Genomic DNA, 72,089 nt, shown 5'->3' with positions numbered 1-72,089 from the left:
CCCCACCATTCACACATAACAAAACTCTTCTAAACAGCCCTACTTAGGCATTCTGGGCACTGCTGCTCGACTAGCATGGGGACACTCAACTTGGGAATGGGGCTTTTGCCTTTCATTCCCTGAGAACTCTATGGGATTCATTGCCCTCTTACTTTAAACCCTTCATTAAACTATTATTCTATTAGGGAACTCCCTAACTACTCAAACCACACCAACAGTACTAAATCAGTTTAAAGAGAACCTAGGATTTTCCTATTTGAATTAAAATCCCTCTTTGATGTCCCTCTTTCGATCTCCTAGTATCCAACAATCACTGTCCCTTGCTTGGAGATCAAATCAAGCAGATTCTAGCTTCAAACCTTCTTCCTCTCTCTCTCTCTCTCTCTCCTTTTCTATTTTTGAAACAAGTTAGAATGAGTCAAAAACCTAACTTATAATGTTAAATCTATGCTCTGCCGATCGACCTCCATCATCATCTAGTTGGCCAGCAAGCAGCTGCCTTAACCACTTAAACTCCTAGTCGCATGCTGGCCAACCAACTCCCCAATCGGGATGATCCAGTCGACCAGTTCCCACTGCACATCCCGCATTTCACTCATCTTGAACCAGTTTGACCTTATTCTTATTTGATAGGGATAATAACTCCACTACCTACATTTTTCGTGTTTTGGGCTTCCCCAAATTCTGACTAAATAGTCCTCTAAAGTTCATGTGAAGATGCCGCTTCACCTTTAACTGTAAAACTGACAGCCCTGACACTTTACTGTGAGCCAACATTAGGGTCCACAACACTCTTAGGGTCAATCTAACTCACTTAATATTGAAAATCACATAAACCTATATTTTCTTATACTATCATGCAATGTTGTTTGTTGGGTTAACTCGAAATGGATTCCGTTAAAACTATCCAGTCAAACACCTATCAGTCATAAAAATCATTAGTCAATACTTTCTAAGTATGGGTTATAACATAATCTCCCTTTGGAGGTGTGTACAGTGATTAATGGCTGATAGAGGTGCAAGGGTAAATGACGGCATAGGTTGCAATTGCTGAAGGGAGAGGACACTGAGAGAGGGGGTGGTTGGGAGTGAGTTTCGAAATCTGATTGTAGCGGAGAGAAGGAGCAGGTAGGGGTGGCTTGCGGGGAAAAATTGCAAAGAAGAGGGATCAGAGGGAGGGATCAAGAAAAGGAGGAGGGTTGGGTTTGTTTGTCGGGGGCAGGGATGGAGGTTGGAGCTGGGTTTTACGGGTGGAGTGGTGTTGTGGGTGGAGTTGTAGGTTGCAGGTCCCAGTGGAGGGATGTTGCAGGTGGAGTTGTAGATTTAGGGGTTGGGTTGCCAATCACGACCGGGGAGACTTAATTGGAGATAGTTTTCGCAGGGGGAGGGGTGGGTTGGAGGGGTCTGGTATCTTTCGAACAATTCCACAGTTTTTCTATTCAGAAACTTTAAATAGATCAACTGCTTAAATTAAAGGAGTTGTATGTATGCTATTGATGGCTTGATGAAGTGGATGTTTTGGGGAGTGTCTCTAGATTTCCATTCTCAAATAATGAGAATCCATTCTCTCCAGATTATGTAGGTTAATAAGAGTGTGCAACTAGCTAGATGATACCATTTCAGATCTTCTGAGCCAAAATATGGATACTTAAGCTTTAGAGGTACCCAGCTTTTAGTTTGCACATAATCTAGGCGGGGCAAGCTCACTTAAAAAAGTTCGAAGAGTAATTAATTTCGATGTCGATAAATATTGACCGAATAAGGAGTTCCTTATTTGGAAACTCAATATTCAGTCTAGTAGGCAATATTCGTTTCCTTGAATGCATATCTTCTATTTCATGCGAGTTCTCTTTTGTAATCTCTTCATATCACATGTGATATTATTTGTCATACTTAGAATAATCCAGGCTGTAACTATATATATTGTAAGGGTTTAGGGTTTAAGCACAAAGTTTCTTAAAGCATTACACCCTGAGTATCTAGTTTGGAATACCTAGACTGCTGCCTCCAGCTAGTATTTGTAGGAAACTAGGGTTTAGGTCAGATGGGCTAATTACTAGATTGCTCCCCACAGCCTGGGCATTAATACAAGTAGGATTATATTAGAACATATGAAGGGATATTACATAAATACCCTTACAATCTCCTCCTATGTTCTACATATATCCACCACACATGTATAGAAAACCATTGTTCAATCAGTAATTGAATCAATATAAATTGATTATCAATAATCCAAAAAATAAAGTAAGCAATAAGTTAACTTCAAGAAATAAAACTAGGGTTTTAGATCAAAACTAAACCCAACAATAAACCCGAAGTTCCACATGCAAGTGGCTAAACTAAAAAAAGTAATTAAAAGGAAAAGTCATTGCAATCCATGCGACTTTACTCATTAAGTAAGTCATCTTCATCGAGATCCAAGTTCAACCGTTCTCCATCTTCGCCATTCTCTGTAATTTATCAAATATGAATTTCATAAGATAATATGAATTCAATCATTTGCACAATAGTATCTAGTTTAACAATAAGAACTTAGTACATTTCATATATGGCTGAAGGTAAATAAAAAACAATAAGCATCATTATCAAGTTTCTTTACAATAACTTAATCCTATATAGTCTCTATCACAAGGACCATACCATGTTTCCATTTGGAATACTGTGTTCGTCATATCAGTCATAGATTTATGTTGTATCATCAAATTTGGAATGGTACACCATACTATGAAAGACATGTCATCAAATATGGAATGACATAAAGACTAGCACAATATCATTGAAACATATCAGACATTTTTCATATTCCTTTGTGGAATAACAAAGTAAGGAGACTTCACATGAAAATTTACTACACCATCAAGTTTGGAATGGTTTCACAAACCTCCATACTTAGTAACTTAACTAAGTTATCTAAAACATGTAAACTGTCCCAAATGCTTACTAAGGCTAGATGAGATTCGAATAATTCAAAATAATACTGGGTTAGGTTAAGACCTGACTAAATGGTCTTTAACCCCATCTCCCCCGTAGTTTTGAATGTTCGATCTTTGTTCAATCCCTTTGTAAGGGCATCTGTCGTATTATCCTTCGATCTCACATCAATCAAAGTGATAATCCCTTATTATGTTCTATAATTCAGCATGGCCTGTTTCAGCCTGATGTGTCTCCTCTTACCATTAAAGAGTGAGTTATTCACAATCGTCTTTGTTGCTTGATTATCACAGAATATAGATATAGAGTTTAACTTAAAACTCCTTAATGGAATATCCATGATCATATTCTTTATCCACTCTGTTTCATCTCCCACAGAAGCTAGAGCATAAAGTTTCGATTCCATAGATGATAGAGCAATACTAGTCTGTCTCTTGGATTTCCATGCTACAGCTGCTCCTCCTAGCTGGTCCTCCTAGTGTAAATACATAACCACTGGTGGATCTGCTGTCTCCCAAATCTGAGCACCAAGATGCATCAGAATATCCTTCTAAAGTTGGAGGATGTCCAGTATAACATAAAGCATATCCTTGAGTACCCTTAAGGTATCTCATCAGCCTCGATAGGACATCTCAATGCTCTTTTCCAGGATTACTAGTGAAATGACTCAGCATGCCTACCGTAAAGACTATGTCTGGCCTAGTGCAACTCATTGCATACATGAGACTACCAATTAGTTTAGAATAATCTAACTGATTCACGGTGTCACCTGTGTTAGGTTTCAACCGTTTGTTATAGTCATAGGGTGTCTCAATCGGGTTACAATCACTGTATCCCCAACTAGAAAGTAGTTTCTCAATGTAATGAGTCTGACTAAGGGTGATCCCTTGCTCACTGAAGCTTACTCTCATCCCAAGAATGGTGTCTACCACACCAAGATCTTTCATGTCGAATTCTTTGGACAAGGTTTCTTTAATGTCACTCACTACAGAGACATCAGAACCTAGAATCAACATGTCGTCTACATACAAGCAAATAATCGCGACCTTGTTTGACTCAGACAAAAAATAAAGGCACTTATCCGAGTTGCTGGTTTGAAAACCAAGGCTCTTTACTGTCTTGTCAAACTTCTCATGCCACAATTTAGGTGCTTGTTTAAGACCATAGAGAGATTTGTTTAATTTACAAACTCTTTTTTTAGAACCTTCCATGACAAACCCTTTAGGTTGGTTCATGTAGATTTCTTCTGTTAGGTCTCCATTAAGGAAAGCCATTTTTACATCCATTTGATGCACAACATAGTGCTCAATAGATGCTATAGCAAGAAGAATCCTTATTATTGCCAAATGGCAGACCGGGGAGTAGATGTCAAAATAATCTATCCCTCTCACCTGTTTATAGTCCTTAGCTACTAATCGTGCTTTATACCTGCATTAAAGAGCTCATTTCCTCATCAATGGCTTCTTTCTATAACAGTGAGTCCCTCGATCTCATCGCTTCCTTATAGGTGGATGGATCAGCCTCTAAATGGTGGGTCACAAAATCCTCACCAAAATTCTTAAGTACTCGATCTCTAGTAGATACTCTTCTAGATTCTGATTCAAGGAGCATTGTGGGAGTAGTGTAAAAAACAATTGGTTTAGATTCCAAAGGTGATTCTGTAACCATTTTAGTCAGACCAGGCAAGGTCAGTCATTTATCTCTAAGGAATTTATCCTCAAAGAATATAGCATCCCTAGATTCTATCACCACATTGGTTGATAGATCCAAAAAACGGTCTGCAGCACTGTCTTCTGCACAACCTAGATATATACAAGTGTTTGTTCTAGTTCCCACCTTAGGTCTCCTAGGGTCTTGTATCCTAACATAAGCTATACAGCCCCAAACCTTAAGAGTGTCATATCTACAGGGATGATTATGCCATAGTTCATAAGGTGTAGAAGTCAGTTTTGAATATGGTAGTCTATTTAGAATGTGATTTGCAGCCAACACTGCTTCTCCCCAATAGCAAGAGGGCATGCCAGCTGTCAATAACATGGAGTTTAACATCTCTGTTAACTTCTTGTTCTTTCTTTCAGCTATGCCATTTGATTGAGGTGAGTAAGGAGCAATAGTTTCAAGAATTATGCCTGCAGAGACACATAATTCCTTGAACTCTGTCAATTTGTATTTTCCTCCCCTATCACTTCTAAATCTTTTAATTTTTAAGTTCAACTGATTTTCTACCCTATTCTTGAAAATTTTAAAATTTTCAAATGCTTCATCTTTAGATTTTAACAGGTATAAATGATAATATCTAGAAAAATCGTCCATAAATGTTATCAAATACTTCCGACCTCCTCTAGTTGTGTAGCTTTTAAAGTCACAAATGTCAGAATGTATAAGTTCAAGAAATTGAGTGCTCCTAGAAACCAGTCTGAATGGTTTTCTAGTTATTTTGGTTTGAGCACACACTTCACATCTATTAAATCTAATTGAAGTGTCTAATGGTAAATTATGAGTTTTAGCTAGTTTGAGCATTTTCTTATAGTTCACATGTCCTAACCTACAATGTAGTATTTTGGGATCAAGTGAATTATGGTTAACCCGGTTTATTGTCTCATTAGCTAAACTCAACTTAAACATACCATTCAAATTATAAGCACATCCAAAATAAAAAGAGTTAACAGACAATGTTACTCTACCACTACTAAAAGTAATAAACATGCCAGCATCAAGCAAAATTCTAATGGAAATTAAATTCTTTTCAAAACCAGGAAAGATTTTAACATTTTTCAAAGTTAATATTTTACCTGATGATAGAACCAGGTTCGCTGTCCCTTATTGAGCCACTCCACAATGTCTCCATTTGCAATAGTGACAGTCTCTACTACTTGAACAACATCAGTGAGCAATCATTGCTATTGCAAACATGATAAGTCGCTCCAGAGTCTAACCACCAATCTGAAGATGTACTGACTAACCCCTTACCCTTGCCAACCATGGCAACAAAGTTAGTAGGCTCAGTCTTATCCACCAACATGTGAACTTCCTTCTGTAGTGTGTCAGTGTTCCCTTTCTTAGGACCCCTACACTCAGATGCATAGTGATTCCACTTTTCACAGTTACGGCACTTGCCCCTCTTTTTAAAATTAGTCTTTTTGGCCTCCAACTGTTGGGGTTCTTTCTTAGGTGGCTTGGACTACCTAGGATATTTCTTGGGTTGTGAAACCAAATTGGCAGATGCTTGTTGTTGTTTCACCATCTCTAAGTTATTCCTGGCTCTGTTCTCATCTTCGATTCTAATGAACCGTTTGAGATCATGCAACCCCACTTGTGTTTTATTTCTATGCATCTCAGTTTTAAAGGAATGCCAGGTAGAGGGTAACTTAAAGCTAATTGCACCCACTAAGAATGCATCAACAACAGGGATGTTTTCTTGGTTCAATTTTGTTCTCAAGTTCTCAAAGTCTGTTACTTGTGGAAGTATCTCCTTATCTTCTTGAAACTTGAAGTCCATAAGCTTGTCAACCAAGTGAGTTTTTTATAGGTCCTCCTCCTTTTTGAATTGGGCTTCTAGGTTTTCCCAAATCTCTTTTGCAGACTCATATTTACTATAGGTCTCTGCCAGCCTATCTGACAGGCAGTTCAATAGGTAGTCTTTGCAAAAATCCTCATCACTTATCCATTGGGCTTCAGTTAGGTCCATACAATCAGAAAAAGAATTTACTACAGTGTAAAAAATATTGAGGTACTTCAGTCCAAACTGAGTCCTCCTTTTCCAAGAACTGAACTCAGAGCCACTAAAGCTTTCCAATTTGATCATCTCTATTGGAACAACATGTTTCTCCATATTTATGTGATTTGTTTATATGCCCAAGCAAAAGTTCAAATAAAAAATAAATGCTCAAGGAACAGTCACACCTGAGATGGAGAACCCTGGATTTAAACGACGGAGGAAAGGATCGCGGAGTTGCAGTGGTGTCGACGCTGATGCGGGTGTTGGCTGCACGTGGGTAATGGCCGAATCCAAGAGAGAAAAAAAAATTCTGCCAACATACTCTGCAAAATCCGTATTCTACAAAACCCCCTTTCTCCTTTGTTTTTTTTTTTTTTTTTTTTCAAAACTTTCTGTCAAATCAAAAGCTAACGTACAAAAGCTTTTCAACTAACCATCGTTTGATAAAAGCTTTTTCAACTTGCTTTTGTCTTCTTCTCAAATTAAATAATCAAATAATTGTTTAATAGAAAACTTCTCTGACAACTTCCTTTTTTTTTTTTTTTTCAAAAATCAAAGTACTCAAAGAAGCTTTGGTTAAAGATTCCGAACAAAAAGGTTTCGGCCAGTAGCAATACCTGCAACCTCTTGGGTTTCGATCGTGATTATTTCTTTTGGGTTAAAATAATCAAGAAGAACTTGATTAAAATCTACAATTGCCACGTCTGAAGCAGAACTCGATCTCCAAAGAAAAACCTACGCCGATCTCTCAATATAAAAGAAAACTGCAGAATCGTGACAAGTGAAGAAACACCAAAGCCGATCACCGAAAAAACCTTGCCGTGAATGATAAACGCCAATAAAACTAGAATTGCAAAATCGATCTCCAAAACCAGATTTGTGTATTTCGAAGCCGAACGTGAATCCAAAAATCCAAAAATCCAAAGCCGATCTTGATCGTTGAGAAACGAAAATAATAATGCTTTAAGATTGTTAGGGTTTAGGGTTCAAGCACAAAGTTGCTTAAAGCATTACACCCTGAGTATCTAGTTTGGAATACCCAGACTGCTGCCTCCAGCTAGTATTTATAGGAAATTAGGGTTTAGGTCAGATGGACTAATTACTAGATTGCCCCTCACAGCCTGGGCATTAATACAAGTAGGATTATATTAGAACATATGAAGGGATATTACATAAATACCCTTACATATATGACTCCATTGTGAGAACCAAATCAATGAATGAAATCCTTTCTCAACATGGTATCCAGAGCTAGAAGGGTTACGCCCCACCTCTAGCTGATCCCCTCTGTTTTTCTCTCTTCTCTTCTCCATGTTGATCCCCATTGAGGAATCGGCCTCTTCTATGGACACCACACACACACACACACATACCCTCCACACCGCTACCAAGCTATTTCCAACTGCCCATCTCTTTGTCTCGTTGAAAATGACCCCAAGCAATTATCTTTCATGGCACAAGCAACTTGTGGCTTTTCTGAAAGGCCAACATCTCTACTCCTATGTTGATGGCACAAAACTGTGTCCTACTGCTACTGATGCGGCTGAAGATTGGCCACAGCAGGATGCTGCAATTACCAACATGCTCCTCGCCTCTCTTCTTGAAGAAGTTTTCTCTCTTGTGCTCGATAAAGAAACAAGTCATGATATTCGGACCACTCTCCAGTCTACTTATGGTTTGACATCCTCCACTTGAATGATGACCTTGAGTATGTCTCTTTAAAATCTAGAGCAAAAAATCTGATGAGTCTATTGCCGCCTATCTTCAACGCAAAAAGACCATCGCCGATTAGTTTGCTGCCACTGTTAATCCACTGAAGCCAACCGATTTCAACACATATATTCTACGGGACCTCCTTCCAGATCTTCAAGGTATTGTGCCCTCATCCTTGAAAATAACTTCTTCTTCTTCTATGTTGAAAGATGAGTAACCCTCAGAGTCTTCATCATCATAAATGGGACAGATACCATCTATGGGGTAAGAGGATGGCTCATCTATATTGATACTGTTGAGCCATGTCTCCTATTCTTCCTTTGGTGCCTCATTCAGGCCTGACTTTCCCATGCATTGGAATGCAGAATCGGCGAGTTGGGGGGCTTACCAAACTAATCCTTAGCCAAAGCATGTGTTAACCATGTTACATTCTTCATCTCGTGCAAGAGCCTTGAGATAAGATCATCTTCATCGGGCACAGTGATTTGGTCCCTATGTTTAGTATAGAAATCATCTGGGAAGGCGGAAAATCCATAGCTGTCCAATACAGGATATCTTGGGTGGATGAAGAGATTTCATAAATATCTTCCAACCTTTGATAGACATCATTACCCCATTTATCAAAGTCCGCACCTTTCACATACCATTCACCTCGAGGATCACCGAGCGAACTGATGGTTTCCTCACCACTGCTTATTTCAAGCACAACAGGTTGAATAAGATTTGCAGGAACCACTTTTTGATGATCTATGTTTATTTTGTTCACAGAGTTGCCCCATCATGGGAGAATTAATGGAGAACTCATCTTTAGAAGGAATCCTGGAGAGTTGCTTTCTCCTTCATCACTGTCACTAGAGTTTCCATCCATGTGGATTAGGTAAGCATATTCAGACAAGACCTCACCAATGGCTAGAGCTGCTATTGCCCTCATTAAGGTTGGAGTTACATTTTCAATGGTCTCCACATCTTCTTCATCTAATTGCACGTCACTGGTTGGATGTCCCAAACTGGCGGTGCAAGGCAATTCATCTTCCGAATCTTCCACATGGCTCAAATGGTTGATTTCTTGTTGATCGAAGCCAAACTTCCTTAAGGATGCATCTTGCAGCAGGCTACCTAGTCCTTAAAGAAAGTCTAGCTTTTGTTGTCGGTTGTTGGAAGCTATACCTTGACCTTCCAAACACCTGAAATACAATCCAACTTAAAATGACAATAGTGACCAAAATGGCCCTAGAGGGTAAGAATCGTTCACAAAATCATATTTAAATATCATCAATGATATTAAACATGACTAGATATGTTAAAAAAACATATGTGAGGTATTCCAAACACCTGAAATGCAATCCATCTTAAAATGATTATAATTACCAAAATGCCCCTGGAAGGTAAGATTGTAAAAAATGCATGGAAATGATGCCTTATGTCCCAAATAAATTATTAATGTGAAAATATGTGTTAAAATTATTAGGAATCCTTCTAGGAACCTAAAAAATTTTGGCTGCAAAATGACCAAAATACCTCCCAAGGCATAATGGTAAAAAGGGTGCCGCTATCGAAACCCTGGGGGGTTGCAAAGATCAAAAGTGATGTTGAACAACTTAAGATGACCAGACATACTAAATAGTATTACTGGAACGAGATTTTGGGCCTATAATTGGTAAATTATCAAAATGCCCCCAAAGGGCATAAATGCAACGAGTGTGAATAAAATCATATTGGGATATCACCATCTATTAAAAACATTATTAGCATTGATTCATATGAATGGATTAACATTCCGAGCCTAATGGGGGGATCGAACGTATTTTTAGAAAAAGTCGGTATCGTGACGATACGTGGATTGATAGGTCTTTTCAGAAAACGTGACAGCGTAAGAGCCGAAAAACTGAAATTCTGGAATGACCAAAATGAAGCAATAAGATTCTGACAATGTTAGTCATTTATTCTACAAAGCAATATTGACCGACGGTGGGTACAACCTCACAACATCTAGTTAAATCGTTAGTACAAGTAATGTATGCATGCATCACTAACACCTTGGCAAGCAATAATGACTGAAGGTGGGCACAGCCTCATGGCATCTAGTCAAATTGTTAGTAAAAGTAATGTACACACACATCACTTAAACTCTAGAAAGTAAATAAACACCCGATGGCAAACATCCTAAAACGACTAAATACAACAATTTAGTGATAGTGGATGATCATTTTGGGCTCTTTTTGAATAATTTACCAGAATGACCCTAAAAGGCTAGAATGGTATTTTATGTCGGATTATGATGCATAATGGACGTACACATGTATGGAAATGGCATGAAATATCCTAACAAGCATATTTCATAACCCAGTCACTTTACCGGTCTACAATATGCCAAAGTTGGAAAAATACCTGGATATGACCTTCCACAGGGGTTGGAAAGGGAAGAAATTCCATGCAGAAATTTCGTCAACGCTTCCGCTCTATCAAACAGGATTCGTCGATAAAATTTGAGCAAAACCCGACTTATCAAACAAACTTTTGTTGATGAAAATCGGACAGAACCTCGGCGTACTAGAAAAACTTCGTTAGAAATCGAACAGAACCTTGGCTTATCGGAACAACTTTGTTGGAAATCAAACAGAACCTCGGCTCAAGTGAAGGGGAAAAGACTTCTTCTCTCTCACTTGAAAGGCTATACCACCCACAAGGTAGGGTTTAGAAACATCCCCATTATCTGCGGATTTGGGACTTCGAGGGACTTTTCATACAGTAATGGTGCATCGGGAAGACAAAACCATGTTAACAGAATAACAAAACTTTGAAAATGAAAGCTACAGGGAAAAATCAAGCTTTGGATCAGAGCATACAAGGTATTTCTCCAAGCTAAGAAGTGAGAAAAAGAGATGAAGAAGGTGCTGATTTTCCAAAAATCAATCCTCATTAAAAATCAATTGTCTTCTTTAATGTCGGGGTTATTTATAGTGTAGATATTTATAGGATATTTTGTAGGATTTTTTTTATCCTTATTTGAAGGCTTCCACAAGTCCATTTTGCTTACATGGATCCATGCAACAGCAAAATGGCCCAATGGGTGTGCTCCACATACCATTTTTTGGTTTACAAATCCATGGATCTCCCAGGTTGATCCATGTTACTCTAAATGGAATCTTTTGCCAGTTTTGGACCTTGCTTCGTGCCCAGGTGTTGGATTTTGGCACAAAATATACCGTTGGATTTGTCTTTACGAGCACTATCCGAAGGTATAAGTTTCAGTCCAAGATTAGGTCAAAAAACAATTTCATTTTGAACTAAGAGTTTAACCCTAATTTGGTGTCAGGGAAATTCCCGACAATGTTCCAATCACTGCTTTCGCATCCTTGGCTATCATTGAGAATTTTGGATTTAAAAACACTTGTCCGAACCTTATCAGGATCAAGGTGACGTAGGTTAGGTGGTCGAGCCCTTCTTAAGAATGCCTTTTCACCAAGGGCTATGCATTGCCAAATGAAGGGCAAACAAAGTGGTTGAGATAAGATCGACCCTACGGTTACCCTCACACTAACATAGGATGCCTTTTCATCGAGAGACAACCCGTGCTTCTCTTTTGTGGCCACACTATATCAAGTAAAGTATGTACACTAACATAGGATGAGATAAGATCGACCCTACGGTTACCTTACACTAACATAGGATGCCTTTTCACCGAGGGACAATCCAACCTTCTCTTTCGTAGGCACATTATATCAGGTAAAGTATGTCCACCAGAATATTAAGCCAACGAGCACACTCAGTGGCTCTGACAAGAATATCCCAGTGGTTAACTCTTTACTACCATAGAGTGCCTTTTATTACGGGACAAATTAAGCTTCTCTTTTGTAGGTGCACTACAGTAACTAGAATTTGCCAACGAAAATTTTAATCATAGTCCCCCAAACAATCTACCAAGTTAGTTTATGGCGAATCCTATTCATGTTTTGTCTTATTTTCTACATGTTGCATGATATTGGTAGATCGATAGGATATAAAAGGTCACCATGAACTGTGGGTATGTGGTTCCTTCGATATACCCGAGGAATAGATCAGTCAGATCCAGAATGATCAAACTTGTACCTTTTTTGAGTATCAAATGTGCACAACAACACTAGTGACCATCTTTGTTTATGATTCTAAGCCCGTAAAGTAAATATCAAGGGGTGTGATTAGCCGCGAATTACCCATGACTACACATGGAATCCAACAACTAAACCACGTGATTAAGTGTTTTCCATGCAATGTGTGTGTGCAATAAGTGCAATGTAGAAATTGGGCATCATTTGATCTCGAAATGTCCGCTAGGAACATCCTTATCTCTTGATTTCACTTCAACTCTTTTCCAGGAAGCGGCTATCATTCAATCTCAGAGTACTTAGTATGATGTGTCTCACCTCCCCGGGGGTAGAGACTCAATAAAGAGTATCCTCGTCCTTTAATTTCACTCCGAGTACGATGCATGATGCAGTTAGTACAATAATGGTACAAACAAAGTTCTCACACAAACATATTATCACACAAACCATTATATGAGAGAATAATGTATATGTATAAAGCAAAAGCATTTAGTATTGAAAGCTTGACCATAAACTTTTCCCAATGGAGTTGCCACTGTAGCTACAACGTGCGCCAATTTTGGTCTAGGATCCACCCTTGCAGGGTGGGTGCCGACAGAAGACTTACGAAGGTTGATATCACTCTTCTAGCGACTCGATATTTGAATGTGGCCCTACTAACCAATGATGGGGGAATGTATAATTTAGAATAAAAAGGAAAGGGAGTTGCCACCTAGGTTGTGAAAGGCTTAGAACCCTAAATAGGTAGCCTGAATCCTGGTTAGAGGATGGGGCCACAATTGATTCCATATGATCTGGCCAAAGCATAGGTTAAGAGATCAAGTTACGGAGATAGGAATGTTTTACACACCCCACTCCGCCCGATGGAGCTAGTCCTTCATGTTAGAAGCTAGGATTAATAGATTCTCTCTAAATAAGGTCTCATATAACAATATGCAAGGTTGATCTAAGATCAAAATATCATGTTCATGAATTATACGACATTAAATATGCAAACCAACAAAAAGTAATGGAAATTACTAAAATGACCCTAGAGGGCATAAAGGCATTAATGCAAAGAAAGTCATGTTTGAACATCATCACTGACCTAAATGTGACTAAATACATTAATAACATATATATGAGATATTGTAAATATCAAAAAGATAAACCAGCTTAGAATGAAAATAATTACACAAACACCCCCTGAGGGAAAAATCATGCATAAAACCATATAAACATCCCCAATGATATTAAACATGACTAGATATGTTAACAAAACATATGTGATGTATTCCAAACGCCTGAAATGCAATCCAGCTTAAAATGACTATTTATACAACACCCCCTAAGGATAGAATCGTCCATAAAACCATATCTAAACATCATCATTGATATTAAAAACCACTAGATTTGTAAACAAAACATATGTGAGGTATTCCAAACACCTGAAATACCCTAGAGGGCAAGATTGTGGTTAAAACCATATTTAAACATCACCAATGATATTAAACATGACTAGTTAAGTTAACAAAACATATGTGAGGTATTCCGAACACCTGAAATGCAATCCAACTTAAAATGACAATAATTACCAAAATACCCCTTAGAGGGCAAGAATTGTGCATAAAACTATATTTACACATCACCCATGATATTAAACATGACTAATTATGTTAACAAAACATATGTGAGGTATTCCAAACACCTGAAATACAATTCAGCTTAAAATGACAATAACTATCGAAATTCCCCTAGAAGGCAAGAATTGTGCATAAAACCATATTTACACATCACCAATGATATTAGATGATTTGTATGTTAACAAAACTTATGTGACGTATTCCAAACACCTAAAATACAATCCAGCTTAAATTGATAATAATTATCAAAATACCCCTAGAGGGCAAGAATTGTGCATAAAACCATATTTTAAACATAATAAATGGTATTAAACATGATTAGATATGTTAAAAAAGATATGTGAGGTATTCCAAAGACCTGAAATGCAATCCAACTTAAAATGACAATAGTTACCAAAATGCCCCTAGAGGGAAAGAATTGTTCATAAAATCATATTTAAACATCACCAATGATATTAAACATGACTAGATATGTTACAAAACATATGTGAGGTATTCCAAACACCTGAAATGCAATCCATCTTAAAATGACTATAATTACCAAAACACCCCCAAGGGCATAATGGGAAACAGGTGTCGATAAAGAAACTCTGGGGGGTTGCAAAGATCAAAAGTGATGTTGATCAACTTAGGATGACCAGTCATACAAAATAGTATTACTAGAATAAGATTTGAGTCCTGTAATTGGTAAATTACTAAAATGCCCCCTGAGGAAATAAATGCAACAAGTGTGAATAAAATCATTTGGGGGATCACCATCTATTAAAAACATTATTAGAATTGATTTATATGAATAGAATAACGTTACGAGCCTAACAGAGGGGATCGAAAGTATTTTTAGAAAAAGTCGGTAACATGCGATACGTGGATCGACAGGTCTTTTAAGAAAACTTGACGGCGTCCGAAAAACTGAAATTCTGAAATAACCAAAATGAAGCAGTAAGATTTTATCAATGTCAGAGTCATTTATTAAACAAAGCAATAATGACCGACGATGGGTACAAGTAACGCACACACACATCACTAAAACCTCGACAAGCAATAATTACTGAAGGTGGGCACAGCCTCACGGCATCCAGTCAGATTGTTAGTAAAGGTAATGCAAGCACACATCACTAAAACTGCAAAAAGTAAATAAAATTTTGAACGTCCTAAAATGACTAAATACACCAATTTAGTGATAGTGGATGATCTTTTTGGGCTCTTTTTGAATAATTTACCAGAATGCCCCTAAAAGGCTAGAATGGCATTTTATGTGGGATTATGATGCATAATGGACGTACACATGTATGGACATGGCATGAAATATCCTAACAAGCATATGTCATAACCCGGTCACTTTACCGGTCTACAATATGCCAAAGTTGGAAAAATACCTCGATACGACCTTCCACAGGGGTTGGAAAGAGAAGAAATTCCGTGCAGAAATTTCGTCAGCGCTTCCGCTCTATCAGACAGGATTCGTTGATAAAATTTGAGCAAAACCCCAACTTATCAAACGAACTTTTGTTGGCGAAAATCGGACAGAACCTCGGCGTACCAGAAGAACTTTGTCGGAAATCGAATAGAACCTCGGCTTACAAGAACAACTTCATTGGAAATCAGACAGAACCTTGACTTAGGTGAAGGGGAAAAGACTTTTTCTCTCTCACTAAAAGGGTTATACCTCCCACAAGGTAGGGTTTGGAAACATCCCCATTATCTGCAGATTCGGGACTTCGATGGACTTTTTGCAGAGTAATAGTGCATCAGGGGGACAAAACCATGTTAATAGAATAACAAAATTTTGAAATGAAAGTTAGAGGAGAAAAATCAAGTTTTGGATCAAAGCATGCAAGATATTTCTCCAAGCTAGGGAGTGAGAAAAGGAGAAGATGAAGGTGTTGATTTTCCAAAAATCAATCGTCTCCAAAAATCAAACCTTTTTCAAAATCAATCGTCTTCTTTAAGGTCTGGGGGTATTTATAGTATAAATATTTATAGGATATTTTGTAGGATATCTCTTTATTTGAAGGCTTCGACGGGTCCATTTTGTTTACATGGATCCATGTAAGCTCCACAGATCCGTGTAAACTACATGGATCCATGTAACCACAAAATTGTCCAATGGGAGTGCTCCATATAACATTTTGTGGTTCCATGGATCTCCCAGGTTGATCTATATTGCTCTGAATGGAATCTTTTGTTAGTTTTGGACCCTGCTTCGCGCCCAGGTGTCGGATTTTGGCACAAAATATACTTTTGGATTTGTCTTTTCGAGCATTATCCGAAGGTATAAGTTTTAGTCCAAGATTTGGTCAAAAAACATTTTAATTTTGAACAAAGTGATTAACCCTAAGTTGGTGTCGGGGAAATTCCCGACAATGTTTCCAATCACTGCTTTTGCACCCTTGGCTATCATTGAGTATTTTGTACTTAAAAACACTTGTCCGAACCTTATCAGGATCAATGTGAGGTAGGTTGGATGGTCGAGGCCTTCTTGAAAGAGAGACTTCATCAATCCACGTCTGGTTGTAATCACTACCGAAGGGGTGAGAAAATTCAGGGCCTACACCTACATCCACGGTGAGATGAGATTTGTTTCCACTATCAATGATTAGATCCACTCATCTTCACGCCTCTCTAGGATTTAGAGAATTACTCTTGCTATAAATTCATAATAACATTGCATAAGCACATTTATCGACACACCCATATAACCCTAAAAAATGGAATGGATTCAAGCCATTGTGATTCTTTGGGCCTCAGTCTCTTAATGGCCCTTCAGAATCTTCCCACAAGCGAAGTGACAAAATACAAGACATCATACCCAACATTGCCAAAGACCCATGAAATTCCATTGGTCAAGCTTTAGCCACGTTTATAGTTTGGTAATATTATAAAAATGCCATTTCACTTTATTGTAAAAACTGGTCATGCGTAATATGATAGATGGCTCAGATTCCAAGCATATTATGGGTCCACCCCTATTGATATGGGCCCACTATAGCTTGAAAAGTTGAATCCATTCCATTTTCATATTATACATATGTTGGACAAGAACCTCCCTTAACAGTAATGCGATGAGTAGAATTAGGGCTGCAACAAGGTCGAAAATCCCCTTGGTTGAGAGCTCGCTCTCTTAATCTTTTTCTTTTAAGCGAAATAAGGCTTTCATCTTAGGTGAGTACCCAAAAGGTATGGGCCATAGCTCCTTTAATAAGGGTAAATGGGATCGTCTGAGTATAATGTGCTTTAGATGCACGTGGTTCCAAGTTAATGCCAGATAAAAAGGATTTTGGGAGGTTTTTGGCAGTTCCAAGGTTGTGTTCCTAGCTTCATCTTCAGTCGGCGGGATAGGGTTCGATTCCTGTTCTATCTCAAATATCCATATCTTCAGCGCGAGTTGTTGGTCGGATCGTGGAACTCCCTCCATTATAAATGACTTTTTTCCTTTATCATGGTTGGGGAGGAAAATAGAGAGGCAAAAGTTCTCGCATTATAGGCAGGGAAAGGAAAAAAGCTCAATGGGGAAACTCCTTGTTCTATTTAGTTAATGGGTCATCAGTACGAGTTGGAGGATCTTACGGAGAATAGGCATATTAAAGAGCAGGTGTAGCGGGCCAATTTAGAGCTAATAGTTGGAATTGGAAGAGCTACAAAAGCAAGTGATTACAGATAAGTCTATGATATTGGTGTACCCGCAATAGAGAGAGTTTAGTCATGTGGGCCAACAGAAGAATCGAATTCTCCTTGAGTGCCAACCCCATTTCTAACTGATGCATTGGGGCAAAGACTTTATAGCTTGGCCAGGCTTTATAGAACCCTAGTCCAACCCTAAGGCCCCTTAGCTGGACCTAGGCCCGATCCGACCCTAATTCAAGGCCAGAAAAATCCAACCCTCCCACCCTCAGGGTTGGGTCGGGCCGGGCTGACCCTAATTGGCCCTAATCATGGGGAGAGGGAAAGAAATGCATGGGCTGGAATGGGCCGGGGAGAACATTATCAATTGTACATAAAATAACTCTATAATAAAATGTATTATATCACTTATTGTCTTCATATACAATATATTATATAAAAAAAAAATGTGGGTGACGTTTACAGTTTATAATGTATATATTATATCAATATATATTTTATTGTATAACTTAAATCAGGATCGGGCCGGGCCGGGCCAAGCTTAACCCGAGGTTATAACCCTAGCTCGACCCGATCGTGACTTAGGGTCGGAAATCTCCAGCCCTGTTCGGGCTCAGGGCGGGTTTGGGCCTACAAGGCCAAACTTGCACCCCTAAGTAGAATGTTTTTTAATGCTGTTACTTTGCATTCACTTCCAAGGTACTTTCCCAACTTGTTTAGACATAAAGCTCAGAAACATGGTCAGCACATGGCAAAAGAAAGTTCATAACGCTTTATTCAGCCATATGATTGAAGAGTTCACACCAAAACTTTCCAAGTTATTGAACCGGGACCTTTGTTCCCTCCAGTTCCCTGCCCACCCAGCTCCCCATTGCCCGTAATAGGGGCAATGACCACCCTACCCCTGCCGAGACACATTGCCTGGGTGGAGTCCACCCCCCTTACTACTGGCACTGGGGAACTGGAGGAGATAATCTTACTATTGAACTGCCTCATAACGCTTTGTGTCATCTAAACTACTATATAGAGCTTCAACCAAAAAAAAAAACTACTGTATAGACCCAATTGGTAATTAAGTAGGTCTAAAACGAAATTTCGCTGTGAAGTGAGAACACACTCGTGGGAGTAATAAAATTTCGACTTTCCCGTGTATTATGTTCACAAATGACATGCAACATATCAATAAACTAATAGCTTCGCAGTACTTCAAACTTTCCTTTTAGCCCTAACTTTCAAAAAACACTTCTCATCTATGAGCACAAGGTCCACTTAGAACAGATGAAAGTACAACATTGAACTGCGGTTACTGAACACCAACAATCCCAACCCCCCCCCCCCTCCCCAGCAAAACAGAATGGAAAAAAAAAACAGAAATGAATAAAGCAGAGTCATGGGTAACAGCTCATGACTTATGTTGTTGGTCTTTGATAACTCAACGAGGATAGTTTTGGTGCAGATGATTAACAATTTCACCTCACTATATCCCTTAGAATTTGTATTATGAAATCACTGATAGAAAAGAAAAAGGAGGGAACATTATATTATGCAATTACTTCTTTTGATAGAGTTCTTTTTTCGAAGGACCTACCTAAGTCTCAGCCAAAACTCATAGGCAGCAAGACAAAATCATAGGAAGAGAGAAAATGATGCATACTGTTTGAAAGTAACCTAGATTTTGATTTTAAGAAGGATCCAGCAGCTCAATTTTGAAAAAGACATCGACCAGGCTCCATTCCACATGGTTTTGCCATTAGAAAAAATGAAAAATGCCAGTAAAACATAATATCTAGATGACCTAACCATGATGGGGCTGGATCACTGTTGTACAGTATAAATTGGGGGTTGAACTGAACTGGCTGAGTTTCCTCCAGTCTCTCTCTCTCTTTCTCTCTTGTGTGTGTGTGTTTTGTTTGTGTTACAGACCTAGTCTCGATGTATTGGTACTCATTTTTTCTCAAGAGGCAAAAGTACATGGCTGAACCACCTGCCCATGTGTTGTGAACAATAAAAATAAAAAAGCTTCTTGCTATCAGAAAATAAAGTCAACTCAGAGATGTTTATTCATAGTTGGGTGAGTCTGCAAATTTCCAATTCAATATAAAAAAATAAAAAAAAATAAAAAAAAAAACACCCTCAAAAAAAACATTTGTCCCTCAAATGAATGAATAAACGGACAGGCTGTTAGTCACAGGTTACCCAAATTCCAACCTGGCTTAAATTTCACCTAAGATTGCTACACCCAGTTGTTAGACCTAAAGAACAGATAATTAAGTTTTGAAAAACTAAACCAAGAGTTTGATTCATACTCAATTTCTGATACGACCATCAACCAAAATCCACCTGAAGCAACTTACACTACTTTTTTCCTTCTAAAAAAAGACAAAATAGATACATAGAACTAGAAGTTTCAGAAATTCCTTACAAAGACATGCATAACATTTAGTAGGGCTCCTCCAGCAAAAGATGACTCGTCTTAGGTGGTTTGATCCAAACCGTCCTTGGCAAGATCGCTTTATGCCACTCCTGAGCAGGCTGGTGATGCCTACAGTCATCTAGAGAATGTAGATAGCTAGACTTTCCATAGCCACGATGCTTCGAGAAGTAGACACTGTTCCTTGATAATCTTGAGGAAGATCCTGAAGAAGAATAGTGAGAGCTGACAAACACTGTTACACCATTCAATTTCTTCTCGAACTAGTTCAGTTTCAATATAATGGGGTTATCAGGATAAGATGTTCCCCGGAACCCGCAGTGGCAGGAGTGGTGTACTCTAAATATGTTTATGCGCTTATCTGGATAAGATGCGCACTCCAATACAATCTCCCCGTTGAATTCGACTATGTGCATAGTTTGTTAGAATTTTAATTCTAATAAAATTCCATATGGACATAATTAAATCCCTAAACCAGGCTAATTAGGGTTTTGGTCTAATAAAGTGGGGTCATTAAGTTATATTAGAAGTCTAATGTGGACTGGCTTAGTGTGGGCCAGATAGATTCCTATTGGGACTGTGATCAGTTAGACCCTATAGGGATTACTATATAAAGAGAGCTAAGACCCCCCACTACCCAACACAACCTATTATTCTCAATTGCTATTGAGGAGTGCATTCTTGAAAGAGAGGGAGATATTCAGTGTTCGTCGTCCCTGCTCATTCGGTATTCTCATCAGGCCAGTTACTTTGGGAATAGAGGGGAAGCACCTAGATCTTTGTTCTTTATTTTCTGCTGCAATCATCATCACTGTGGATGCGAAACAAGATTGGTGGTTCTCTCCCTATTTTCTATTATTTAATTGATTGTGTTCTTGAACGTCCTATGGAGATCCTGGCTTTTGGGATTTTGTCCCTATACGGATCGATTCATTCTAACATGTGGTATCAGAGCCTCCATAGATCCGTTCTTGAACCTATATGGATTCAAAATAATAGAACATAATAAGGGAATCGAAAATTTTTCAATTCGAATCAAGGTTTTTAGGGTTATTTTTCAGTTTTTCAAAACCCGTACGGACACTGGCATTCTGCCGATTTTTTTAGCCGGTGAAAACAGAATCTGACCACATGGGTGCGTAGAGCACAAAATTTTAGAAATTTTGACGGGTGGATCGTCGTCGGACGTGCTCTCCACGCCCCCGGCAGCGGCAGGTGATCTCACTCGCCGTCAAGTTTATTTAAAGAAAAAAAAAAAAAAGAGATTTCTGGGGTATTGCTGTCGTGCGCCGTCGGGTCGGGTCGACCCGTTTACCGACCCGCTGACCCGACCAGACAACCCGAACAGTTGACCCGGACAGGGCTGACCCGAACCCGGTTGGACCAGGCCCGAACCGATTCATTTGAACCGGGGTTGAACCGAATTGATTTTGTTTGACTTTTTGGACCGGTTTGACCAGTACAGTTGACCGGGCTTTCTGGGGGCTATGAGACTCCGTTTGGGGTCCCGTTTTTTGCGTTGGCTCTATTTTTTGTGCTCTACAGAGTGGTACCCTCTGTTTTGATCAGATATACATATTTTAAATATTTTTGGTATTTTATTGATGCATGCCCTTTTATGTAATTTATCGATTCGTTCTATTGGGAACCGAACCAATTTCTGACTTGCTGGAATACCTACCTTGATGAACAGAATCGTTGGATTTTGTGTTAGTTTTAAGACATTAAAAACAGATATGCATATTTTAAATATTCTTGGTATTCTTTTGATGTATGCCCTATTCTGGAATTTGTCGATTCGTTCCATTAGGAACCGAACTAATTTTCTGACTTGCTGGAATACCTACTTTGATGAAAAATACTATTGGCATATTTGTGTTAATTTTGAGACAGTTAAGTCCCTTGTCATAAATTATAAAATAACACAATTTGTTTAAGGAATTAAGTAATTTTGGAATATCCCAAGAGAGGGTTCCATGAGTTCGACAGGATGCAGCCGCCAAAGCGACCTTCCTTGTTGGATTTGTGAAACACCGATCTCATACAGTTGTGGGATGTCCTTCAACTCTGATGTGTGGTCATACACCCAAAGGTGGTGGTCATGTATTGGTACTTGAAAAGGTACATATACAGAATGCATATGAATAAGCTGACCCTAGAATTCTGCACACCCAAAGGTGGTGGATTTTGAAAGTTGAGCTGTATTCTCATGGCCACTAGTATGTAGGAATTTTTTTTTAACAATTGCATGTTGGGAATTCAGCCCAAAGGTGTTTTCACAATGATGTGTGTAAAATTCTCATAAGCTTATAAGGTTTCAAGCTGTACTTGCATCATGCTGATTATTGTACTGTTCATTGTTTAAATTTTCAGTCACCTTTTCTGTCAATAATAACATGGTCACTATTGAGATTCTTACAGGGTCAAATTTTAAGAAGTGGAAAGAGGACATTATGTTTGCCATGGAGATGGCAAATGTGCATACGTCCCTTGTTATAGATAAACCAATGGACCTAACAGCTGATAGTACTGAGGATGAAAAATTTGTGCATTCTGCATGAGAAAAGAGTAATCGCTTAGCTGTACTATTTATAAAGAGGTCGATACCGGAACACCCTAAGAGTAGTCTACCTAATAAATGTACTGCCAGGGAATTGCTGGATGCAATTTCCAAGAGATACCAAGTTTCATCGAATGCTGAGATTGGGAGACTTCTGCAAGTGCTATTTAATATGGAATATCATGGTTCTGGGGGTGTTATGGATTATATTGTTTGGATGATTGACTATCAAACCAAAATCAAAGCCTTGAATATTGCTCTTCCTGATGCCTTGATTGTTCATCAAGTTCTTAATACCCTACCTTCTGATTTTGACATCATCAAAACCAACTACCTTTCCCAGGATGGTGTCTGGAGTATCGATGACCTTATTTTTAGGGTTGTATCCGAGGAAGAGAAACTACTTGTTATTTCCAAATCCCATGAGAGTAAAAAGTCTAAAAATTATACTCATAAGTCTGCCAATAAAGAGTGAGATCGGATTAACAATTTGGGACCTAAGAAAAACTCTTTCAAGAAAGAGAGTGATCGCTGCTTCTTTTGCAAGAAAAAGGGTCACATAAAGAAGGACTGCAACAAATACAAGACTTGGTTATCAAAACTCAGGCCATCAGGGATTCATAAACCGGAGGAGGCCAAATAAGGATGAATCAAGGCTGGTTGTAGGAAATGATGGACATTCTGACGTAGAGTTCATGGGAGATGTCATTTTATTATTAGATTCTGGTTTTAAATGGACTTTAAAGAACACTTTTTATGTACCACTACAAGAAATTGGGTCTACGACGGCGTTTTTAAACGCCGCTATAGATCCCAAAAACGCCGCTGTATCATTCAACGACGTTTCTACTTTGTGCCGTAGAAACGTCGGCGAAGGTACCGCCGTTTTTGTACAACGGCGTTTTTTGAGAGTGACTGTGTAAGTGCCTTTACCGCGGCGTTTTCTAATAAACGTCGTGGAAAATGTCCTACAACGACGTTTTTAAAAGTGCCGAGGTAGGCATTGAATTCCTAATTGTTGCGACGTTTGTAGCAAATGCCGGGGCTTAGTACACTAAAACGACGTTTATAAAAGCGCCGCTGTAGGCAATAATATTGAGGCATTTGTTAATAAACGCCGGTAAATGAGGCCTGGCTTTTTGTTTTTGCCGACGTTTTTAAAAACGCCGCTATAGGTGCTATTTTTTTTTTTTTTTTAATTTAAGAATAGCTTCTGTATCTATTCCATTAACCTGTTTCAAATATAATAGATTCATTCTGCCACCTATTTCATATATAATGCATTCATCCATATTAATCTTTTCGACCACTTGTTTCATATAGAACACATAAATCCCACAAAATAATGATTTTACTAATGCCAAGATATATTGAACTATGTAAAATATCCATTAAACATAAAATAAAAACAGAGTCTAAAGTACTAAGGTTCCGATATCGCAAAAAGACAAGATCCCCTCCTACACGTAATCCATAGTTCTAAGGTTCCAATACTACAAAAAGATAAAAGATCCCCTCCTACACAAAATCCATAGTACTAAGGTTCTGATACTGCAAAAAGACCACAAAGAGACCCCCTTCTATAAAAAATTCATAACCCAATTAGCAAGTAAAAATAATATTAGTTCATGGATCTCTCAAGCCACCAAAGTTATACTCCCGGAGGAAACCAAGCCCAAAAGTGAAATTCCAAGACCTGAACACCATCTCCATCCTACACAAAACCATCAAATAGCAATATAAACTAATTAGTAAGACTGAAGGTGACAAGAGGTATGCACAAGTACCAATAACAAAGTAAACAAAAAATTATAGGGACAGATAAACAATCCAATCAACCATCCTTCACCGCTTGTATAAATAAAACCTCTTCACAGATCTTCACACTCAAGCCCACACTCAAAGCCTTGAATTGTGCAACTTTCCTAGATGTTCTTAACTGGATAATTAAAGCTTGTCTCAAGGAGAAGTAAGCATTAAAAAGTAGCATTACTTCCTACTGAAACCTTGGAATTGCTTACATAGAGACAAGAATCATGCTTCAATCAGAAAATGCTGAGAATACCCAAATGCCTAGCGATTTTAGATTCAATGAAAATCAAGGAAATAAATGCATTTACATACACATGCACACACATGCACACAAATACTGAAATACACAGAGAAAGCTGAACCGGAGGTCCAAAAAAACAAATCTAACACAGATCATACAATTTCAACCATCTTCTATCTTCTCGATCCTCTAATGCTATCAACAGTACTGGATTTTACAACACAACAATTACCCAGAATTCCAACACAGTCTATGGTCTCTTACTGTGCAGGCGATATTACTTCCCAAGAATGTCAAAATTGTGTTAACATAGCAAGTAAAGATATCACACAACGTTGTCCCAATCAAACAGTGCAATAGTATGGTATGATTTATGCATGTTAAGGTACTCCGATCAGTTCATCTTCTCAACTATGCAAGAAAATCCAACTTGGTATTTGTGGAATGTGAATAATGTGTCAAACCCAGTTCAATTTAATCAGACTTTGGCAAATTTAATGGAATGACCTTGTGAACCAAGTGTCTTTGGTTCTTCCACTCGAATGTTTGCGACTGGGTGTGAATTATACAAACACTTTGAGAAGACTCATGGGTTAATTCAGTGTACTCGATATATCTCGAATGACTGCAATAGATGCTTAGTTGAAGTTGTTGCTCATATCCCAAATTGTTGCAATGCAAAGCAATGTGGGAGAGTTCTCATGCCCAACTGTAATTTGAGGTTTGAGCTCAATGATCCTTTCTATGAATCAATAGCTGCTCCAACACCTCCATCACCTCCTTCAACTCCTCCTCCTCTTTCCTCGCCTCCACCGGCAAACAGTACAGTAACACAGGGTATGTTATGCTTTTAGGAGCTCTAGTTAATACTGATTGAAGTTTCATTTTATTTTTTACTTCTAATTTTTTTCTATTAGAAGCAAGATTGACCCCCCTCCCCTCAAACACACACCATTGAACTTCAAGACTGTCTATTTTTTATATGTAAGAAAAAGAATAACAAATGCAAGTTTGACTATTTCTAAGATATGTTCCAAATTAAAGACCTAATCTATCATCAAATAGAGCTTTCACTACAATACAATTACTTATGGTTGCAGGAATATGAATACTGAATTACCATTAGTCTAAGGTTTCTTGGAAGAATTGATCTTTGGATACTATGTTATCAAGGATTTAAATTGTGGAAAGTGTTGAGGTATAACATACAAGAGAAAAATGAATGCAAGGTGAAAACATATTTAGCTCACTATTTAGGCAAATTGGCTTAAGCCGGTGCCGGGGGTTTGGGGTTTGTTTTCACATGCGCTTGTTGTTCAAAGTTGGGGTTTGTTAAAGAGTAGGAAGCAGATTAAAGAGTAGGAAGAAGACTGTCAAAAGAACCCAAATCAAACTCAAAACTAATCCATGCAACAGTTCAAATGAAACTCAAATCTTGAAAGTACTGAAAGCATACCGTACGAGATAGACGGACAAAAAAAGCCAACTAATGCAATGGCCTCAATTATCAATTGTTCAAATGAATGGGTAAGTAAAATCAATATATATAGTACTTCGATAAAAATTAAAATAAAAAACCAACAAAATTTCGTAATTTTATTACTTACATAAGTGAGTTGAACTTTCCGAACTACTTCTACCCCGAAGTATTTGAGATAGATCAGCTACAACACGTTTCAAATCAGCAATTTCTTCCTTCATCATTGCAAATTCTCTTTGTCTTTCTTCTTTCTCCCGTCTCTCCTCAATATTTCTTTGTGTAAGGCCAAGAGTACTCGGCTTTACGCCTAGGCCTGCACCGCGCACTCGGCCTGGAGGATCAACGCCAAATGCTTCCACAAAAGATCGTTTTGGACAACACTCGTCTCTCTCATTTCTGGGGTAGTTCTTCCAATTTCTCTTCAAACTTATCCTATAAACCAATGTATAACAGGTTAACAACGGACATTCCAATAGATACCCAAGAATATGCATAAATTTTATAAACATTATTAACCTTGACAAATACTTACTATGATATCTCTTGTCGCCTTGATTTATGTAATCCCATCTCTCCTTTGGTGGGTTTTCTTAAACACTGCACTCTAGTAGGATCTGCACCATCGGGTGTTCAAGCCGCTGAACAAGCAGATATCATAGTTAGATTAAATATAATCACATCCATTTATGATATTACCAAATGTTCATGAGATGTGCATAAGAAAATTACCATCTCGTGTGCTACCTGTGCGAAACTCTTCCGGCCAGTTGTATGAGACACTTGTTGGTTCTCTCTCCTATTTTTGTTGGCTATAGATTTTGCCTATCATATATCAAACCCATCATTAAAATATGTGTCATACTTAATTAAGTAAAATGAAATCAGAACAATTCATTGTCTAAAAAAAAAACATATTACCTGCCAGTTCTCAGATGTCCACTTCCCTATGAGGTATGCCCATTGATCAGCTGGAATGTCTACGGGATCAGTAGGGCGGGGAGCATTATAAAAATTAGGATATTTTATCTCTGTCTCTTTTTTCAGAGCGGCCTTGAAATCCCGCCATGAGTGGCTCATTCTCATGAAAATAACACGTTGGGCATCTTTCGAAACATTAAATTTTTCCTATTAAACAAATTCAATTAGTACAAGTCTAAACCCAAATAGAAAATCAATACTTACCTATGAAATTAGATCAATCTTATAGTGAAAATAAGATGGGATATCACCATACCTCAATTTTCTTCCACGCATCTTCTTTATGATGATTCGGAACCTTTCTCCAGTCAGGATAGTTTAATGGTAGCAGGGTTGGCATCCTAGCAAGTAGTCCAGTATGTGGATGCCTCACTGCATTAGCGCCAACTACAATGTCATGCTTATCTAATTCCAAATCTTTCTTATTAGAGCCAGTCCTTGAATTGATGGAAAGGCCTCTTGTGCGCCTCTCTTACGACCTACGCTTAAAAAATGTGAAAGTATTAGTGATTAATGTGGTGTCCAATTAATGCAATCAGCCTAATTATTAAGTATTTAAAACTAGAAACCGAATGTTGTACTTGTAGATGATGATGATGATGAGGCATTAGGGTCCCGAACTCGTTGCTCACCATCACCTAAACTGCATTGGAACAAAATCACAATTATAATAAGTATATGTGCTTGTCAAGTGCGAACTTAAAACAAATAAAGAGAAGTTAAGCACAGTATGCACCTTGCCACGAGAAAAAGTTATAATATATAAGATCTATAATCCAAAAATCGTAATGAACTAAGATCGAGTTAGTTGCATCAATTGTTGTTCCCTCCAAGTCTGTCCTTTCCCAACTAAGTTCGACATCTCCAATATTTACTCGTCTCGGTCCCTAGTTTGCATGGTCATATGTTGGTGTTCTTGAATATAGTCTTCTTCCACAACACCATTCGTATCAAACACATCGCGCAATGATGCTTTAAGAGCAATAACCACCTTGGTTGATAGGGTCCGATGCATAAAACACTTGCTCGCTTGGCCAGGGAAGACAAATGGGTCATCGATAAATGTTTACCAGTATGCATCAAATGATTGAAGTTCACACGTGTGAAACCAATATTTTCTTTAAACATTGCCCTATTGCTTGTTTCAGCCCAGTCACAGTGGAATAACATTGTCTTCAAGTCCGCTGAATATTCCAACTCAACCACTTCCTTCAACACACCATAGTAATGCAGATGTCCATCACGGGGCTTATTGTCCCTACGACTACTGCAACAAGATGTTGTTGCCGTTACTAAGACTCCGCTATTCTGAGTTCGTCGATTGGCTTCACGATCCTTGGTGTGAAAACGTACACCATTCAATATGTACCCCTTGTATTTCTTTACTTCCCGATTGGGACCCTGGGCTAGCCTTTGAATAATGTGAGGTACTACTTCTCCACTTTCCCGTAGCTTGTTCACCTACTCAATTCAACATTTGTTGTTATGGAGACAATCAAAGGTAGGTGTTTTTTATATAAAAAAACTTAAAGGAAAAAAATTTAATACTGCTCACATGACTTCTAAACCATTCAGTGAATTGCTCTGCATGCACCTTCTCTCTTTGTTGTTGTCGAACCTTATAGCTTAGGTTCTCTTTAAGCACTTCTAAATGGACCCTACATTTAGAGAAGTCCTATTAGGGAAAACGAAGACTTGATTGAAGTGAAGTAAAGTAACATTAATCTTGACACTTACTTCCGATATTTATCAATGGGTTCATAATGCAAGAGAACATATCGATGTGCTTGTTGGATGTTTTTCCAGTCTAATTGCACCATTGTAGCAGCTCCTAAAGGTCTACCTTTGCATGAAAAAATCCAATGTTGTTGTTCCATTTGTAGATTTTCGTTATCAACATTCCTATTTGGACGGGTTAAACGCGTCTCAAGTACTTTGATATGCGCAGAACAAAATGTCAGACATTCATTTGCAATGTATCCCTCTGCAATAGACCCTTCTACGTGTCTATTATTACGTTTGTAATCCTTAAGGGTCTTGTTGAACCTATTAGCATGCAAAGTTACTACATGAAAACAAAAATAAATAAAAGAAATCAAACATACAAAATTAATGCAAATAGAATAATGACTAACCTTTCAAAAGGGTACATCCATCTATAATGGACTGGTCCACCCAATAATACTTCTCGTGGTAAATGAACCAATAGATGAACCATAACATCAAAGAATGTAGGAGGGAATATCCTCTCTAGATTGCATAGGGTTTCTACAATATTTGCTTTAAGTTGGTTCAAATCATCCTTTGTAGCAATTTTTGCACATAGACATCGAAAGAACCCGCACACTGACAGCAACACCAACTTCACATTATTCATTGGATGTACACGAATTGCTAGAGGAAGGAGTTGCTGCATTAAAACATGACAATCATGGCTTTTCATTCCAGATATATCCCTTTCAGTGACTTTCACATAACGTGATATGTTTCCAGAATAACCATCAGGGACCTTCAAACCCTCTAAAGCTTTGCAAAACTGTTCTTTTTCTACCTTGGACATTGTATGGCTTGCTGGAGGTACAATCACTTTGGAGCTCCCCTCTATCCTCTGTGGATGTAGAGATGGTCTAATGTTCATGTCTTTCAAATCTAGTCGGGCCTCTAGCTTATCCTTTGATCTCCCTTTCAATTCCAACAACGTATCAATGATGTTGTCACACACATTCTTTTCTATATGCATGACATCCAAATTATGACAAAGTAGATTATCCTTCCAATAGGGCAATTCAAAGAATAAACTTCTCTTCTTCCAATTAAATGGTAGTTCATTTCGACCTACCACCCTCTTCCGTTTATTGGCATTATCCTTCTTAGGCTCCTTACCAAATGTAGGAAATTTCACACCTTCCATTTGTGCTAGCAAAGCAGTACCTGAAAGGGGTTGTGGTTCCAGCCCAAACTCAACACTACCATTGAAACCTCTCTTATCCAATCGAAATTGATGATTTGCTTTGAGAAACCGACGATGGCCTAGGTAACAATGCTTACGACTGTGTTTTAGCCAAGTTGACATGGTGTCTTTGTTGCAACAAGGGCATGCCAATGCACCCTTAGTGCTCCAGCCTGAAAGGTTAGCATATGCAGGAAAGTCATTGATTGTCCATAAAAGACAGGCACGTAAACGGAACGACTCTTTCTTTAATGCATCATAGGTGTCAACACCATCCCACAACAACTTCAATTCATCTATCAAAGGCTGTAAATACACATCTATATCATTTCCAGGCTGATTTGGACCTGGAATTAGTAATGTCAACATGAATGATGTTTGCTTCATGCACTTCCATGGTGGTAAATTATACGGCACGACAACAACAGGCCACATGCTGTATGAATTCTTCATATTAAAAGGATTAAATCCATCACTTGCTATCCCCAGCCTAACATTCCGTGGATCTGCACTGAAAGTTGGATGTTGTCTGTCAAAGTCCTTCCATGCTTCTGCGTCTGCAGGATGGCGTATTTTTCCATCATCTATACGTCCATCTTTATGCCATCTCATGTCAGATGATGTTACTGATGACCTATACAATCTTTGAACCCTTGGTATCAAAGGGAAGTGACGTAATGTTTTTTCTGGAACTTTGCTTTTGGATTCATACCTTGATGCCCCACAAATGCGACAAGACTTTTCATTAGATGCATCCTTCCAATATAGCATACAATCATTGGGGCATGCATCGATCTTGTTGTAACTGAGTCCCAAGTCCTTAACCATCTTCTTTGCTTCATATAAAGAATTCGGCAAGGTGTTACCTTGTGGTAGTGCTTTCTTCAATAAATCCAATAACATAGAGAAAGATTTGTCACTCCAGTTGCATAGGCACTTTATGTGATATAATGCAACAGTGAATGACAGTTTCGTGAATTCATTACATTCTGGATATAATGCCTTCTCTGCTTCTTGCATCAATCTATGCAATTTTTGTGAATCATCTCTTATTTCATCTGTGTGTCCACTTGTGGTACCAACACCAACTCCTTCAAAGGTTTGACCGGGAAATGCATCTTGAAGTATGTCATGCATGTTAACAATATCTTCATCTTCTTCATCAACTGTAACATTTTCTGTCACTGTGGTATTTGAAGATATGTCGTCCCCATGGAAACTCCATATCGTGTAACCAGTCATAATTCCATCAACTATCAAGTGGTCAAACACTTCATCCCATGTTCCCAATCGTTGATTAATGCAATTTACACATGGGCATAAAATCTTCTCTCCTATGGGTACTTTGGAAAAAGCAAAGTTTAGGAAGCCATTTACACCAGCTTCATATATATCGCCCGCACGGAATCCACGATCCCGTAATCCAACTCTTATCCATATGATGGTACCCTAACTTTCTCAATAACCTATAAAAAAGAGAAGGCCTAAAACCAATCATAAATTGACTATCAACACAAGAAATCAAATCAGAAGCAGCTTTGGAAACTATCAAAATGTAGAATAACAGAACAACTCAGGCCTAAAACCTATGATAATTATAAGAATTAGACTGCATAAAAGATTCCATTCTGGCATCACTATTTCATGCTTCTATATGCATAAACACTATTTTTTTTTTTTTTACATATATGCCCATCAAATGTGCTAGTTGTACTCTTTCCCTCTCTCTGTCTCTCTGTCTCTCTCTCTCTCTCTCTCATATTCTCCCTAGCTCTCACTGTCTCTGTGTGGATATTTCTTTGAAGATTGATCCAATTTGTTTCCCATTTTGTCTCAAGAAGTGGATTAGCACCCCTTTAATCAGCACCCTACAACTGAAAAGGTATGGATCAACACCCCTTTGATACATCTTTTGTCTTAGGTTAATATTATATCTCAGATCTGAAACTGAAAACGATAAGTGCTCTTCTGTATGTAGTTTGGTTGCATAAATTGCTTGAATGGGTTTCCTTTTTTTTTTTTTCAATGAACTCATGGTAGAGAGTGGAGATTGTTTCAGTAGATTTTTGGGGAAAATTTGATTGCATAAATTCTCAAGCTAGCGTTCTTTCTTGTGTTGTGTTCTCTGTTGCTGTTAATTGAAGGCTGTTTCCCCCATCAAGTTAATCGCTGCCAAACCGCTGCTATTACGCAAGAAGACCTCCATCTCGTGCTGCAAGTTCAAGCTCCGAACTCCACTTTCAGTCCACTCGAGCCCTGCTATAACCTGGGGTTTTTCTGCAAAAATCGATCCTCTATTGGTGTCTCTCCTAAGTTCTGTTCTGTACAAGATTTTGGGGTTTTATGCCACCCTTTAAGAGGGCTGCTCAAACTCAGTCTTGGCTCCTTTTGCCCACTACTGCTGCTACTTCTATTATTCTGCTGTGGGTATCAAACGTTTTCTCTATTCAGCCCTATTTTTCAGATTTTGGTTGATTACTTCTTCTAATTAAATCTTAGTCTGTTCTTCCTAAGTTTCCTAATAATGTTTAAATGAGTTTAAAAGGGAGGGTTGATCTGTTTAGCCTTTTTCAATATTTTCATATGTAGACTATCATAACCTATAAAGTATCAAGTAAAATTCCCCTTACCCAAAACAAAAAACAAGTAAGCTTCCCATTGATTGTTCACTATGTAAAACATGAAAAAGAAAAAGAAAGAGGAAAGTCTGAATGGTGGGTATCAACAGCCAACAATGAAACTTCAGCTGCTAAGTTGAACTTAAACAAATGACATTATGAACTAATCAACCAATCAAATTGACTTTGGTTTTCAGGAAACAAATAGAACATAAGATGAATCTAGCTCTTAGAACTCAATGAAATAAAATACAAGCAAATAGAGACTAATTAATATATGAAGCCACATAATAGGGATAAAATCAAATAGAGAACCAAACTAATTGGACGAGTTATATGAAATCCCTCTATAACCAAAGAAGGGGAATAGTTTCATTCATGATGGTTAATCAATGGGAACCCTTCCTTGCTTGACAAAATGACAGTATATATGAGAGAGTGTTAATTAGTTGTGGATGAAGAAGATGGGATCCTAAACATCCAAATAGATCACAAGGATCAGCTGATGACAGCTCTTTTACAAGTTGCAATGTAATATAAAGGATTCATAGTGACACTTGGAAAGGGGAAAATCACAACTAAAACTCGATTAAAGAACAGTATCGCAAAATTTATAAACCCAATAGGAGATCGATGTACACTATTAATTTCAGAACCAACAGTAACATACAATAGCATGTACCGAATTCAGGGTTTTAGGTCTTAAAAGTGTAATCCTACTCAAGTAGGACTCGATCAACTACTCAAAGAAAACATTATTTGAAAACAGAACTGCGAAGAGTGCAATATCCATAGAAGGTGTGGAGGTTACCTTTGTTTAACCTGTTAAGTTTTCTTCCAAGCTAGTCTCCGCTCGCCTACCTTGGATTAGCTACTGAATTTTTGAGAAGCGAGTAGCTATGCTTCCCCGCCGCGGTGCTGCCTTAGTGCCTCAATTCTTACTTTCCTTCGTTGCCGCGGTTTTCGCTTTTCTTCCTTGTCGCGCTGCTGCCTCAGTGCATCGTCCTTGTCTACCTTGGCTTTAGCATACCTCTCCTTTCCATCCTAAAGCTTCACGTCATGCTCGTTCTAAATGAGGGATGACCCATCACTATCATTGAAGTTTGATCAATACTAGAGTCACCCTCCTCAATATTCTCAACCAGTAACACACTTTGTCTTCCATAAGCACCCACATTTTTTTTATTCTAGGGAATTGCCTTAGGATTTCACTTTGTACATGGAAAAGGAATACATGTATGTAGAATATAATATTAGATATACACATTAGCTCATATAAATTTTGAGAGCATCTTCTCTCTTCATATCTCTTATTTGCTTGCTTCTAAAATTTGAAGTGCATACTCTACCTTTCAATAATTTATACTTTGTAATATAACATTAAGAACCATTAACTATCAATCTATCATAACATCGGCATCAGATACCCTTCCACTGCTTAGCTATTAGCAGAGAACTCCTTATCACAATCCGATCAGGTTGCATAACATCCACCAATAGGAGCATCCAATGTCAATAAATGTGTTGTAGGACAACACTCTAGGAACAGCAAGATGAGTGTATAACATTCTACACCAAACTTAATTGCTACACGAAAAAAGATGAGTACTCGCAAAATATCACTCAATAATAATGAAGTTTAATGTCACATTCCAAGAAGAATGCTAGAAAATATCAAACTAAAACCTTGCCAAATATGTCTTTAATTTTATGGTCTAACTTATCACAAGGAATGTTCCGAACATAAATCGTACGATAAAAATGACCACCCATTATAGGATCAGAAAGCACCGTTTCAATGTGGATCACGCATTATATGGCATGCTTAATTTTCAAGACAAATAAACTCCTTAACCCCTCTAGTATCTACTCAAGTCTTTCACTTCTTTACCTTTCTTACAAAGCTCTCAACATTGAAAGAACCTAGCCTACAATAATAGGGATTGACCTTTGACGATCCATCACTTGTTGGTTGTGGTTTTCTCAACTCATCCAAAATCGAAACATTTTTCTTCATTCAAAGCCATAGAAGAAACATGATATGCTATTTCTCTACCTCAAAACAAAACCCGACATACAGGGAATACTGATATGCTATTTCTCTACCTCAAAAGTAACCGACATACAAGGAATACAGTGAAAGGGATCGATGATACGTAATGATAAATATTCCAGGGTTGAAAGCACTGTGCCAATATTGGCGTTTGTGTTTAAACCTTTTGGGAGGACTAAGGATGTCAGTTTCCTTTAGTTGAATTTGATTAGCATGTGAAACATTGCTGATATTTGCTTGGGCTGTTGTGCTCATTGAATGCGGGGATAAGAAGAGTTGGTGGCTCAAGATGCCTAAGCATTTGAAGAAGGTTCCTGCATTTGTCTAGCTTAAAGAAGAATCTCTTAAAGTATCTAAAAATCTTTCTATTGCAGACATTTTCTAATACATGTCTCCTATTTGATAGGACTTTGCTACTAATAAGGTCGAAAGAAATATTGCAGTATTATTTTGTATATCTTTTTTACTTTGTAGAGTCCTACTGGTGTTGCATTTCAAGCAATTCCCACAAAATATTTGCCATTGGAATAAGTGGAGCCTAAGACATGTAACAAATTCTAGAGAAGACACAGACTAAAACGAAATATCTAAGGGTGGAATGCAACATTATTATTATATTCAAAGAGTGGCTAAAAAATGAATTCAAGGACATGCATACTACACTATAATAGAGATTTTGATTTAAACAAATTCCACAACATGGAAAAGATTTCCAAGAATTGACTTATTAACTAATATTTTTATGAACTCCCCAATGTACAAGTTGAATGACCAATTCCAAAACCCAAGCACCTGTTCATGGATTATAAAAAATTACCCTCCTAGATTAAATCTCAAGGGTTAAACTATTAAGAATAAACTAATATTTTAGCTCTTACAGCAGGTTTTCCAAAGTAAGATGCAGCATCTCACCTTAATGGTTCATCTTCTTCCTTTCTTTTCTCTCTTTCTTCTTTTCCTTTCTTTTCTTTTCTTTCCAATACCAGTGGTTGAGATCCCAAACATGCACACAACCACACTCACAACTTACTAGGACATGGCAACCACACACATACACACAAGAACACACATGCACACACATGCAAACATAAACACAAGTAATAGGATCGCCTCCTCTTCTCCTTATTATTTTCATTCTTTTCTCTTCTTTTCTCTTCTTTTCTCTTCTTTTCTCTTCTTTCTTACTTTTCTTTTCAGTTAGTAGCTGTGGCTGAGGCCACTTGAACCTCAACCAAGCACCCAAACACCACAAACACACACACTCACACACTCATACATACAGCCTAATGGGCAGCCACATAAACACCCAAAGACACACACACTCTCGCAACCACTTGGGCAGCAACACACATGCACCTGGACTTACACAACCCACACACGCATATCGCTCTCCTCTGTGTGCCGCCAAGCTCCTCAGCCCCACGATCTAGGAATTTAACCAGGGCTGATTATAGCCCTTTGATTCAAGCATATTACCATGAGGTTTTATAGTCGAGGTTTCCAAAAGAATACGACAGCTGTGGCAAAGGTAGATGGACCACAAGAAAGGCCATCACTTCAGAATGACCGAATTCGTCTCGCTTCAATCATTTACAGAGGTTCATTATGGAAATAAAATGGAAAAAAGAAAAGAGAGCATGAATCATATTGCTCATATCAATCAGAAAATATTGGTCAAAATGAACTCAGAATTGCATGAGAAATGAAGACTTGAGATTATACATTCAACAAAAGTAACTATGAATCAACAAGTCGAATTCCTTCAACGAATAGCCATTCGATGGTCTCGCGGCATTTGCCATGCCGCACAAATTCAGTTCCATTGTCCACAAAAATTCAATTAGATGAGAAGAAAATGGAGAACTAGGTAAAAACACATGAACGTCTCCCATAGCTAATACCCTAAACATGAATTTCCAAAATTTTCTCCAATCAATCTCATAATCAAATAGGACAGAAGGCCCAAGAATTTAATCAACTAAAATGTAATTTGAGGAAGAATCTTACTTCGTGAATGAAGAAAATCAAGGGAAAATAGGTTGGATGTTCACTAAAGATAATTCGCGACCAAACACTCGTGAATCTGAAGCTCCAAGGGCATCCCGCAGTGAATCTCTATTGAATCAACGACTTAAGCATTTCGCAGTCGGTCTCCGGATCTGGTTTGAATCGAGCAAAACCTCGTTCATTCCAATCAAAAACCTTGAAGAAGAAAGCCTCAAACTCCTTTTCTTTCTACTCTCTCACGTTCTCTATCCTTTTCTTTCTCTCTCACTCACGTTCTCTCTCCATTTCCCTCTTTCTCTCTTCTTTTCTCTCCCACCTGCTCGATTTACCTTCTTTCCCACTTTATATTTGCCCTAAATCTCACTCCCACCTACTGTATTTGTCGGGAGCAAGTGAGAGACGAGATCACAGCGGCTGCGGTCGCCGTAGGCAAAGAGGAGATCGCAGCGCAGAGAAGTCCGGAATAGTGAGAGAGTTGACAGCTGCTCTTCGCTTGATAGAGGAAAAAGAGCGCTGCTCTGGGAGTTTGAAAAGATTTTTTAGAAAACTTTGAGAGAGAGATGTAGAGAGCGGGGAAACAAAAAGGTTTTAGAGAAAGAGACGGGAAGCGGGGAAGTGAAAACAGTTTTGGGTTTGGAAATCTATTATTTTATACGGCGTTTGTTTAAAAACGCCGTTGTATTGTAACATACAACGACATTTCTTTGAAAATGCCGTTAATAAGAATATTAAATCACCCTTAAACGGTGAGCTACGGTGGCACTTGTTAAAGAAAACGCCGCGAAAACTAATTTGTTTAACGGCAATTGTACACAAACGCCGCTATATACTCATATATGACGACGTTTGCATCTATACGCCGTTAGACCTTTATATATCACGGCATTTTTAAGAAAATGTCGATATATCTTCATATATGACGACATTTGTAAAAAATGCCGCAATAGCTCAACCCAAAGTGCCGCCGTTGCACCAATTTCTTGTAGTGTACCGCCCTTTAGGCGGAATTTAATTTCGGTTTCAGTTTTGGACATTAGTGGTTTCTATTTTGAAATAAAGAATACTATGGTTAATTTATTTTTTAATTCAACTAAAGTTGGTTTCTGCTTTATGTCCAACGGATTGTACAGATTGTGTTTGTCTCCCACTGATATCTACGTCCCCTGTAATGTTGAAAGCGTTGTTTCTAAAAGACCCTTACCTAAAGAACGGTCTTTCACATTGTGGCATAAGAGGCTAGGTCATATTTCTAAGGCAAAAGTGGAAAGGCTGATAAAATCTGGCATCCTGCCTACTCTCGAAAGTGATCTAGAAACTTGTGTAGACTGTTGTAAGGGAAAGATGACCAAAATAAAGAAGAAAACTGCAGCACGTAGTTCTGACCTGTTAGAGGCCATTCACACTGACATCAGTGGTCCCTATTTAGCTACATTGTGTAAAAAATTTTATTTCATCACTTTTACAGACGACTATTCCCGATATGGATACCTGTACTTAATTAAAAAAAAGTTTGAATCTCTTGACAAGTTCAAGATTTTTAGGACTGAAGTTGAGAAACAGTTAGGGAAAGTTATTAAAATTGTTAGATCTGATCGTGAGAGTGAGTATTATGGCAGACATGGCGATGCTGGACAGCTTAAGGGCTCGTATGCCAAATACCTTGAGGATTCTGGAATAGTTAGTCAGTTTACTATGCCAAGAAGTCCTGAACAAAATGGGGTCGCCAAAAGGCGTAACCGTACCCTTATAGACATGGTGAGGAGTATGGTTAGTAGGACAAATTTACCTAAGTTCTTATGAGGTGAAGCCTTGAAAACTGCTCTTTATATCCTTAACCGTGTATCTACTAAAGCCGCTCCTCTTACACCTTTTGAGTTATGGACCGGCCATAAACCCAGTTTAAACCATCTTAGAGTTTGGGGGTGCCCTGCAGAAGTGAAGTTGTATAATCCGACTTTAAACAAGTTGGATCCCAAGACTACTCGTTGCTACTTTGTCAGCTACCCAGATCATTCGAAGAGATATAAATTTTATAATCCCTACGGAGGCACTAGGATTGTGAAGTCATAGACAGCGAAGTTTCTGAAATTTGATGCGGCCGAAAAGAATGACTGTTCTCAGACTGTTCAAGATAGTCATATGGTTGGTACATCGGTACCTATTCTTCTACCTATTCAGACAGATGTGGGGCATACTGTGCCATTGGTTACACCTGCTGGAGTTCAGGAGCCTGATATTGATACCGTCCCCGACATTCATGTAGCACCTGATGAGATTCCTCTTATTCAGGATGCGGTTGAGGATCCTATCATTGATGCAGTTCTAGCTGAGATTCCTCAAATTCAGGTTGAGGCAGTAGAGACACCATTACGGAGATCCACCAAGGAGAGACGGTCAGCTATATCACCTAACTATGAGGTCTATCTAGGAGAACATGACTATGACATTGGTTGTGTGGTCGATCCAGTTACTTATTCAGACGCTGTTTCTAGTCCTCAGTCAGATTTGTGGATAGATGCGATGAGAGATGAAATGCAATCGATGAAACATAATGATGTTTGGGAGCTTGTTGATTTACCTAAAGGTTATAAGCCCATTGGTTGCAAATGGGTGTATAAAACCAAAAGAAATTCCAAAGGAAAAGTTGAGAGGTTTAAAGCCAGACTGGTAGCCAAGGGATTCACTCAGAGAGAGGGAGTAGACTACAATGGGACTTTTTTTCCAGTCTCCTCGAAGGATTCTTTCAGGGTGATCATTGCATTGGTAGCTCATTTTGATATGGAGCTGCATCAAATGGATGTTAAAACCGCTTTTCTCAATGGCAATCTTGATGAGGAAGTCTATATGCTTCAGCTTGAGAGTTTTGCAGTAGATGATTCAGATCATCTTGTGTGTAGACTCAAGAAGTCTATCTACAGTCTCAAACAAGCTTCTAGGCAGTGGTATCTGAAATTTGACAGTGTTGTGACTTCGTTTGGTTTTATGAAAAATAAAGTTGATCAGTGTATATATCACAAGGTCAGTGGGAGCAAATTCTGTTTTCTCATTCTGCATGTGGATGATATCCTACTTGCAAGCAGTGACCTAGGGATGTTGCATAATACAAAGCAACTTTTATCTAGGGAATTTGACATGAAGGACCTTGGTGAGGCCTCTTTTGTTCTTGGGATTGAGATTCATAGGGATCGTTCTCGCCGTTTATTAAGTCTTTCTCAGAGGGCTTATGTTGATCGTGTTCTGGAGAGGTTCAGTATGCTGGATTGCAAACCTGGGAATGTTCCTGTTCTCAAGGATGACAAACTGAGTTCGACACAGTGTCCGAAAAATGATGCTGAGAGGGATGAAATGAAGAAGGTGCCTTATGCTAGCGCACTTGGTAGTATCATGTATGCTCAGGTCTGTACCAGACCGGTTATTGCTTTTGTGATGGGACTTCTTGGCAGGTATCAGTCAGATCCTGGTCTTAGCCACTGGGTTGCTGCCAAGAAAGTATTGAGGTACTTAAAGGGGACAAGAGATTATATGCTGACTTACAGACACGTTCCTGAACTCCAGCTAGTAGGGTATATAGACTCTGACTTTGCTGGCTGTGAGGATGACAGGAATCCACATCAGGTTATGTTTTCTTGAAGGCAGGAGGGGCAGTATCATGGAAGAGTAAAAAGCAGACATTGGTGACCACTTCGACTATGCAGGCAAAGTGTAGCATGCTATGGGGCTGCTACTCAGGCTATTTGGCTCAGAAATCTCATAAAGGAGTTGACCATTGTAGATTTTGTGGATAGACCCATCCAGATATACTATGATAACAGCTCTGCTATGTTGGTTATAAACAACAATAAAGGACTTAGAGGGTCTAAACACATGGAGGTCAAGTATTTGACCATAAAGGAGAGAGTAAAGGAAGGTGACATTGCAGTGGAGCATATTAGTACAGATGATATGGTTGCAGATCCCCTAACCAAAGGTCTTCGCCCTTGTGTTTTTGAGAGACATGTCATGAGCATGGGCTTAGTTGCATCATGGGATGTGGTTAGTTAGTGGGAGTTTGTTTTATTTTGCTTCATTGTAATTTAAAGTTTCTTTTCATCTGTATTTTTACCTTATGGTAATTTTTGATTTATATATATATCAGGTGTCATTGCATGCAGTTTCTTTTAAACACATGAGTATTTTATTTATTGACATGATGTATATATTTCTGATTTTAAAGTCTTAAGGAATGTGTTAACCTTAAGCAAGGCTGGGGCATTAAGTTGTTAGCCTAAAGGTATGTCTTGTAACACATAAAGTATAACTCGAGTTATTTCTGATGAGACATACAGATTCATTAGAATCACAAAGTTTATTTCTCTAGTGAGCCTGTGCCACTTAAAGAAGAGAAATTTTGGACTGATAAGTGGATAATACATAAGGAATCACTACGTGAGTATTATCTCATTGCCACACTACCACATTGCATCCATGTTAGTAGAGTTGAGGGCTCTCGTGACCATGGAAAGCTCTGTGTTGCTTGATCATAGATGCAGTTACTGTGATACCCCGAATTTTAGTTTTTGAGATATTCTTATATACATAAATGCATTATATTAAATTTTCATAGATATATATATTTAATACATTCAAATAGGGTTTTCAACAAAAAGGGAGAATGGGTCATGTAGCTGAATAGTTGAATAGGTAGATATATTAATGAATATGGTTCAAAAGTCAAGATTATCAACTTCAACATCCAAATCTAAATACACTTCTCTTTATCTACACATGTAGTTGTCACATGGGTGTGTCCCTTCATTGTTTTCTTCTTCTTTAAAGCTTCAACAATATTTCTGTCGAGAGAATCTCGCAACCACGATCCTCTCCGTTGAGAGAACTTCTCCAACCACTGCGCATGATTATCTCTGCCATGCTTGTCTATTCTTTGTAAATATACATTTTATACAGTAAACCCCTATTTTTGGAACCAATTCTCTGCAAAACCAAAGTCATCCGGGATTCACGCGAGTGCTACACCTCATTTTTTTTCCCGTTTGCGTCGGCATTATGTGATAGGTAGGCGGCGGGTAGGATCCCTCTGTTTTGATTTTCTTCAATCAACTGGCACTCGCATTAATACCTTAGCCGTTTAAATCATGGCCGGAGCATCCTTTCTTGACTTCCCATTTCGAATTCCATCATCCCCTCCAACGTACAGGAGTAAGAGAGAGTCTATAAAGCTAAGGCAGGGAAGGGAATGATCTTCATGCCATTAGCAGAGAGAGTGGATTGTGAGAATGAGATGGTAAGAAGAGGTAGTTTGTGAGAAAGTGAGACAAAATAGAGAGACGAAGGTGAGAGGTGGAATAGGGTCAAAGTGTAAAAGAATTTGAGGGAGCTGAGTTGCTTTTGGAATAAAAAGAGGAGGTGCTGTCGCCCACGTAGCAGCTGCGGTGCAAGACTCCACCGTCCAGAACCAGCTTCGCCGTGGAAGACAAAATCACCTGTTAACGTTTCAGGTATCCTTAGCCTTTGTAGTCCTCAACCTTGAGCATGAAATACCCCTGCCCATATGATCATAATGGACCAGATATATATAAACCCACTAGTTTTATTCCCATTCTTTTCACCTTGGTCATGACTCCGGTCATCTTCTCAAGCCGCGGTGACTAAGTCACCAAGCCTAAGACAACCGAATGCTTTCCCTCTTGAATAGTATTGGTTTCAACATATTTGTTAATTTTATATATTATAAGGCTAGTAGTGGATACTTTTCAAATCTAATACTTTATAAATATTTATGATGAATAGTATTACATGACCTCACTATGTTATATTTACATTGGTTTCATTTAATGTTTGTTGGATGATTACATCACCCCATTATTTAATATGTTGGTGTCATTGATGGGTGGTGGTGATCCCATTCCTAAATAGTATACCCTATTTTTAAATGAATATAGCCTAGCACCCTGTATGTATAATACTCAATAATCCAGACCAACTTCCGTGCTATGCACAGGATAAACCGATCTCCGACTTGAATCCATGTTTGAACCAGAGACCCCTGATTATTCCATATACCCCATGGTTAGAAGAGGAACACTTGAGTCGCATAACCATCCTAAATATCTTTGGCATTCCAGAAGGGTCCATGAGAAGCTTACACCCCATCTACCTCAGCACTAAGCTTCCTATTATATTATTGCTGCTCCTATCTAACTCCCTATTATGTTATTGCTGATTGCATGTCTAGTAATTATTTTATGTTAGTTGCTTTATCTAGTTATTATTTTATGTATCTTTCCTATTCTTCTTGTAATCTCGTGAGCTCAATAGCTAGTTAATGGCTATTCTATTGGATTGAGAAGACAGAGAGAATATGATATTGATTTCTATTTTGGAGAAGACTCCATTAATGAACCTTGATGAGTCCTTGGGCAAGCCTTGAAGGGCTTCTCTACTGCTTACTAGGGACCTAGGAGAGTTGCTACCCCTTTCAACCTTCTTCTCTATCGATCCTGCACTACAAGTAAACAAACAAAATAATGGTTCTTTGATTGGGTGAACCAAAGTCAAATCGGGGAAGTCGATAGTATATATAATGGACCAAAAACCTAAAATTAGGACTGTCTATGTTTTTAAATCATTAAAATTGAAGTAATAAAATGTTTAGATTTTAAATTAAGGAAGGATACCCATGTAGGTGACGTGGACGAATTCACAAGAAACGAGACAGAAAGGGTTTTCATAGAACCAACGGACACAGTGCAATGTGAGTGGAATATCGTCATATTATTGAGTTTTATTGCACTTTATGATTAAGCATGTTTCATTGCATCATGATTTATGTTTAAGTAAAATGTATTATATTATATGTCTTAGAATGTTTTAAATGATATATAAATAGATGATCTTATTTATGATGAGATTTTAAGGCTAATATGAATTTCATGAAAGAAAGATTGAAATAAATGTTAGACTCATGGAAATGAAACGAAAGGAATGGAATGGTAAAGAACCCATGTGACTACCACCCCTTTCCAGTAGGGGGTTAGGTACTGGATGAGGTGTACAGATGCTAGAGTGTGATCCTTCCCGGGTTACGATGCCCGGAATCAGGAGTAGATCATGCCTAGTGTGACAGATGTCCTCCCCGGGGTTACGATGCCCGGAATCAGGAATAGACATAGTATATTCTGAGATAGCCCTTCCCGGGGTCACGATGCCCGGAATCAGAAGTAGACTATCCCTTATATACCGATGAGATTAGTCCCTCCCAGGGTTACGATGCCTAGAACTAGGGGTAGACTATCCATTGTTTAGTGATATGGCGGTCCTCCCCAGGGTTACGATGCCTGGAATCAGGAGTAGACCTTAAGTTTATGGCAGTTATGACGACCTCACTTTCTACGTACGAGTGGTAGTTCACAATGACCAGACCAAATTAATTAAATGATTCATCTTAAGAATTAAAAGATGTACTATATTTTCATTGAGCATGTTTTTAGTGTTATTTTCAAATGCCATGCATGATTATATATCTATGATCAAATGTATAATATGTTCAGATTCTATCATCCATGTTTCTTGCATCATAATATGACTGTATTCTTCTCACGGGCTAGTTGAGCTCACCCCTCAATATTTTACAGTTGCAGAGCAGGCTCACATGGAGTGTCACTGTACGGAGTGCGTTAAGAAGGCTAGGGGAAAATACTTGATAATTCCTGATTAGTGGATCCTTGATTTAATAACGCTTAAAGTTATTTCTTTTCTTTTTATGATTCAAGACAGTTGGTGGGTTTCAGTGTGATAGTAGGTGGTCAGTAGCATTAATGTAATTTGAATAATAGAATGGGATGTAATGCTTTATGATGATACAAGTTGTATGATGACTCAAGTAAGAGGTTTTTAGACTATGGTTATGTGAATGAAGTTCTTTTTAGATTTCGGTCATTGACAGAATTACTTAGAATGAATAACTTCCGCTGTGCATTGAGGTGATATAGGCTTAGTTTCCACTGCAATTCAATGATATTTGAGTGATTAATTATCCGCTGCCAATGAATTAAATGTAAGTGAGATGGAAGATCGGCCGTTATCACACGGCGGCCCGCGAGGGCCAGCACCCATATCTCACCCGGATTTGGGGGCGCTATAGTTACTGCCATGATTCGGTGTCTAAAACTCTATGGGATAGGATTGACTTTCTAATATGACCTCTAGACCAATTTATTTTAAAAATTACACACATAAAGTTTTCTTAAAGAGTTGTTAGCCTGTGATTTGTTTTGGTCAAAACTGTTTTAAATCTTTTTAAAAATAAGGAATTTAATGTAAGTCCAAGTGGGAGAATGTTAGAATTTTAGTTCTAATAAAATTTCACATGGACATAATTAAATCCCTAAACCAGGCTAATTAGGGTTTTGGTCTAATAAAGTGGGGTCATTAAGTTATATTAGAAGTCTAATGTAGACTGGCTTAGTGTGGGCCAGATAGATTCCTATTGGGACTGTGATGAGTCAAACCCTATAGGGATTACTATATAAAGAGAGCTAGGTCCCCCCCTCTACCCAACACAACTTATTATTCTCAATTGCTATTGAGGAGTGCATTCTTGAAAGAGAGGGAGATATTCAGTGTTCGTTGCCCCTGCGCATTCGGTATTCTCATCAGGCCAGTTACTTTGGGAATAGAGGGGAAACACCTAGATCTTTGTTTTTTATTTTCCGCTGCAATCATCATCACTATGGATGCGAAAGAAGGTTGGTGGTTCTATCCCTATTTTCTATTATTTATTTGATTATGTTCTTGAACGCCCTATGGAGATCCTGGCTTTTGGGATTTTGTCCCTATACGGATCGATTCATTCTAACATAGTTCTCTCTTGATCATAGCTCAAATGAGGAAGATTAAGTGAACGCAAAAAATGGACCCTCCAAGTATGTTTCTGTGGATCAAATATCCCTACTATATCACACGATTCATCAAAGCAATAGAATAACCCCTTACAGAAAACTGGATCATGCCCCCAAGAGAAGCCAAAAACAACAAACGCAGAAACCCTCTCATTATTAAAAAAAACATCCTTCGCGTCACTATTTTGGGACTTAACAGTCGTCCATAGTGCATCTCGTGGATGAAATGTGCTAATATCAACACTTCCACTATCAGTTTCAATTGAGAGAACCATACAGTCAGGGGATGTGGGCTCACAAGATAAAGCAAATCTCACGGAATTATATGGAAAAGTTTTGCAAGCGGGAAGATCGATTCTCGACTTGGTGAAGGGATTGAATAAGAAAATGTGATTAGTTTGAGAAAGCAGAACCCATCCATCCTTGCAGCAGTGGACAAATGCGTCCTTTACATCTGGAATCTCATGAAAATAGAACTTTCCCTGTGAAGGATCAAAGAACTTGATTTTTCCATTATTAATTGGGGAGAACAAAAGCCATGGGAATTGGTTTACTACACTGAGTGAACGGGAAACATTTCACCATTCCTTACACACACAGGACCAGCGGACATAATCTTCAAGGCACAGACAGGACACAATGAGCTCCTGGAATTCCGTAGGAAGCTCAGACCAAGGCCGTAGCTCATCCACTCTGACCCTATACAGCATTGCATTTACAACAAAAAAATTGAACTTAACTTCACAATATACTCAACATAAACCCTTAAATACTTCAATCTATAACTAGGCATTGATATATTGAAGTATATTTTGGCATAAAATAGATTCTCTAAACCCTAAATGCTTTGCTTTTGAATCCTTTTACAAAACCATGATATTCTACACCATGAAAAGCAAATATAGGAACAACCTAAGTCATGACATACAAATAAGAGATTGCATTTTAAAGTCTAAATGGTCTAAGAAGAGACCTGACTACAAATACCCATTAAGATCTTAAACCCTAAAACGCATTGAGCTAAAAGTAGCAAAAGATTGGAACTAATCTAAACCCCAAAAAGCAGTCACAAAAAAAAAAACGAATAGCAGCTCAGTAGAACTTACGGTTTCTCCCTCATTCTTGTCCTATTTCTTCTCTTTCTTCTCATATTTTTTCTCACCATGAATAAAAACTTGATAGTAAGCGATTTTGAGAATGGTTTGGAGAAGAAGTGGAGCCTTGCTCTTCGGACTCTGATTTTTAACAGTTTTAAAGTTTTTTGGATTTTATAATTAGTTTTAAGTTTTGTTTTTTTACCTACCAAAAAAACAAAACTTTTAAGTTTTAGGGTATCCTCCTCAAAACGGGCCGGACCACTGGATTGACCCAATCAACCCCTCACCCCGGCACAAATCGGACTGGTCTCGGTTTTGAATCGAATTGAAAACGAAATTGAAACCGGCTGTTTAAAATCAAATCGAAAGAATTAAATCAGTTCGGTTTTGGTTTCAAAAGCTTGAATCTTTTCTCGGTTTGGTTTGGTTCTAATTTCATACCTAAAACCGTTAAATCGAACCGAATAAGAAACTAGATAAATTTATATTCTTTTTAATTTTTCAATCAAATGTGGATGATAAATTCTATTCCTTTTTAGTGCTTAGGAAAAGTTCGGTGGACCATGATCCTAAAAAATAAGGGTTTTTTTTATTGAAGATGTAAAATGTTGGTCCAAATACTTAAAATAGGACCTAAACCGAATATGAAACCAAATAATAATCGAACCCAACAGAGTCAATTATGTTTTGGTTTTGAATATGTGTTTCTATTGTAGGTTCGGTTTGATTTTGGTTTCTACATTTTGTAGCTTGAATCAGACCGAAATCGAAGCGATTTTGGGTGGCTTTGGTATTAGGTCTGTGCCGTGTTTTGTGGTCCTCTTAACCAAATCTGCATGGCAGTTTTTAACTAATCTTGATAGTATTTGAGCTTCTATCCTTTGGACTAAATATTTCCCTTCAAGGAGGAATCTTCTTGATGGCAGGGTAGCTTAGAAGCAGGGTTCATGGGCGTGGAATAGTATTGCAAGTATTTTTCCGTTTCTAAAAAGTTTTATTTGCATCTGTATAGGAAATGGTAGATCTACTCATATTTGGTTTGATCTTTGATCTCTGGATTGCTTTCTTTTACTATTCCAGTCTTGTACTCAAAATGAGTTTTAAACTCTTATTACTAATCTATTGTGTGGTTCTCAATGGAATGTGAGTTTCCATCAAATTAAAACAAGGGGCAATTACTATCACTACCCTACCTTAAACTTCTTTTCTAAAACTACCCTACTTTTAAACTTTTACATCTCCTTCTACCCTCATGTTTTTAAATACCCAGATTGCCCTTCCTTTTTCACCTAGTTACTTGCTAATCTATTTAACCTACCATTCAGCTTCTACTTTTTACTATTTTTATCCTAAAAATGGTAAAAAAATGAAGCACCCACCCATTTCTTCTCTCCCGTTTTTCAGTCCATTCAGTTTTTTTTTGTTGTTTTTTCTTCAATTTTTCTATTTAATTAATTTTTTATTCGACATTTCATTCTCATCGTTCTTCAAACAGATCATGGTTCTAAGTATCGGTATCGTGTCGCCCGTATTGGGCGATGTACCGGTTTTGTTAGCCACCGATACCAATACCATGCTGATATTGTATCGGTAGCACAGTACTGACAAGGGGTAAAATGGTCAGAGAACTCATTTTTTAAGGAAATTCAAGGGTAATTTTGCCTGATATAGCCGATCCAGGCCGATACTGTATCAGTATCATATCAGTTTTGTAGGTTACTGATACCCGTTCTGATACCGTGCACTAAAACCATGGAACAGATCGACTCTCAACAAAAATAGTAAAAAGTAAATTGAATAAAAAGAGGAAGAGAGAGAAGAAGTGGGGTGTTTTGAAGAGAGTCCATTTGTTCCATGGTTTTAGTGCATGGTATCGGAACGGGTATCGGTAACCAGCAAAATCGATACAGTATCGGCTTGGATTAGTTGTATCAAGCAAAATTACCCCTAAATCTCCTTTAAAATGATTTATTTTTTTTTTTTATCATTTTACCCCCTTTTCGTACCTTGCTACCGATACAGTATCGACATGGTATCGGCGACTAGTAAAACCGGTATGTATAATCCGATACGGGTGATATGATACCAATACTTAGAACCATTATCTATTCGAAGAAGAATGATGAGGATGAAATGTTGAATAAAAAATTAATTAAATAGAAAAATTGAAGAAAAAAAAAACAAATTGAGTAAAAAATGGGAGAGAGAAGAAGCGGGTGGATGCTTTCATTTTTTACTATTTTAATGACAAAAATAATAAAAAATAGAAGATGAAAAGTAGGTTAAATAGATTAGCAGGTTACTAGGTGAAAAGGAAGGGCAATTTGGGTATTTAAAAACATGAGGGTAGAAGGAGATGTAAAAGTTTAAAAGCAGGGTAGTTTTAGAAAAGAAGTTTAAAGTAGGATAGTTTTAGTAAATATAGGCTAAGTGTAGGGTAGTGATAGTAATTGCCCCTGAAAACAATTCTATTTCATGATTGGTGTGACCAACTCTTGTTATGGACAATGCTGTCTTCTCTGAAAGAAGTAACTCCAGAGATTGACCATAATGTAAGGATAGATTACAAGTAACCTAACCCCAAAAACAGTATTGTATTACCTAGATGTTAGCCACAATATTGAAGAACAGAAGTTGGGTATCTCAGCATAATGAAAATAGGAACAAAAGAAAACAAGAAGAAGATGAAGAAGGTATCTCACCTACCGTAGAGGTCTCCCACCTATCTCCACAAGGGCCTCTCACCCACGCTGTCTCTCACAGCCACTGCATCTCACAACAAAACCAGCATAAGCTTGCGTTTTGTTTTGTTTTTTTGTTTTTAACTCAAAATCGTGGTCTTATGTCCAGCCCCTTCTCTTCACTTATATTGATGCATGAATTACAAATAGAACTAATGAAAAAGGAAATTACTAAAAGCCTCTTACAAGAGAATATTGAGGCTTGTATACCAAGTAATCTAAGACTTGATTAAGATTTAACTAAGTAAATTGAAATAAAATTAGAAAGTAAACAAAAGAATTTTTTTTTTTTGGTCAGGATTGAATTTACTGATGATAAGCACGTGTACAACCAGTGGCTTCACTCAGACAAAGGTTATAAAGCCATGAAATGGTAAGCAGCCAAACTATCCTACACATGATAGACAGGGCCTTCCGGGTTAGGGTATCTGCAATAGAGTTTAGATCCCTTGGAATACAAAGAAAAGAAATAGACTCAAAAGAGGAGGCCATACGCCTCACATCGGCAATCGTGATTGTAGCTTTAAAGGGGGGGCACACGGTTAGGGTATTGAATGAAGGTATGAAGCTCCTTGCTATCCATTTCCACCTACAAACGAAGGTGTCCATCTTCAAGCGCCTAGGTAAGAGCAAACCGTACCGCCAATGCTTCTCCGTGTAGAGCAGAACTGAGATGATGGGGGATTGAGAGAGCTTTCCCCTGAACAACTCTGTGATCTCTGAGAACAACCCCTAAACCTCCTTTGCAATTCTCCTTTGCTAGTGCTGCATCACAATTGACCTTCAATGTGCCTACAAGAGGGAGTACCCAACACACCTGGCTAGCAGTTGGTTGAGATGTGGTTGAAGCAATTTGAGACCTTATTGGCACATCCAATGCTGAGTTGTATTCACAATAAGCCTTTTCCGCTACTGAGATGACTTATATAGGCGTCCATCAGTTGGTTTTGAAAACCAGGTCATTTTTAGCCCACCAAATATACCAGTATATGAAGGAGGCTTAAGGCAACAATTCATGGGCCAGACCTTTATCTTTGCAATACAAAGCATCCCAACTACTTAGCTAATCCTTTAATGTTAGAACTGAGATAGAGGAAGGTGAGTATGTTAAAGAACTTCCAAACTCTTGAAAGGGAGGAAAGTAAATAAAAATAGAAACTTAAGTACATAGTAACTAAATATTTCCTTGGACTTCCTTCTCCATGTAAGGCCTATGGGCCACAAAACTGTTCACATGAACAATAATTTTTGCCTTTTTTTTTGGTTACCTTTTGAGAATCTGAAACACTACCCAAGGATGAGATCTAACCACCAACGACACCAACGATACTCATCGATCTCAGGTCTATCACACTACATCAAACAAACAGAATTTTTTGGAAACAAGGTAATCACAAAATTAATAACCCTGATGAGACTGAAATTGTAGCGCCCCCAAATCAGGGTAAAATATGGGTGTAGACCCTCGCGGGCCACCATTAAATAACAATGTAATTTTCCTTTCATTTTCATTGTTCTTTCCTTTTTTCCAAAAAAGAAATCGTCAACAAGTCGCCGGTAATCATGCACTTACATTAATATCCATGACCTGAAAATCACATTTCCATAATGATATCCATCCATAACCTGTAGATATGTATCCATTTTAATTACTCATCTATCTTGTGCATTCTAAAACTGAAATACATGAAATTGTTCATCCATTTTGGACATTCTAAAAATTTAAATCCATGACAGTCCTTCAATATTAATGTTCAGAACCATTCTGCCTTCAACATTCGTCAATGGGTACTAAAAACCTGTTCACATGTAAGTCCAAAATAACTGTTCAACATATCTATCAACTCAAGCACTCAACACCATCAACCTATGAAATTCTAACAATCTCCATCAAAATATCCATTCGTCTAATTACATCAAAAGATATAACTATATAAGCAAAAGAATGTTTTGTAGACTATATCTCCAAATGTCCTACTGGGAAGGCTGGACACTTTTCCCTCTGGCTTTCTGAATACAATCAGCACACTAGAACTCCACGTGCGTGTCCCTGTGAAAACATAGTAGCTATGGGATGAGCAACTAACTCAACTAGAAGAAAACATATTATATCATGCTCATGAATACAAAATCATGCTAATGCTATAAAACTCATGTTGTAACAAAAGGATATAAATCTGATATACGATCAAAGATCATAAAAAAATAATTGACATGCTTGAAATTTGTAAATAATGAAGCCATCATTTATTTGTTATTCTAGTTTCTTAGCAACTGTGTCTGTCAAACTGTTCTATTTCTTATTATAATTTAATGTATTTGTCATCCTCTTATTTTCTTTCTGTGGCTTACTATATCTGGTTACCTATGAATTCCTTTCTCTAGCATACTTTATCAGATTTTTTGTCAATTTCTTGCATTGACTGTACTTTATTTGGTCGTCTTTTAACCTTGTATCTTTCATCTTTATTTTACATGCTTAACCTCATACGAGTTACCAAGTCTTGGTGCCTTACTGTACTTCAGTTCACAAGGTCTTCCATCTCAGTGGGGTTGCCTAGTCTGGATATCTTATCTTACTTTACCTCATGGGATCTTCCATCTCAGTGGGGTTACCTGATTTTGATATCTTGCTCTAACATACCTCACAGGGTCTTCCATCTCAGTGGGGTTACCTAGTGTTGGTATCTTGCTTTGCTTTACCTCACATGGTCTTCCATCTCAATCGGGTCTTGGTATCTTGCTTTATTCTTGCTTAATTCTCTTTGTCTCACAGGGTTTTCCACTAACTTGGGGTTGCCTAGTCTTGAGTATCTCACAGGGTCTTCCTCATTAGCAGGGTTGTCTGGTCTTGACCTTTCTTAAAATCACTTCATTTCATTTCTAGTTATAATAACTTTTGCTCTTAGTTCCTTTCTATTCCTTATTGTTCCTTTTTGTTCTATGGCATTCTTTATTGTTTTGTACCATTCAGTACTGTACTGTAGCTTACTATTCCTCGTCTTACTTTACCTCATCAATAATATTACATTCTTTAAATAAAAACGTGCTAAAATCTCAAGAAATAATAAGCATATTATAACCGTAAAAACATGCAAGGACATGATGGAATTCCCCTCACTTGTATGGATATTTATTGTACTCTATTCACTTTTAAATGTTCCAAGATTCTTAGGCTAGGCTACAAGACTCCTACCTAACTTGGGGTTGCCTGCTCTCTCTCTCTCTCTCTCTCTCTCTCAACCAAATGGGGTCGGTTACATGGATCCTTTCAAAACAATGTAGAAAAAAACTGAGGTCCTCGCAAAGAGAAAGGAAAGTAAGAGGGTGAAGAGAAAAAATGAAGAAATGAGATAAGAAAAGTGAGAAATGAAAAATAAAAGTAAGAGGAAAGAGGATAGTCCAAAAAACTAGGAAAATCTCAGCTACAGGTGGTTGCCACATTTATCCATAAATAAACAACAACAACAACAACAACAAGCTCAGCCTTATCCCAACTGAATGGCTACATCGATGCAAATAGATAAAGTAGATAAATTTGAGGATTAAGACAAAATAAGGGAATGAAGAGACAGAAAAGAGGGAAGGTTAATTAGATAAGAAGTGAAATTTGGGAAATGACAAATGAATGTTGAAAAAACAAAATAAAAGTGACAGATAAAAGTACATGTCTGAACCAACTGCCCATGTGTTGTGAACAAGAAAAAGAAAAAAGCTTCTAACTATCAGTAGATAATGTCATCTCAGATTAGATGGCTACTATGAACCCAACTATTTGCTTGTTTATTCAACTTGACCTTCATATTTGGCTACTGCAAATTTTCATTCCAATAAAAAAAAAAATCAAATGTTCTGCAATTGTCCTTCAAACGAATGAATAAACAGACAGGCTGTTAGACACAGGTTATCTGAAGTCCTACCTACCTTAAATTTCACCTAAGATTGCTACAACCAGTTCTTAGACCTAAAGAACATATAATTACACTTTGAAAAACTAAACCAAATGTTCGATTCAGACTCATTTTATGATACAAGCATCAACCAAAATCCACCTGAAGCAATTTACAATAATTTTTTCCTTTTAATAAAAAAAAAAAGAGAAAATAGATACATAGAACTAGAAGTTTCAGAAATCCCTTACAAAGACGTGCATGACATTTAGTAGAGCTCTTCAAGCAAAAGATGATTCATCTTAGGTGGTTTGATCCAAACCGTCCTCGGAAATCTGTAGTCTTGCCACTTCTCAGCAGGCTCGTGGTGCCCACAGTCATCTAGAGAATAAAGGTAGCTAGACATTCCATCGCCACAATGCTTCGAGAAATAGACACTGTTCCTTGATATTGTTGGGTACAATACAGAATCAGAATAGTGAGAGCTGACAAACACTGTTACACCATTCAACCTGTCCATTTCAACCCATTTATTCTCAGACCAGTTCAGTTTGAATATATTGGGGTTATCAGAATAAGACGCTCTCCAGACCCCGCAGTGGCGGCAGCGTCGTTCACTGGGTGCTCCAAATATGTTTCTGGGGTAACATGGATAAGATGCGCACACCAATACAATCTCCCCATTGAATTCGATTATGTGCTTTGTTCTCTCCTGATCATAGCTCAAATGAGGAAGCTTGAGTTCATTTACCAAAATGATACGCCAAGTATGTTTCTGTGGATCAAATATCCCTACCCAATCACACGATTCATTAAAGCAATAGAATAACCCGTTACAGAAAACTGGATCATGCCCAAATGGAAGAATATAACAAACCTCTCATTATTAGAAAACCCATCCATCCCGTCTTTATTTCGGTACTTAACAGTCGTCCACTGTGCATCTCCTGGATGAAATGTGCTAATATTAACACTTCCAAGTTCACCTTCAATATGAGTTTCAAATGAGAGAACTATACAGTCAGGGGATGTGGGAGCACAAGATAGAGCAAATCTCACAGAATGATATGGAAAAGTTTTGCAAGCGGGAAGATCGATTTTCGACTTGGTGAAGGGATTGAATAAGAAAATGTCATTAATTTGAGAAAACAGCACCCATCCATCCTTGCTGCAGGGGATAAATGCTTCCTTTAGATTTGGGATCTCATCAAAATAAAACTTTCCCTGTGAAGGATCCAAGAACATGATTTTGCCATCTTTATCCGGGGAGAACAAAAGCCATGGGAATTGGCTTACCACAGGGAATGAACCAGAAACATTTCGCCATCCCTTACAAATAGAGGACTCCAGGGGTTCCGTAGGACGCTCAGACCAAGGCCGCACTTCATCCACTTTGACGCTACACCGCAGTGCATGAACAACAAAAAATTGAACTTAGTTCATAATATTCTCAACATAAACCCTTAAATATTTTGGCACAAAATAGATTCTTCAATCCCTAAGTGTTACTAACTCGAAACAAATTAAACCCAAACTATGACATTCAAAACCTAATTCTCATTCTCCAATCCCTAAATGCTTTGCTTTTGAATCACTTTAAAAAACCCCAAAAATTCTACACCATCAAGCATATACAAGAACAACCTAAATCATGAGATACAAATATGGAATTGCATACTCCAAATTAATGTTCTAAGAAAAGACCTGACTACAAATACCCTTTTAAGAACTTAAAGTGCACTTGTTTTCTAAGAGAAAGTGAGAAACCCTACAACGCATTGAGTTAAAAAGTAGCAAAAGATTGGAACCCAACAAGCACTCACAACAAAGAGTAACCAAGTAGAAGAACTTTCTTACTGTTTCTATGTCAATCTTGTCCAAACTACAAATACCCATTAAGAACTTAAACTGCACTTATTTTTTAACAGAAAGTGAGAAACCCTACAATGCATTGACTTAAAAAGTAGCAAAAGATTGGAACCCAACAAGCACTCACAACAAAGAGTAACCAAGTAGAAGAACTTTCTTACTATTTCTCTGTCAATCTTGTCCAAACTACAAATACCCATTAAGAACTTAAACTGCACTTGTTTTCTAGCAGAAAGTGAGAAACCCTACAACGCATTGACCTTAAAAGTACCAAAAGATTGGAACCCAACAAGCACTCACAACAAAGAGTGGCCAAGTAGAAGAACTTTTGTACGGTTTCTCTGTGAATCTTGTCCTTTCTCTTCCGGCCGTGAACAAAAACCTGAGAGTATGCGAGTTTAAGAATGGTTTGGAGAAGAAGTGGAGCCTTGCTCTTCCCGCCATGAACATAAACATTTTTTAATAAGAACTACTTGACTCTTCGGACTCTGAGGCTAAAATCCTTTTTAAACAATTTAACGCCTTTTGGCTTCTAGGGAATCCTCTTCAAAGCGGGCCGGACCAGTGGATTGACCCAATCAAACCCTCATTCATCCCAGCATGAACCGGACTTGTTCCCACTTCTGACTCTTAATTAGAAAATGATTTGGATTAGGTGTGTATCAAATTTCAATCGTTTACCCATGTATGACTATGTATCGTTAAGAGCCATTTGGTTTTAAGGGAAAATTAAGGGAAAGGAAGTGAAAATTTTCAAACTTAGAAGGGAAACATTTATAATCATTATCTAACATGATTGTATAGTAATAATACTTTTTAGATGCAATTTCTATTTTATTTTTAGGTAAACAAACCCAAGTTAATAACTCTCTCATGAACAGATCTATGTAGGGAGTTTTAATTCTCTCTTGAACAGATCTGGATGGACATATAGCATTTGTTGGAAAGACATTTTATTTTAGTAGTTGTAGGAACATTGGATTCTACATGTGTTTTGGAACTAGACATCATTAGTCTTGCCAAGGGACTTGACCATGTAGCTCAATTGGAGTATAAAATTAAGGAAATTTGGTGTGGCAAATGGAACTCCTCAATCTTTTCCTACCCCATCCAAGGCACACTAGCCGTGGCATCTTATTCCTTTTTTATGAAGATTGTAGATGCTATTGAAGGGATCCCTATTTCTCCTGTCCAAGACACTTCTATTTTAAAGATTACTTACTTTCTAACCCACCAGGCCTTAGATAAAAGACACCGTTTTGTTACATATGGAAATCTTGTAAACATTTCTTCGGCAATGTGCTAATATATTAATCTTTATAACCCACCAGGCCTTAGATAAAAGACACAGTATTGTTATATATAGAAATCTTATAAACATTTCTTTGGCAATTAATGTGCTAATATATTTTTTGTTTTTATTATCCAAAAAAAAAATGAGATTTAATAACCAAGTATAGAATGATTTGGAGTTAATGGCATAACTATGTGGGATAATGATTACAAAAGTTTTTTTATTAGGTTTGAAAATTTCACTTCCCCACCTTTTCCTACCCTTCAATTTCTTTTGCAATCAAATAGAACATAAGGAAATCATGTCAACCTCTTGAGATTACAAAATTCTTGTAATATTTATTTTATCATGTGGTAAATGTTGCTTCATACTGAAACTTGACATGTGAGCACTACGGCTTCAAAATATATGGCAATGACCAAACAATATCTCCTAGCCTACTGATTGGTTCACACCACTCAATCAGCTTCAGCCATTTCATAGTTATTTGTTCGTAATAAGCCATCCAATTTATCTGGAATAGGTAGTGACGCTCGAAAGTCCTGTGCCTTTGGGTTTACTTCTCCATCAATTTCTTCTTCATCTGACTTGTCATATGGCAATAACCTAGAGTAGATCAAGGATGTGTGGAATAAGCAGCTCATGAAATGCATACCCTATTAGGTCAACAAGTATACCCATAATTTATTGCATCACCTTGCACAAAAGCAAATGTGTGCTGCCAGTAGTTCTCTAAGACTTGGATTTTTTTTTTTTTTTTTTTTTTCTGAAAAGGTGTATTACTGAAGGATTAGAAGAAGAATTACGAAGGTGAGATTCAATCCCAACTTATCCTCACCATAGTTGATAATTTGGATTGAAGAACATCTCAGAAGGAGAATAATTCAGGTTTAACTCATTTTACCAATTTGAAAGGTCGGTCAAGAGGCTAACTATGGAAAAAATTCATATTTTAATTAATTTAAGAACTAATAATTAATGTTTGAAAAACACTGAATCAGAAATTGGGTATATTTTTAAAGGGACAAAGATCTCTACTTGATGGTGTGTCCTACACCCTCTCACAAAGCACCGTGAGATAACACCTCTGCCCCTGGGCAGATATCCAGATATGCTCACCCATTGGCCTAGACGCTTCTATAGAGACCATGCGATCAAGTAGAGAACTCTTGCCCATTTTTAAATATTTATTGAAATTTTGAGAAGATTTTATATTTTGATCAATTTTTTTTTTAATTAAAATTTACAAAGATTTTGGATTTTCCATACCAAATTATTCTCAACAAGCGATTTTTTTTGGAGTCAAGCAACCCATCAACATCAAAGAATCATCTTTCAATCTCAAGCCAAGAAATAGAGAAGAATCCACAAGATGCTTGAAGTACCCAAAAATGACAATACTGATGACTTCTTATCTCCCTAATGTATTCGTAGCGCCTCCCTTATCTTTTTTGTTTTAACAATAGAAGAGAAAATAAAAGTGAGATCTACATTGTTTTCTTTAAACACAACATGACGCATATAGTTTAAGGCATAAAAGACCACCGTTTTAACCAGATAAACATAATGGGAATCTTCTTTTAAGTAAAGAGATAGCCATGTAAGATTATCTAAAAACTTCAAAAGGTGTGGAATGAGGGGCCAAGGCCATGTTGTGGAAGATAGGGTTGGAAGCAAGTCTATAGGGTCTTTGTTGTTGCACCATACTTCTTTGGTCCTATACTTAAATGATTTTGCATGCTCGAGACTCAAAGCAATTCTATGAACTTCAGACTCCAAAAAATGACCCGTAGCCATAAATCATGCAGCTACAAAAATACAACGTCTTTCTAACAAAATGCAATAAGCCCAACCAAAGGTGTTTAGACCTAGGTTAGAAAAACCTACGCAAACCAAAACAGGGTAATTTAACAAAGGAATATATTCAACAACTGGAATTGGAGGGGTGCCCAGAACAGTCCTGGTTAGAAACATCATAAGGGCATAAAAAGGTTGGTGGGTAAATGTTAAGATCAAAATTCCAATGAGCAAATATTCTAAAGGGCCAAATTGGGGTCGGGTTTGAAAATCCCTTTTAAAATTATGTTCCTAAGACTCCAAATAAAATAACAACTAATAATAAAAACAGAGAAAAACCACTTAATCGAGGGTATATCAAAAGTCCTATTAGAGAGAGTAGATAAACAAAGCTATTCTAGCGAGGGATGGGAGAGAAATTCGGCTCTCAGCCCCAAATGACATGCAACTCAAAGACACTTAGATCAATCATACGAAAGGAAAAGGTGTCAAATGGATTCAGCAAAGAGCCACAAAAAACACAATAGGGTTCGATCGGGATCCATTTGAAATAGTTGCTTTGACTAGAATTCCTATATGTAAAACATACCAGAAGAAAATTTTAAATTTAGGATGTAACTTACATTTCCAAAAACAACGCCACCACAAAGAGATCCTAGAATCTTGAGAAAGGCATTTAGAGGATAATATAAAATCAACAGCTGAACGAGTAGAAAAATGGTCATCCCTCGATAAAGTGTATGGCCACCGGTCCTCATCACCTGATATATGGATATTAACAATTCTTTCCACAAAGGCCGAGGTAATAACGAAGGAAAGTAAGGGAAGGTTCCATTGATTGTTAATCATAAAATTACAAATAAAATCCTCACTATTAACATAATCAAATGAAGCAGGAATAGAAAAGCTCGAGTTGGAGGGGATCCACCAATCCGTCCAAAAGAAGGAGCATCTCTCATTACCAATTAACCCAAACACCACATTCTTGAGGGTGGGGAGGGTTTTGGTAATACTATTCCAAGCCCAAGAGCCCCTTTTTTTTAATACTCTATGGTCAAACACCTATTTGTGATGAAAATATCTAGCTTCTAAGACCTTGACCCATAGTGCAAAATTCTCCGTTAATAACCTCAATCCCAATGTCATTAAAAGAGCCTTTTGTATTGTGAGTTTCAGCCTCTCTACGGCTCAACCGTTCCCTAGGCAAATGGGTATAGATTTTGTTCCAAGCAACAAGTGGAACTTTTTTGGAACCACTAGAGTTACCATTCCAAAGTTTAAGACAAATTGAGTCTAGGCTCTGACAAACTCGGAGGGGGAAGAAAAAGCAAGACATTAGGTCGACGGGGATAGAGGATAGAACCGATTTAATAAGAACCCTATGACCAGCATAGGACAGAAAATTGGCTTTCTAAGAAGATAATGTTTTATTAACTCTCCCAACAATGAAGTCTAGGTCCTTGACCTAAGAACGAGAGCGGAAGAGATTAGTCCCAAGATAAAGTGAATCTTTAATGCCAATAAGAAAACAAAGACTCCTACGGTCACATGGAAGACATTCTTGCTAAAACACAAACCACTCCTATTATAATTAATTTCTTGTGCTGAGATCAGAAAAAAGATTCAAGATTGCTTTGATAGTAAGAAAGTCATCCACGATAATACATTAGAAGATGAAGGTATCATTAGCAAAGAGGGGATGGGATATCTCTGAAGCTTGCCTAGCTACCTTAATGCCTCGAAAGAGCCCTAGGTCCCTATAGGCCGCAAAGAGACGAGATAGATAGCCAAAATAAGCAAATAAGGGCTAAGAGGGCACCCTTGACGAATACCCCTAGAAACTCCAAAGTGACCAAAAGGATGTCGATGAACCCTTTTTCATTGTCGATCGATAGTAGTAAGATGTCGACTGCTATAATTTTACAGCCAAGTGAATTTTCACATTTTTGGGCAGTCCGCACTGCACCAGTAGGTCCCTGTCGTCTCAACAGCTTTGGATCATTCCACACCATACATACATTCATACCACCCACATTCACTATTCCATACATTCAATTGATTAAAATTCCCAAATTGGGATCAAATATCATTGAATTAAAGCCATTCAAAAATATTTACAAGACCTCTGGGCCTGAAATCGTTCATCATCCATTTAACAAAGAACAAGAGAAAAAAAAGAGCTACTCCTCAGAACCATCTTCGTCTTCTTCACTCTCACTCTCCTGCAACCCTTCATTGGCATCACCACCATGAATCGTTATCCCTTTCAATTCATTGCCCCCTCCAATTCCTCACATGGGGACAAAAATGACCTCCTTACCCCCTGCCCGAAAACATTGCCCAAGATGGGGTCCACTCCCCCTATTAGAGGAATTGGAGGTGCTTGCGAATTGGAGGTGATAATTATTCCACCACCATCATGACCATCGTTGTGGCGTTAATCACACTTTGATCTGCTTAGTCCCAAAAAAGGATGAGGCGATCCAAGTCACTGATTTCAAACCTATTAGCTTGTGTAATGTGTTCTATAAAACTCTAGCTAAGCTCTTGCCTAATCATCTCAAAAGGCACCTTTTTTCTTTCGTATCTCCTTTCCAAGCTGTTTTCATCCCCAGTCGTCAAACTCCAACAATATCATCATTGCCCAGAAGATTTTTCATTATCTCAGTTACAAAAAGGGAAAGGGGGAGGGGGTTTGTTGCAATCAAACTAGACATGACCAAGGTCAATGACAGATTAGAATGGAGCTTGCTTCGTCCTGTCTTTAAATTTCCTAGGTTTTGAAAAGTCATGGTGTAATCTTATCTATATCTCTCGTCTCCTCACCTACTTATTCTATTAAACTCCAGAAATGAGAGTCTGTCTGGTGGTGAGCCTGGCCTATAGGTTTCCCCCTATAGAAATTTTGGATGGATTGGTAACAAATATCATTTACCGAGCCTCCATCCGGTGCAATAGCTATGGGTTGGGGTTGGCTCCCGGCATAAAAGACTTTCTTATCAAGTGTAAGTCTTCTACGAAGAAGAAAAATGGACAGTAGGGGGTATTAGTTTTTCAGTTGTACGCTGTTTGTTTTCTTTCTGGCCTTTTCCAATTCGGTTTTTTTGTCTTGGTAAGGATTGATGGGCTTGCTACGTTTTCTTTCCGCTCTTGGGGAGTACCTCGTATGGGTTTTGCTTGGCTCCTTTGCCTCTGTTTGCCCTTGGCTTGCCTTCTATTTCGATTCAAGGTCCCTCTTTGCTTTCTTAGGGTCTGTCCTTGGGTGGCTTGGAGGGTTGCCTTTTCTTTGTTTGTATCGTTTTTGTGTAAAAATCCTCTCCAGCACGTATCGTATGGCTGGGTGCTGGCCCTGGGGTGCGAGTAGCCCGTGTAGCCATCCGCTGAAGAGGATCCGAACATAAAACATTTCTAAATAAGATTCATTTTAAAAAAAAATTTAATAAATTCTAAACCTATTCTCAATTAAGAGTTAAACAATGACTTGTCGTCATAAAAATGCATGGTTATTGAATGGAGCGAAATCCTGCGATACCGTGATGAATCAGAGACAATACACTCAATCCAATCCCAAACTGGTTGGTTTTCTATGGTTATGGTCCTTTCATTGGACCTACCACAAGGGTGTCAGCTCTTAATTCTGCAGATCAATACACCAGGCTAATCTGGTTTCTGATGAAGCTCAAGCATAATGGATCAATCTGAGGGTAAGGGAAAGGAACAACCTGAGAGAGATAGTAGACTTCAATAACCAAGTAGTCCTGTCCACCTTGTAATGCTCAACCCAAAATTCATTTTCATCTAAGGGAGCAGATTTTCAATAAATCATAAACAATAGCTGTTGGTTATAACTGCTGCCATGTGACAATTTGGTTAGCACTCAAAACTTCATAGATGTGTTCCCATCATCCTTCAGTACCTCTACTCAATGTTAATTCTAAAAATCCCTCCAAACTTTACCATATATTATCAGAGAAATGCTTTGAATATTGTTTCAGAAGTCCATTTTCTTACCAAAATTTTTTTTGATCAATGTGAGACAAAAGGAAGAGAACTATACATTGTTGGTCATGTGGTTACAATGTACCACTAGATTTGAATTGTGGACATTGCAAAGCATATTCCAATATATCTAATCATCAGAATGAACATATCGTCTTTCCATATCAGAGAATTAACTGATGTTGTTGGGGAATCATTCCATTCATACCTGTTCTGGTCAATGTTATTAATAAAAAAATAAAGAAGAAAAAAAAAATTACATAGAACATGTGGAGTATTTGAAGCAGCATGGAGAGGCTCCTGTCCTTTCGAATCCCAACCTGACAGCAGAGAATAAGTTCCTTGCATATAATAAAAAGGATAAAAATTATACTAAGCAATCATGCAATCACTTTTTTTCTTCAAGTTCTTTTTCCAAAGGATTTACTAGTCTGAGTTAAAGCCAAATCTTATAGGCAGCAAGACAAGAACAGACCAACTTTTCCTTCACTCACAGTGAAGATCTCTTCACACATGGGTTAGGTAAAACATGACATCCAGATGAGAGGTAAAACATGAAATCTAGATGAGCTAAAATTAATGGGGCTTGTTCACTTCTGTACACTTCAGATGGATGGCACTATGACATAGAAAAACACAGACAGAAGGGCAACTCAAAAATGGCTCAGGTCTGACCAGTTGTAGCAACATGGCTTGGAGATGAAACTGGTTCACTGCTGTACACTTCAGATGGATGGCACTATGACATTGAAAAAACACAGACCGAAGGGCAACTCAAAATGGGTTTCCTCAAGTCTGACCAGTAGTAGCAACATGACTTTGACATGAAACAATCTCTCTCTCCTGCAAACCTACTAAAATGTATCCAATATATATATATTTTAATATTCAACTCAAATAAAATGATTACTTTGAACCCAACTATTTGCGTTTGTATTCAACTTGACCTTCATAGTTCAGCCGCTCTGCAAATATTTCAATTAAAAAAACAAATCGAGCATTTGTCCTTCAGACGAATGAATAAACAGACAGGTTGTTAGTCACAGGTCATTCAAAGTCTAACCTGCCTTAAATTTCCCCTAAGATTGCTACACCCAGCTGAAAGACCTAAAGAACAGATAATTAAGCTTTGAAAAACTAAACCAGGTGTTCGATTCATACTCAATTTACCATACAAGCATCAACCAAAATCCAACTGAAGCAACTTACAGTAATTTTTTCCTTTTAAAAAAAAAAACAAATAGATGCATAGAACTAGAAGTTTCAGAAATCCCTTACAAAGACATGCATAACATTTAGAAGGGCTCTCCCAACAAAAGATGACTCGTGTTAGGTGGTTTGATCCAAACCGTCCTTGGAAAGATCGCTTCATGCCACAGCTGAGCAGGATGTTGGTGCCTACAGTCATCTAGAGAATAAAGGTAGCTAGACTTTCCATAGTCAATATGCTTCGAGAAGTAGACACTGTTCCTTGATATTCTTAGGTATTCAACTTCTGAAAAAGAATAGTGAGAGCCGACAAACACTGTTAGACCATTCAAGCTGTCCGTTTCAACCCATTTCTTCCGAGACCAGTTCAATTTGAATATAATGGGGTTATCAAGATAAGATACTCCTCGGAATCTGCAGTGGCGGGAGCGTTGTGCACTTGGTACTCCAAATATGTTTCTTGGGTGACATGGATAAGATGCGCACACCAATACAATCCCCCCATTGAATTCGATTATGTGCTTTGTTCTCTCTTGACCATAGCTCAAATGAGGAAGAGTGAGTTCATTCAACAAATGGATACGCCAAGTATGCTTCTGTGGATCAAATATCCCTGCCCACTCACACGATTCATAAAAGCAATGGAATAATCCGTTACAGAAAACTGGATCATGCCCCCAAGAGAAGCATAAAACACATCAACCCTCTGATTATTTAATAAAAAAAACCCATTCATCCCGTCTTTATTTTGGTACTTAACAGTCGTCCACTGTGCATCTCCTGGATCAAATGTGCTAATATTAACACTTCCAAGTTTATTTTCAATATGAGTTTCAATTGAGAGAACTATACAGTCAGGGGATGTGGGCGCACAAGATAAAGCAAATCTCACGGACATATATGGAAAAATTTTGCAAGCGGGAAGATCAATTCTCGACTTGGTGAAGGGATTGAATAAGAAAAGGTGATTAGTTTGAGAAAACAGAACCCATCCATCCTTACAGCAGTGGATAACTGCGTCCTTCAGATCTGGGAACACATCAAACTAGAACTTTCCCTGTGAAGGATCAAAGAACTTGATTATGCCATCATTAACTGGGGAGAACAAAAGCCATGGGAACTGGTTTACTACACTGAGTGAACAGGAAAGATTTCGCCAATCCTTACAAACACAGGACCAGCGAACATAATCTTCGAGGCACAGACAGGACACAATGAGCTCCAGGAATTCCGTAGGAAGTTCAGACCAAGGCCGTAGCTCATCCACTCTGACCCTATACAGGGTTGCATGAACAACAAAAAATTGAACTTAGATCATAATATTCTCAACATAAACCCTTGAATACTTACATCTAAAACCAGGCATTGATATATTGAATTATATTTTGGCATAAAACAGATTCTTCAATCCCAATACACGGCCTCCGAACTCGAAACAAATTAAACCCAAACTATGACATTCAAAATCAAATTCTTCTCTAAACCCTAAATGCTTTGCTTTTGAATCCCTTTACAAAATCAAGAAATTCTACACAACCAAGTAAATACAGGAACAACCTAAAATCATGGCATACAAATATGAGATTGCATTTCAAACTCTAATATTCTAATAAGAATACTCTTGACTAGAAATACCCATTAAGATCTTAAACTGAGATTGCTTGTTTTCTACGAAAAACCCTAAAACGCATTGTGTCAAAAGTAGCAAAAGATCGGAACTGATTTAAAACCCAACAAGCAGTCGCAAAAACAGAGCAGCCCGGTAGAAGAACCTACAGTTTCTCTGCCATTCTTGTCATTTCTCTTCCCGCCATGAACAAAAACCTTATCGTATGCGCATTTGAGAATGGTTTGAAGAAGAAGTAGAGACTTGCTCTTCGGACACTAATGCTAAACCCCTTGAAACACTTTTAAGGCTTTAGTGCATCATCTTCAAAACGGGCCGGACCAGTGGATTGACCCAATCAACCCCTCACCCCAGCATAAACCGGACCGGTTCCTACTTCTAACTCCATGTTAAGTTTGAGACCAACTGGAATTCCCAAGTGGCAATAAAGTAAGGAAAAATCAAAGACTACCAAAGACTGAATACAACAGTTGAGGGGGTGAATGGATACATGGGAGGGTAAAATGCTAAATTACTAAATTTGAGGTTGAAATCTGAAAATGGCCAACTTAGATTATTCCCTAAGTATCAATCTTTTAAATTTGCCACATCTTCGTCCCCAAATTCTCTTCAAGGGATCCCACCCACTGAATCTTTTGCCAATTATAATTGATTGAAAGTTTTGAATTTTAGGCTGATTGAAAATTTCAAACCTTTCGGATAAAAATATTGTATAATAGGTAAATTTAAACTATTGGTTAAATAGGCAAAATACACCACGGGTAGAGCCTCCATAATAATATTTGTTGGTCTTTTTTTTAACTGTTGGATGTAGATAAAATTCTATTTTTGGTAAAAGGAGATTTATTTACTGAAGGAAGACCAACGTTCAGTATCCTGATTACAAAGATCAGACAGTCAAGGAGAGGAGATAGGCCAGGAAGTCCTACACAGAACGGACTTGGTTCTCCGGGCCAAGGAGTCAGTAGTGCTGTTATTCTCCCTCGAAACAAAGTTGAAAGAACAATTTACAAAGTAAGAAGCTAATTGCTTAATGTCTAGAACGAGATTAAGAACTTCTGCCTTGGGAAGTGGAGAAGGAGAGTTGATGTAGCCTATTAGCTCGTTACAATCCGACTCCATTGTAAGTGATCCAAGCCCCCCCCCCCCCCCCTTTATCGCCAGAGCTTCCCCTTGGATGGCTGAAACACAGTCAATAGGCTCCGATATAGCAGCAATAGGTAAGCCCCTACAGTCCCTGATGATGTAGATAAAATTCTCAAAGTATGTCATAAGTAGAGTTTAGTGGTCCATTTCAAACCATCGATCCCTTCTCTTTGAACATATATGAAATTTTTAAACAAACCAACAATGTGATGCACCAACATAGTTTTGTTGCCTAGAACCGCACCTATATACGTGCGGCTATGTGCTACTTTAGATGATAACTTTCTCCGAATATGTATAAAGTATTAATCTCATTAGTGGATTTGATCTAGTCTGAGGCCCATAATTTATCAACTATATAATCTCTTTGAAGACTTTTTCCACAAACATTTGAATTGGGTGTAAGTTAAGCCGTTGTTGACCTATTTTGGAATTTTGAATAGTCTAGATCAATGCCATATTGATGGGATTGAAACAAATGAGCTATTGAGCACCCAAGCCAATTAGCATCGGTGAATTCTTCAACTATGAGATGATTATGCACCATGTATAAAAGGCCCTGGCCCTGTGTCTTCTTCAAATATCGCAATATCTACATAATAGCGTACAAAGGTTCAATTTTAGGTTGAGTCATAAACTATCTAACCACAGCGATTGGGAAAGCAATATTTGGATGAGTGATCTTAAGGGAGATTGATGAGCTTTCCAAACAATCGTCGATACCGATCTAGGTCATCTAATAATACTATTCCATCCGCTAAGCAAACAATGTTATAGCTTTACTTGGATTCAATTGAAGTAATTTTGGAGATCCCTAATTTTCGAATTCGAGGACTGACTAGAAAATTAAGGAGATAGTTCTCCACGCTACTAGTGTGAGGAGGAATCTACGTGTAACACTAATAGTTATTCAAAAAAAATATCATCCACATGGGAACTACATATTTAGGGTAAGAGAAAAAATAATAATAAAAAAACCCATGTGAGAGGGAAATTGAATCCTGATATTATGTGTGAGTTTTCACAAAAAAATGTTACCATTTTATAACATTCTTTTTTATGTCCCATTGTTATCCAACTCACAAAACAAAACAAAACAAAAAAAGAAGAGAGAGAGAGAGAGATGAAAGTGTTAAGCATAAGAATATTCTGAAACTCTAATGCCATTATCATTCTCGATTTTTTTTTTTCCCCTCTAAACAAGTATGAAGGACTCTCAAGCTTTGAAATTTTAAATATTTCACTATTCCCAAGTCCACACAATCTTTAAACTAGCAAATACTTTTTTTGGGGGAAATTATTCAATTGCTGCATGTTCTGATCAGTAATAAAAGAAAATTACTATAGAATATGCAAAAGCTGCATTGAGAGGATCCTTTCTTTCCTTTTTTTTTTTTTTTCGGTAAGAAAAAATTTTATTAAAAAGGACGGCAAGAGTCATACTGGGCATCCTGAGCATAGAGATCAAGAAGCCAAGGATTGGAATTTGGCCATACTGTCATTCTTTCCATAGATAGGGCCTTCCTAGCAAGAGAGTGCGCAACACAGTTTTGCATCTCTTGGACTAAAGGAGAAGGAGAAGGATCCCTTTCTTTCTAATCTCAACCAAACAACAATAATAGTACCTACAGTGGACTAGGTTGCACCTTCTTTAATGCTAAACACACTTTATGGTCTTCTATATTACATAGAGAACAATATTCACCTAGCATACATTCTGGAAGAGTATATGTAGGGATGTAAATGGATATTCGTAAATTCATATTCAATCCGCGTTCGTATCCGTTTAGGAGAATCGGAATCTGTCCGAAACTAATTAGATACGAATATGATAATCCCCCTATCCGATCGATTATTATCTAATTCATTTAGTAGTCCGACGGTAATAAAATATCTGAAATATAACTCTGTGTTTGTCTGTCCTTTTAAGTTACCTTATTGGATTTTGTGTTCTTATTTTTAAAAATTTATAAGTTAAGATAATGTGATTCTTTTTCTAGATTTGCTATTGGTTTATATATATAGTTTTATGCAATGTGATACATGGAATTACATATCTATTAAAAAAATCAAAAGTAAAAAACGTAATAGAATAAAAGACTAAGAAAAGTAGAAGAAAGGGTAGTTACTAAACTCTCAAGTCTCAACCCTAACCCTCATCATAAAAACGATAAATACGTCAATGGATAGTCGAAAAATCGTATTCGATCAGTATTCATATCCATTTAGGAGAACCTGTAATAAAAAAATCACTATCTGAAAATTATCCTAATCCGTCTGAATATAATCGGTTACGAATATGATATTGCCACTATCCAACCGAATTCGATCTGTTTACATCCCTAAGTATATGATCCACTTAGACCTGATGAAGGTATAACATTGAACAATGGTTAATGAACCCAACCCCAAAGAAAAAAAATGAAGGAATAAACCACACTCAATTATTTTTTAACTCTGTCGATAGTTTTGGAGCAGATGATTTACAGTTTCACATCACTGTATCTCTTAAAAACTTGTATTGCACAATCTAGGAAAAGAAAAACTATGCAGCACAATCACTTAGGTTTTCTTTTCCCCTTTTTTTTTTTTTTTTTTTTTTTTTTTTTCTTTTCTTGTTTTTTTGAAGGATCTACCTATCTAAGTCTCAGCCAAATCTCATAGGCAACAAAACAAGATAGGGAGAAAGAATATGGTACTTGCATAATTATCGAAGATAACTCTATTTTGAGTTTTCAAAAGGATCCAACAGCTCAACTTGAAAAACACATTAACCCTACCTAATTTTTATACACCTGGCTCCTTTCTAATTAGTCTTGCTTTCAGAAAGTACAAAGGTGAAACATGATATCTAGATGAGTTACCCATTATGGGGCTGGTTCACTGGAGTATAGTTCAAATGGGAGATCGACAAAGTTGGGACCATGACATCAAAATATACAGATATAACAGAAACTTAGGAGGACCAGTCTCTGAATTGTCATTTCAATAAAACTCAAATACCCAAGATTTGTCCTTCAAATGAGTGAATAAAAGGGTAGGTTTGTTAACTCTGCCCTAAAGAATACACAATTAGACTTTGAAAAGCAAAACCAAGTGATTAACACACCCAATGGATGATATAAGCCTCAACCAAAATCCACTTGAAGCAACTTACATCAATTATTTTCCTTTTTAAAATAAAATTTAGCTCTCACAATGACATGCACGGCATTTTAGAAGAGTTCATCAAACAAAAGATGACAAATCTTAGGTGGATGAATCCAAATAGCTTATGTAAAGAATGACTCTTTGTGCTGCTGCATAGGAATGTTGCATAGCAGGATGGTACTTACAGTCATCAAGAGAATATAAGTATCTAGAGTTTTCACAGTTGCAAGACGACACAATGTTACTTGATATTCTTGAGACAACAATCACTCGAACACTGTAACACCATTTAAGCTCTTCATTACATCCCATTTCATCTTGGACAAATCCAGTTTGAATGTATGGGCATATGGATTGGATGGATTGGCACCATTAGACATCATTATGGATCAGCCAATACCTGAAGTAAGAACTAAGAAGACCAATGCCACTAGCGACAGACTGTATTTCATAGATCTATCTCATGTAACGAGAGTTATTTATATATGGGGCGTTTTATATCATCTTGGAAGCAATAGTTTATCCTAACTAGGAATTTTCTGAAAACCCCAAAGAATCATGACAAGATTTTTTTTTAAAATAACAAGAGGAATCCTAATTGGGTTATGTATTGGTTTGGATTGATGACTCTCTCTTGAAGCCATCCATTCTCATGCGGCAAATTTGCAAGCGTAATAATGAAGAAATTATGTTAATTCTTCCTTGTAAAGGATTGTTTTTATGATCCACTATCAATACTCTACTCTGTAACTACCACATTTAGGAACTGTAGCTATAAGAGTCTCTTGTTGGAAATTCTTTGCAGGACTATATGGTTCAAGTTGCATGGATATGGCTTCCATAATGATAAGCAATTTTGCTTTGGCTTCCATAAAGACAAGCAATTTTGCTTCGAGTTCATAAACGTGGACAATAAAAATGTATTGTTGTGTTTCATGCAAACTAAATCTGGAATATTATTAGTTGGGATAGGAGTAGTATCACATTGTACAATGTATTGTCTTCCTCCCTCCCGATTACCCCTCCGAGTCTCGCATTTATATTGAATATTACAACAGTTTAGGAGTGCATCACGATATAAAAATAATCATGATAATGTTGTTCATCACTATCATTGTACCTCTTCAGGAAATATCCATGAACAGATTAGTTACAACACAAGGAATGAGTTTGGCCCCTTAAATAATGGTAATATTGTGAATACAGAAGTAATCTACATTTTAGTTACTACATTATCCTTCCCACTTACTAATTGATGTGGAGATGGGATAATAGACGACCATGGATGAGGACTAATGCTAGACGGGACTAGGTCAACTGAAACTCATAATCCATAATTTGGTTTTCAAGGAAGAATGCAAAACTTGTGAAAGGACATTGAAGCTTCAAAATTAGAATTCATCCGATAGGACTTAAGTTACTACCTTCTGGTTAAACTGGTTGGTTTTCTATAGTTATGGTCCTTTCATTGGACCTACCACTAGTGTGTCAGCTCTTAATTCTGCAGATCAGATCAACACACTAGGCTAGTCTGGTTTCTGATGATGCTCAAGCATAATGGATCAATCTGAGGGTAAGGGAAAGGGACAACCTGAGAGAGAGAGTAGACTTCAAGGACTAAGTAGTCCTGTCCACCAATGCTCAACCCAAAATTCATTTTCATCTAAGGAAGCAGATTTTCAAAAAATGCAAAGCCTGGTTATAACTGCCATGTGACAATTTGGTTAGCACTCAAAACTTCATGGATGTGTTCCCATCATCCTTCAGTACCTCTACTCAATGTTAATTCTAAAAACCCCCTCCAAACTTTACCACATATTATCAAAGAAATGCTTTGAATATTGTTTCAGAAGTCTATCCTTTTACCAAAAAAAATTTGGATCAATGTGAACCAAAAGGAAGAGAACTATACATTGTTGGTCATGTGGTTGCAATGGACAACTAGATTTGACATGTGGTCATTGCAAAGCATATTCCAATCTATCCAATCATCAGAATGACGATATCGTCTTTCCATATCAGAGAATTAATTGATGTTGATGTTGTTGGTGAAGCCTGATTTGGTCCAGAAAGTGTGATTGAGACCTTCGGAGGGCTGTTCTGGCCTCGAAACGATATCAGAATGTTGAAAAATGGCAGGGCTTCATGCCAAAGGCTGGAGTTGTGTTGGGCTCGTCAAGATCTTCGAAATGAGTACTTTTGAGCCATGTGTTATGTTTTGGTCTGGCTCAGGTTTTTTGGCATTTTTGGGCTAGGGGCATTTGTGTACTTTCTGGTAGGGGTGTCAATAATGCCCAGTTGGCCCGAACCCGGCCAAACCCGCCCTGAGCCGGGCTCGGACCTAACCCTGATCTACCAGCCCGAAGGGCGGGTTAGGGTTGAGTTTTTGGCTGACCCTGGCAGGGTTGGGTCGGGTCCGGGATAAGACCCCGGGCTTAGCCTGGCCCAGCCCGGACCCAACCCTGTATTAGTTATAAGCATTTATATTTGTAATAATATATAATATTATAAGTAAAAATACAAAAATGCCCATAAGAGTCTAAGAGATGA

The 72,089-nt window shown here is 37.8% G+C and overlaps 1 protein-coding gene and 3 long non-coding RNA genes across 4 annotated transcripts; all 4 read right to left on the bottom strand.

The window, feature by feature from the left end:
- Positions 1-28,928: 28,928 nt before the first annotated feature.
- On the bottom strand, positions 28,929-31,387 carry LOC122644951. The gene is made up of 2 exons (XM_043838310.1): positions 29,331-31,387; positions 28,929-29,241 (listed from the first exon to the last, which is right to left on the bottom strand). The coding sequence occupies exons 1-2, from the start codon at positions 31,385-31,387 to the stop codon at positions 28,929-28,931; spliced, it is 2,370 nt and encodes a 789-aa protein (XP_043694245.1).
- Positions 31,388-46,209: 14,822 nt separating this feature from the next.
- Positions 46,210-55,686, bottom strand: LOC122645558. Its single transcript, XR_006330478.1, has 2 exons — positions 55,652-55,686; positions 46,210-46,419 (listed from the first exon to the last, which is right to left on the bottom strand). It is a non-coding gene; the product is annotated as an uncharacterized LOC122645558 (long non-coding RNA).
- Positions 55,687-62,211: 6,525 nt separating this feature from the next.
- Positions 62,212-71,575, bottom strand: LOC122645557. The gene is made up of 3 exons (XR_006330477.1): positions 71,406-71,575; positions 71,336-71,338; positions 62,212-62,414 (listed from the first exon to the last, which is right to left on the bottom strand). It is a non-coding gene; the product is annotated as an uncharacterized LOC122645557 (long non-coding RNA).
- On the bottom strand, positions 64,773-65,440 carry LOC122645555. The gene is made up of 2 exons (XR_006330475.1): positions 65,393-65,440; positions 64,773-64,890 (listed from the first exon to the last, which is right to left on the bottom strand). It is a non-coding gene; the product is annotated as an uncharacterized LOC122645555 (long non-coding RNA).
- Positions 71,576-72,089: the final 514 nt, after the last annotated feature.

Source organism: Telopea speciosissima, chromosome 11 (assembly GCF_018873765.1).
Source record: "Telopea speciosissima isolate NSW1024214 ecotype Mountain lineage chromosome 11, Tspe_v1, whole genome shotgun sequence".
NCBI lineage: Eukaryota > Viridiplantae > Streptophyta > Magnoliopsida > Proteales > Proteaceae > Telopea > Telopea speciosissima.
This window is presented reverse-complemented; position numbering and strand designations above follow the sequence as displayed.

Bases quoted from the DNA above. Each gene is read 5' to 3' on its own strand.
- LOC122644951 (XM_043838310.1), bottom strand. From the start codon at position 31,387: ATGACTGGTTACACGATATGGAGTTTCCATGGGGACGACATATCTTCA. The intron at 29,242-29,330 runs GTTAGTCATTAT...GCATGCTAATAG, and splicing joins TGGATGTACCCTTTTGAAAG to GTTCAACAAGACCCTTAAGG.